At 41.8% G+C, this 71831-nt stretch overlaps 4 protein-coding genes and 3 pseudogenes across 4 annotated transcripts; 4 read left to right on the forward strand and 3 right to left on the reverse strand.

The window, feature by feature from the left end:
* The first annotated feature begins 2783 nt into the window (after positions 1 to 2783).
* On the forward strand, positions 2784 to 3718 carry LOC148774182 (olfactory receptor 2B8-like; annotated as a pseudogene).
* A 14210-nt stretch (positions 3719 to 17928) lies between these two features.
* LOC129550922 (olfactory receptor 2B8-like) lies at positions 17929 to 19203 on the forward strand. The gene is made up of 2 exons (XM_088831480.1): positions 17929 to 18451; positions 18788 to 19203. Exons 1-2 carry the CDS (start codon positions 17929 to 17931, stop codon positions 19201 to 19203), a joined length of 939 nt encoding a protein of 312 aa, XP_088687606.1.
* A 12273-nt stretch (positions 19204 to 31476) lies between these two features.
* LOC148774183 (olfactory receptor 2B8-like) lies at positions 31477 to 32421 on the reverse strand. The gene has a single exon (XM_088831475.1). It carries the CDS (start codon positions 32419 to 32421, stop codon positions 31477 to 31479), a length of 945 nt encoding a protein of 314 aa, XP_088687601.1.
* Positions 32422 to 37132: 4711 nt separating this feature from the next.
* On the reverse strand, positions 37133 to 38381 carry LOC148774184 (BOLA class I histocompatibility antigen, alpha chain BL3-6-like; annotated as a pseudogene).
* Positions 38382 to 44247: 5866 nt separating this feature from the next.
* LOC129550920 (olfactory receptor 2B8-like) lies at positions 44248 to 45207 on the forward strand. The gene has a single exon (XM_055418711.2). The coding sequence runs from the start codon at positions 44269 to 44271 to the stop codon at positions 45205 to 45207; it is 939 nt and encodes a 312-aa protein (XP_055274686.2). The 5' UTR covers positions 44248 to 44268.
* Positions 45208 to 57986: 12779 nt separating this feature from the next.
* LOC129550919 (olfactory receptor 2B8-like) lies at positions 57987 to 58961 on the forward strand. The gene has a single exon (XM_088831471.1). The coding sequence runs from the start codon at positions 58023 to 58025 to the stop codon at positions 58959 to 58961; it is 939 nt and encodes a 312-aa protein (XP_088687597.1). The 5' UTR covers positions 57987 to 58022.
* Positions 58962 to 68021: 9060 nt separating this feature from the next.
* On the reverse strand, positions 68022 to 69875 carry LOC148774185 (BOLA class I histocompatibility antigen, alpha chain BL3-6-like; annotated as a pseudogene).
* Between the last annotated feature and the right edge of the window lie 1956 nt (positions 69876 to 71831).

A 71831-nucleotide genomic window follows, 5' to 3' on the forward strand; every position in this document is an offset into this window, starting at 1 on the left:
GTAATCTGGGCTGTAGGGTATTTTCTTTCATCACTTTAAGTATGTCTTGCCACTCCCTTCTGGCCTGAAGAGTTTCTGTTGAAAGATCAGCTGTTATCCTTATGGGAATCCCCTTATGTGTTATTTGCTGCTTTTCCCTTGCTGCTTTTAATATTTGTTCTTTGTGTTTGATCTTTGTTAATTTGATTAATATGTGTCTTGGAGTATTTTGCCTTGGGTTTATCCTATTGGGGACTCTCTGGGTTTCTTGGACTTGGGTGATTATTTCTTTCCCTATTTTAGGGAAGTTTTCAACTATTATCTCCTCAAGTATTCTCTCATGGTCTTTCTTTTTGTCTTCTTCTTCTGGGACTCCTATGATTCGAATGTTGGAGCGTTTAACATTGTCCCAGAGGTCTCTAATATTGTTCTCATTTCTTTTAATTCGTTTTTCTTTTTTCCTCTCTGTTTCATTTATTTGTACAATTCTATCTTCTAGCTCGCTTATCCTGTCTTCTGCCTCTGTTATTCTACTGTTTGTTCCCTCCAGAGTGTTTCTGATCTCATCTATTGCATTATTCATTGTATATTGACTCTTTTTTATTTCTTCTAAGTCCTTATTAAATCTTTCTTCCATCTTCTCAATCCTTTTCTCCAGGTTATTTATCTGTGACTCCATTTTGCTTTTAAGATTTTGAATCATTTTCACCATCAAAATTTGAAATTCTTTATCAGGTAAATTCCCTATATCTTCTTCTTTTGTTTGTGTTGGTGGGCAATTATCTTGTTCCTTTACTTGCTGGGTATTTCTCTGCCTCTTCATCTTGCTTATATTGCTTTGCTTGGGGTGGCCTTTCCCTCTTCTTGCAGTTTGTGGAGTTCTCTTTATTATGTAGTTTCCTCGCTGTGTGTGGGGTTGGACGGGTGACTTGTCTGGGTTCCCTGGTTATGGAAGCCTGTGTCGGTGTTCTGGTGGGTGGAGCTGGATTTCTTCTCTCTCCTTTAGAAGACAAAGGGCTGCTTTTCTGGGAGCCTGATGTCCTCTGCCAGTATTCAGAAGTTGTTTTGTGGACTTTACTCCGCGTTCAAATGTTCCTTTGATGAATTTGTGGGGGAGAAAGTGGTCTCGCCGTCTTATCCCTCCGCCATCTTGTTCCTTCCTCCCCAGAACACTGGATTCTTATATTCCACTTGGTCGTGGAGTATCTCTTCACAGCTGCTCCAGCAAGGCGCAGACGCTGTACCTTACCTTGGACGAGGGGTATCTCCTCAAGGCCGCCCCTCCTGCTTTGAATGTGGATCAGCTCCTCTCGGCCCTCCGGTACCCAAGCAGCCCCCGCCTCCTGGACGTGGTACAGCTCCTCTCGGCCACCGCCCTAACCCTGGGCGCGGGGTAGCTCCTCTCAGCCACGATTCTGCACGTGGTCGGTTGCGCCAGAGCCGGGCGTCTCTCCTGCTTAACACATTTGTCTGCTCTGTTTTGCTTCCCTGATTCTCTTTGTCTTGAGGATATTCACTCAATAAACAGCATGCAAAGGAATTCCCATTTCAGCCTCTTTATCCCAACCTAGTCAAACTCTATCCATAGTGATTAGAAGTGTTATTTCTGAGACTGTGACAGATCCATTGCTTCCTCATTTATGTGTTCTTCATTGCCATTAGAATGTCGATAGTGAATAATCCTATCTCCTATAGGAATTCCAGGCATTTTAGTTGTTGGTAATATATGAACCTGAAATCAGCAGAAAGAAGAGGTAAGTGCTGGTCACTGGAGGTTGAAATTCTGTTGTGAAGTGACTACTTTTGTTGCTTAGTCACTAAATCAAGTCCACTCTACAACCTCATGGACTGTAGCCTGCCAGGATTCTCTGTACTGAAGTGGATTCCATTTTCTTCTTCAAGTATCTTCCCGATCCAGGGACTGAACCTGCCTTTCCTGCATCTCCTGCATTGGCAGGCGGTTTCTTTACCACTGAGCCAACAGGGATGCCCGTGAACTGATTGTGCACAGTGAATAAATTTTTGGAGTTCTTGTTAAATTGGTATAGTAATTTTAGGTATCTCAGGGACAAAAGTTAAGCACTATAATCGAAGGTGGTATTTTCAGGCTCTGAGCAATTTATTTTTTACTCAATACAAAAAGACCAGCATATAGCATTCCCAGATATAATGCATTAAGAGTAGAGATAACTTTAGCCAGAATATATCTATGAGGAAGTATCTTAGTGATACATTGAATGTAATATAATCCTTTGTATAAGTACATTCTAGCTCATAAATTTCTATATCTGAATGCATTTTAGAGATCATTTTGCATTATTCTCTTACATGTGAGGTATGTGAAAATCAAGTTATGTAGAATTATGAGATACATATTTAAAATAAACTTTCTCCATCGGTCTACATTTTGTCACTCTTTCTAATCACTCTCCCTTGATTTTCTCTCATTCCCACTTTCTCTAAGATGTACATAAATAATCATCATACTTTCATCCTATTAAACTCAATCTAAAACAGACATTTTATATCTATGATTGATGCAACTCGAGGTTCATTACTTGATTTTATTAATATTTTCTTATATTAATTTCAATATAAAATTTTTGTGAATAGTAAAGAACTAATTGATTTAAGATATATCAGTTTCAATGGATACATCATTTATTCAAATATTTGCATATAAAATCACACGACCATGTCTTTGAACATGATAGATTTTCCTCTTCATCTCTGCGCTTTTTTGGAAGATACCTTTAATAAATTGCTAAACGCTTGATTTGACAGGAGCTATGTGCTAACAAAGGATGGAACAGAGAAGTGAAAGCTCTTTCGTTGGATTTATTATATGGGCTTCTCTGACAGGCTTCAACTTGAGCCAGTCCTCTTTGTGGTCCTTCTGATCTTCTACATCTTCACTTTGCTGGGAAACACAACCATCATTGCATTGTCCTACTTGGACCCATGTCTTCACACCCCGATGTACTTTTTCCTCTCTAACCTGAGCTTTCTGGACATGTGCTACACCACCAGCATTGTTCCACAGCTCATATTTAATCTCAGCAGAGCAGACAAATCCATCTCCTTTGGTGGCTGTGTAGTTCAAATGTACATCTCTCTGGCATTGGGATGTACAGAATGTATTCTTCTAGGAGTTATGGCAATTGACCTCTATGCAGCTGTTTGCAGGCTTCTTCACTACACAGTAATCATGCACCCCCGTCTGTGTGCAGGATGGCTTCTGCTTCATGGATCATTGGTTTTGCCATTTCCTTGTTGCAGACAGTGCTTGTCTTCCTTTTACCACTTTGTGGAAGAAATAAATTAGACCACTTCCTTTGTGAGATCCCTCCTTTTCTCAAACTTGCCTATGTTGACACTACTATGAATGTGTATATGACCTTTTTGGCAGTGTCATCACTCTTCTCACACCTGTTTCATTAATCATGTTCTCCTATGGTCGGATTGTCAGGGCGGTCTTAAGAATCAAGTCCACTGCAGGGTAAAGAAAAGCATTTGGCACGTGTGGATCCCACCTCATGGTGGTCTCCCTGTTCTTTGGCACAGCCATCTCTGTGTATTTTCGGCCCAGTAGCAGGGACTCCAGGATCAGGACAAGTTCATGTCTCTCTTCTACACTGCCATTATCCCCATGACCAACCCCCTCATATATACACTGAGGAACAAGGACGTGAAGGGAGCAATGAAGAAGGTACTTTGGAAGGACTCTGACTCCAGATGATTGGCGAGGAGGACAGTTTAATGGAACGTCTTTGAACGCCAGAACTATTCAGATATATATGTGTGTCCCATGAGTCATCTAAAATTTCCTTTGGCAACTCTGATTGGAATTTGTTTACTTCATTCCCTTTGAAAAGTGAGTGTTCAAATTCTAAGTTCATGTATTTGTTTCAATTGCCAGAAATGTGTATTCAGTGTTCCGACAGCATCTGTTCTGTAGTTATTTTTTAAACAGTTCCAGGGTTTTTCTTGTTTGCACTCCCTTTTAGGTACATTATTCCACATCTATTTGCAAAATGACATATGAATATATTACATGAAATCACAGTCAAAGTAAGAACAAGAAACCACTGAAACACTGTATGGAATATTAACATTTTATCATTTCCTAAGAATTGCTAATGCTACAACTCATCAATTCAGATGCTAAAGGGTAGATATCAGTTAGCTTCTTCTGTATAACAAATCACTTCAAAGCTTAGTTGCTTAAAACACCAGCCATTAATTTATCTCACAATTATGTGCATCAGCATTTGGGCTAAGTTAAGTGGACAGTTCATCTGGTCTCGGCTGGACTCACTCAAATGCCTGCAGTAGGCTTCTGGGTCTACCTAGGGCTTCCTGATCTAGAATGCCACAATTGGCATGGTTTTCATCTTCTTGATGTGGTGTCTTATCTTCCAGTACGATGGCCTGGAATGTTCATATGGGGGAGGCCGATTTCCAAGTCCTTGTGACCGATTTATTTATTTTTCTTGATTTTTGGATAACTTTATTTTTTTTTAATTTTTATTTTTATTGGAGGCTAATTTTTTTACAATACTCATGTACACCCGGGGTGGACTCATGTCAATGTATGGCAAAACCAACCAATATAAAAACCAAAAAAACCGATTTATTGTTTAAGATATGGCTATTCTCCTGCTTGCCTGTCCTGTCTTTGTGCATTGTTTACCGCTACAAATAGTAACTGTTAGGGTCTGTTCTTTGTTCCACATGGGGGGTCTAGGAGGTCACAGTGTATTTCCATAGTCTCTTTCCTCAGTCAACAATAAGTAGTGGCTTCCCTGTTGATCTAGTGGTAGAATCCTGCTGCCAATGCAGTGAACACAAGTTACATTCCTGGTCCAGGAAGTTCCTACATGATGCCGAGCAACTCAGGCCATGCGCCACAGCTACCAATGCAACTCTCTAGATCCATGAGCCACAACTACCGAAGCCGGCATGTCCAAGAGCCCGTGGTCCCCAACAAGAGAAGCCACAGCAATGAGAAGCCCTTGCACCGCAGCTAGGGAAAGGCTTCATGGAGCAATGAAGAGTCACAACAAAGACTGAGCACAGCAAAAACAAAAGAAAAAATCCAACCAATGGGAGGGCTTTCCTGTTGGCCCAGTGGTTAAAGTCCTCGCTTTCACCGCAGAGGTCGAGGGTTCTAGCCCTGGTCAGGAAACTAAGATCCACATACCATGCAACATGGCCAAACATTAAAAGACAAAGAGAACAAATCAGTAAGTGGGGACACAGAGGGGTCTGTCACCAGCAAGGGCCCTACATGGAACTGCTCAGATTCAGAGTGAAGATTTGACTAATGGGAAATGGGAGCTGATGAGCAAATTATTTTTCCTTTCTTCTCCTGGGCTGGGGATCTGTTGGATGTCTCCTAGGACATGCTTCAGGGGGACAAATGTGATTGAGCACCCAGTTACTCCATACTAACATCAGATTTGATAGTGTATCCTTGACAAGTCTGCTTTTCTTCCTCTTCTGTTCACTTTCTTTCACTCCTGATTCTGTATCTCTTTCTCCATTAAGGGCTTGTGCATAAACCTTTGTTTCAAATTCTCTTTCCTGGGAAAGCCTAGGCTATGACCAAGAGTCTGGGGGCCTATAAAAATGTTCTGGATCATAAATACAAATTTTGGAGTTTTTGACTGTCAAAGACATTTGCAACTGTTACCAATGCTTTGAAGTTGGACCCTAAAAATGGTCCTTCTGCTGGGTGTTGATCGTGCCAATAGAACAAGACAAAGTTCAGCTCAGAAGCAAAGGAAAGAACTTCCCTGGTGGCCCAGTGGCTAAGACTCTGCACTTCCAGTGTAAGGGACCTGGGTTTAATCCTTGCTTGGGCAACTAGGTCCTGCTTGCCACAACTAAGATCTGCCACAGTCAAAGAAATACATAAAACTAAATATTTAAAAAAACTAGAAGCAAATGGAGGTTTTATCCTTTAGTTGTAAAATGGAGAAATGGGAGCTCAGCATAAAGAGTATGCCCTCTGCTGGACAGCCCATCTGCAGGTTGCCTGATTGCGGTCTCTCATCACTGGGGAGTGGGTGGCAGGGTTCTCCCTGGGCAGGCGCAGTTGCCCTGCCTGTGGCTCCACACCCCAGTGCCAGGTGCAGCTTCTCTGCACACGAACTGCTGCCGCCATCTGGAATTGTGTCGTTCTCAGCGCTTCTGCACACAGTCCCCTGAGCTGAAGTTTGGGGCACAATGCTTCGGTACCAGGCACCCTATGAGAAAGTGAAACAAGACTAAGCACCAAGGAAAAGACAAAAAAAAAAGGTCAGAGTGCATTACCCAGATTCCATTTTTGTATCCTGGCAACTGCTAATGGTCATTACTCCTGGGAACCAAAAGAATGGACATTCTCGAATCACCAGTTCAGGGTCGATGCATATTACAGGATGCTTGGGGCTGGTATGCGGGGATGACCCAGAGGGAGGATAAGGGGAGGAGGGAGGTGGGAGGGGGGTTCGGGAAGGGGAACTCATGTACACCCGGGGCAGATTCATGTCAATGTATGACAAAATCAATATAATATTGTAAAATAATTAGCCTCCGATTAAAAAAAAAAAAGAATGAAGGACATTATATGAGGAGAAATTTTATAGAAAGAAGAGGTTGAAGACCAAGGTTTGAGGCAGCTCAACATTTAATGATTGGGTAACAAAGAATTTTAAGACTCTTCATGAGATTGGAAGGAAAATCCAGAGATGTGAGAGGAAAACTCTATTAGTTGAATTAAAGGCTAAGCAGCTGTAAGAAAAAGACCCTGAAAATCCAGTAGTATCAAAAAGAGTCTTTCTCTGTCTACCGCTGTCTCTGTCCCCTGCTTTCTCTCTCAGGCAGGGGAGTAGCTTGTTAACAACTGTGGAATATTTCTGGTCTACCTTATACTTAGTGGCTCCCAGCATTTAAAGGTTTGTCAAGACCTCTTAATGCTCTAAAGCGGAGGATCTCAGTCAGCGTCTAGATGGAGGCTGACTGGAAGGTGGACCATCAGGGAATAACTTCAAATATGTAAGTATACCGTTGATAGCTTACAGTGAACGATGTCAGATTCGTGATTTCCAAAGAAGAAAATTTAACTTCGGGACCAGGGACCAGGGTTGATCACTCAAGAGCTTTTGTGTAGCAGAATTTTATTAAAGTATAACAAGGGACAGAGAAAGCTCCTGACATAGACATCAGAAGGGGGACAGAGAGTGGCCCCTGCTAGTCTTTAGAGGGATGTTTCTAACAGCTGCTGCTGTTAGAAAACTATTAATCAGATAAGAGAGACACCTGAAGACTGACGGAGTTTCACCAGGCCCCTTTCCCACAATATGCATTGTTGAGATAGGGTGGCAGGAGGTGTGTCACCCCTCAGCCATAAAACAATTGATATGAATACTGGTTTGTTGAGCGATTATCAGCCAAAGTTAGTCTTAGTTGGAACCATTTTGAAGAAAGGCAAATTGCAAAGTAAATACATGATTTAATTAACATAGCTTAGGAAAAACATTTCCATAAGAAAAACGTATTGGTTAGCTCAAGGTTTGAGAAAAGTTAAGTTCAGGTAGAACAAGGTGTGGTCATGGCAACAGAGAATTTTAAAAGAAAAAAGTCTGACACTTGTAGTTTATTTCCTCCTGCCTCTTAACAGAGAGAGAACAAATGTCTGAGACTTGCAGCCTATTTCCTCTGTTTGGAGACCCCTGGCATTCTTGCTTGTTACCCTCTCATCTGTTTCAGGAGAAGAGTGGGAGATGTGAGCTTCTGTCTGTTCCCTCCACATTGAACCCTAAGTTGGGGGGGGGGGAGGCACAGGCAGCCAGTTAGGAGCCTTTCCTTAGTTTGCTACTGTCCTGTTGGATCCAGGAACTAAAGCCCTGGAGGGGGCCTGGGCTACACGATAAGGAGTATGTCCTCTGACAGCAGCCACAAAACCTGGGCGGCCACACATGTGCACAATCTCCTTTAGAGACACTGGTGACCTGGGGTGGGACAGAGGGAGAGCACGATGATGGCACCTGTTGGCTTCTCAGGAGTTTGGTGAGGATTGCAGTTGACCCCGAGATACTTGTTAGAAGTCTTAGCTTTTAGGATAAGGAAATAGGCTTCTTTCAGGGACAAGCTGGAGGTTTCAATCTGTGTCTCTGTGCTGTTCCCTGGAGAGATAGCCACAGTGAGTCTGGATGAGCCTGTTAAGAACTGTTTCTGAGTTCTTTATAGCCTCATGGATTTCATGGATACAAGCTTCATTGGCTTTTAGAGTTCTATGTTTTGGAGGCCTATGTCTCAGGTATTAAGTCTTCAAAGTTAGGGTCCAAGATGTGGGACATTTTGCTCCTCAGGGAGAAACTGACAGTGGTGACTTCCCACCTGCTTCTATATTGTGGCTCCAAGGATGGGTTTTATATAGCGATTTTGTCTCTGCCTCTTCTAATGATTTATTTATTTTTTAAAATCTTCTAATGATTTTAGTTTGGGCTTGTCTTATTCACCTTGTGTATAAGATTCACCCAGCTAGTTTCCACATTTCTTTTCGAAGAAGTTGTTCTGTGTAAAACTGTAGATTCATTGTGTCCATGGGAGCAGAGAAGATCTGGAGCCAGTATGTCATGAGTGAACAGGAACCTTCTACCCTTTTGAGCAGCTTCATCTCTCCTTTTCTCTCTCTTTGCCATTCTTGTTACTTTGTGTCTCTGTCTGTCCCTCTTTTTCACATTCTCTAGCTCTTGGGATGGAGAAGGAAATGGCAACCCACTCCAGTATTCTTGCCTGGAGAATCCCGGGGACGGGGGAGCCTGGTGGGCTGCCGTCTATGGGGTCGCACAGAGTCGGGCACGACTAACGTGACTTAACAGCAACAGCAACAGCTCTTGGGAAAGGTTGGGGGCGGGAGGAAAAGGGGACGACAGAGAATGAGATGGCTGGATGGCATCACCGACTCTGTGGACATGAGTTTGAGTGAACTCCGGGAGTTGGTGATGGACAGGGAGGCCTGGCATGCTGTGATTCATGGGGTCGCGGAGAGTCGGACATGACTGAGCGACTGAACTGAACTGAGTTCTTGTTCTATTCAAGTCTTTTTCCTTTTTAGACTTTTCATTTTGAAATAATTACAGATTGAAGGGAAAGTCCAAAGTTATTAGAGAGAAGTCTTGGATACATTTGATCTGTTTTCTCCCAGTGATTTTATATTATATAACTATGCTGTGCTGTGCTTAGTTGCTCAGCGGTGTCTGACTCTTTGCAACCCATGGACTGTAGCCCGCCAGGCACCTCTGTCCATGGGGATTCTCTGGGCAAGATTACTGGGGTGGTTGCCATGCCCTCTTCCAGGGAATCTTCCCAACCTAGTGACCTAACTGAGGTCTCCTGCAATGCAGGCAGATTGTTTCCATCTGAGCCACCAGGGAAGCCCAAGATTACTGGAGTGGGTAGCCTGTCCCTTCTCCAGGGGATCTTCCCGACTCAGGAATCGAACCGAGTCTCCTGCTTGCAGGCAGATTCTTTACCAGCTGAGCTACCAGGGAAGCCCATTATACAGCTATAATACAATTTAAAAACTAGGAAACTGACATATGTGCATTGTGTGTGTTTCAGTTCAGTTCAGTCGCTCAGTCGTGACCGACTCTTTGCGACCCCATGAATCACAGCACGCCAGGCGTCCCTGTCCATCACCAACTCCCGGAGTTCACTCAAACTCAGGTCCATCGAGTCGGTGATGCCATCCAGCCATCTCTTTCTCTGTCGTCCCTGTCTCCTCCCGCCCCCAATCCCTCCCAGCATCACAGTTCTTTCCAATGAGTCAACTCGTCGCATGAGGTGGCCAAAGTATTGGAGTTTCAGCTTCAGCATCTGTCCTTCTAATGAACACCCAGGATTGATCTCCTTTAGAATGGACTGGTTGGATCTCCTTGCAGTCCAAGGGACTCTCAAGAGTCTTCTCCAGCTGTGTGTGTTTAAGTCTACTTAAATTTTTCCCTGTGTAGATTCCTGAGGCTACCATCGCAATCAAGATATGGATTTATCCCATTACCACACACATCTTCTTTGTGATACCCCTTTACAGTCACAGTCCCTCCCGTCCCCTGAAAGTGAAAGTCATTCACTTACATATGATGCTTTAGACCCCCTGCACTATACAGTCCATGGAATTCTCTAGGCCCGAATACTGGAGTGGGTAGCCTTTCTCTTCTCCAGGGGATCTTCCCAACCCAGGAATCAAACCAGGGTCCGCTGCATTGCAGGTGGATTCTTTACCAGCTGAGCTATCCGGGAAATAGCCCTCTCCCCTGAACCCTCTGTAAAACCATCCCTAACGCCTGGGCAGTACTAATTTAGTCTCTGTCTCTATTATTTTGTTATTTCATGGGTGTTATATAGATGGGATCATATTTAACCTATTAACATAGACTTATTTTCATTTAACATAATGCCCTTGAGATTCATCCAAGATGTTGTGTGTATCAATAGCTTATTCTTTTTTATTGCCAAGTAGTACTCCGCGGTATGGATGTACCAGTATTTGTTTAGAATATTTTAGTTGTTTTCAGCTTTTTCCTGTTACAGATAAAGCTATTATGAATAATTGTGCACAGGTTTTTGTGTGGAATAAATTTTTTTTTCTCTGTCATAAATGCCCAAGAGCATGATTACTGGGCTGTATGGAAAGTGGATATTCGGTTTTTAAAGAAACAGCCAAGATCTTTTATCAAGTAGCTGCATCATTTTATATTCTCATTAGTAATGTATGAGTGATTCAAGTTTTCCACAATCTCACCTACATTTGGTATTGTTCCTATATTTTTCATTTTTGTTGTTCTAGTAGGTGGGTGGTGATATGTTTTCACGGTCTTAGTCTGCATTTTGCTGATGGATAGTGATGCTAGACATGTTTTCATGTTTCATAAAGACATCTTTACCACGTGTATATTTACACTGGTGAGTTATCTGCTCAAACGTTTTTTAATTGAGTCATTTTCTTATTGTAGAGTTTTGAGAGTTCTTTGTATATTCTAGATATGAGCATTTTCTATGAGAAGCAGTTTGAAAATTTTTTTTCCGGTTTGTAGCTTATCTTATTATCCTCTTAACAGGGTCTTTAATAATGATTTTATTTTGATGAATTGTCACTTGTAGATTAAAAAAAAATAGATCCTGCTTTTGTTGTATTATATTCCAATATAAAACAAGAATTTTGAAAAATAGCATAACAAAAAAAATCATGTGATTTCAAGTAAGCATTCCTAGATAATATCAAATTATTAGTCTACATTATTTTACCAATTAATGTTTGTAGCAGCAAGATTGAACTGGGAAGAAATATTAATAGCGGTCTATGATTCTCTCCATCTCTGGACACCCTATGCCATATTGGTCTTTCCTCGACTTCCTTGTAAATATTGTGTTGAGATTTAACTAATGGAGAGATTACTTTGAAAATTCTAATTAAGACTATTTTAAGGAAGAGATAGTTTCTGTAGGAGCCTGGCAGTGACCACCAGAAAGAATGGTTAAGGAAGCAGAGATGTGCCTGCAAACAAGACTCTCTGCTTGGGCAGAGCATGCTTGCAAACAGGATGTTCTGCCAAGAAGCCTGCACACAATATCCAAGGTTAATGGTCTGCTCGCATACGAGGGAACATGCCCTCCTTAAAAATAAGGAAAAGGCTGGAGTTCTGGGCAGGCTTCTTAGTAAACATGCTATGGTCACTTCCTCCTTTTGTTCCTCCCGTCCTTGAAATGTGCTTGGCTTTTTGTCCTTATTTGGTAGAAGAATGCATTGCTTAGATTTTGGTATGTGTCCAGCTACCGGGATATAAAAATAAACCACAAGGGGGCTTGCGCAGAATTTTTCCTCCGGCCGGAGTTGTGTCTTTGTCTGTCTTTTGTGTGTCTTGTCTTTGTGTCATTTCCCCCACAACAGTTTCTCCTTACAGATAGAATATTATTAAAAAAAAGGATTTATGCCTATATCGAAATGGCTGGCTATAAAATGTAAGTTAATTACCGAAGTTCTCTGTGCTTTTCTGACTAATAACATATAAAACCCAAGATGCTTTAAACCTAAATATCTTTCTCTGAGATAGCTTATACTACTAACTAACAGTGGTCTATTACTCTGAAACTAAATGTGTTCCACAGGAGAAAAGAGATTTCATATTTTTTGAAGCTGCATTTGTGGTTAGGCCAAAGCCTTCCATAGACAGATGTTAAGTATTTCTGCCTTTTCCTTGTATTGTCAAGTGTACAAGTTGTTTTGAAATTGATTGATCTTCAAACTTCAAAACCCACAATACCCTTCATTTCTTTCAATTTACTTTAGCAATTATAGCTATCTTGATTTACGCAATCATGTGCATCATAAATGCAAAGACGGGTTGAAGCAAAACACAGAAGTTCCATTAAAAAAGTCAACAGTTTTTCTGTTTGGTTAAGTAAATTATTGCAACTCTCCGATAGAAATTGAACAATGTTATAGAGGACTTGGTGTTTTTCCTTAGCCACATTAGAAGTTTGGGAGTAAAATGTGGGTGTTGCCATTTAATATATTATCTTAAAGGTTAGAATCTGCCTAAACTCTAACTCTGTGATCTCTTAGAAGTTGGTTGTAATTTGCTGTATGACTCAGGGACTCAAACAGGGCCTCTGTAAAACCTAGAGGAGTAGGATGTGGAGGGAGGCTCAAGAGGGAAGGGACATAGGTATACCTAAGGCAATGGCAACTCACTCCAGTACTCTTGCCTGGAAAATCCCATGGAGGGAAGAGCCTGGTAGGCTGCAGTCCGTGGGGTCACTAAGAGTTGGACAGGACTGAGCAACTTCACTTTCACTCTTTACTTTCATGAATTAGAGAAGGAAATGGCAACCCACTCCAGTGTTCTTGCCTGGAGAATCCCAGGGACGGGGGAGCCTGGTGGGCTGTCGTCTATGGGGTCGCACAGAATCGGACATGACTGATGTGACTTAGCAGCAGCGGCAGCTTGGCTGATTCATACTGATGTTTGGCAGAAGCCAATACAATACTGTAAAGCAATTCTCCTTCAATTAAAAATACATAAATTTAATTATAAAGCAAAGAAAGAATTTGGTTATGAATATTAGGTGAAAATTAATTTATATTTAAAGTTAAGTTAATTTATATATGTAGTATGTTTTTTTTTTTACAATTGTGTGAAAAAAATTTCAAGTGTTTAGTAAAATACCTAAGCCATTAAAAGAGGAGAGCTAAGATAACTGCAAAGTCTAGGGAGTTATCTGACCTCTGTCATTCATGAGAAGTTACAAAACAGGCAGATTAGGTATCCTCTTGCATTCTCTTTGATATTCATTTTCCCTGAAGAGTGTCATCTGTCAGCAGCTAGGCAACATCAGCTAATTAATAGTACAGGACATCCATTCCTCAGAGACTTCAGTCAGGTAAACAGTTTTCACTAGACCTGTTTTACTGCCGTTTGATACCAGCCTCACGCTTTCATGAGCTGTCCGTCGTAGAGCAAAGACATTATATTCAGAAGGAATCCTGCGAGGTTGACATTGCCTTCCTATGTCATCCTACCAGCTAGACAGAATGCTGATCTTCAGTACCCTATGAAGGTATTTGAAGTTATCAAGAGAAAGCATCTTCTTGCTTAAGGAAAACTTAAGGATATTCCAGTGCTGGTAGAGTCAACTTGTGTACTCATTTCATACAACCTGTGTCCTTGGTCTACATACCCAGGTTCCAATGCCCAGTACTGTATTAAAGGCAGGAATTTGGAAATGAGGTAGAAAGCTTAGTACACTCACAGAAGGTGAATAAAACTGAGGGGCCTGGAACTTGATCTTTGTAGTACTTTAGGAATTGATAAGTTAGCTTGTTTTCAGTTACAAGTGTTCTTTAAAGGTTACATTGAGTAACGTCCAGAAATTCTTATAGAAATTCACCAACTTTAAGAACTTAACTGTTCCTTATGGAAGCCAACATTTTGTTCCTAGACATTTCATCCTATTGTAGTATATTCATTATGTCCCAGTATGTATATATGGAAAAATTTAAATACAAGATTTTTGGCTATAATAAAAAAAGTCCTTCAGTAATTGAATAACAGCGTAAATGTGAATGTGAAAATACTAGACTATACACTTTCATTTTTTCCTCAGCTCCTTATTTTCTGTGAAATTACAGAATGTTTCTTAAAGTGTATTGTCAATATCTGTAGTTTTAAAAGGTTCATTTTCTTAAAGAAATGAACATGTGTACTTTTCCACACGCTAGTTTGGCAGTTAAAACAATGAATGTCCATCTTGTGGTGGTTGTGTCAAAGCATTTTTGAATTTATTGTGAATGAAAAATGATCATTCTTCAATTTGAGAGGAGACACATGGTCAGAAAAGGTGATCTGAATGTTTAATTTATCAGTAAATTAGGCAGATGACAAGGTGATGTGTAATATACACTGGTGACTGTCCTTCCATCCTTGCACACACTTAAAATGGACTCCACGCTTTGTATGAATGCTCCCGGTGTCCAGCTCAGATCTCTTTTATTGGCTGGTGCACCAGTCCACACCATATTTGTCATGAGTATTGAGTGATAGCTTCACAGATCTTTCTTTCTTCAAAAAATTGCCGTCAGTTGAATGGGAGGCACATTGCCAGGAGGTCTCCTGAATGTGTTTGGGGCAGCTTGCAGTCAATGACAGACTGGTGGGATATATAAAAGGCTGCCTTTTTGTCAAGGTGGGACTACATCTGACACAATGCGTGCTCCACAGCTTGTTATTCTGTATAGTAGAAACTAGACTCATTTAAATGACCAGGTATTTAAATTTACCCGTGTTAAAATTAAATTTAAAATTCAGTTCTTTATCTGCCCCACTTGAAATGCTCAGGTAACATTGATTGTGTAAGTGAAGACAGAATATTTTTACTGGCAGATAGTTCTGTTTGGAGAGTCCTTTTCCAGCTTTCTATGGGATCAGGTTCATGCTATTCCATTTGAGATCACATCCTTGCTTAGCACATTTGTCTGCTCTGTTTTGCTTCCCTGATTCTCTTTGTCTTGAGAACATTCATTCAATGAACAGCATGCAAATCAATTCCCATTTCAGCCTCTTCTCCCCAACCTTGCCAAACTCTGTCCATACTGATTAGAAGTGTTATTTCTGAGATTGTGATTGATCCATTTCTTCCTCATTTATATGTTCTTCATTGCCATTAAAATGTTGATAATGAATAATCCTATCTCCTATAGGAATTCCAGGCATTTTAGTTGTGGTAATATATGAAAATGAAATCAACAGAAAGAAAATGTAAGTACAGGTCATTGAATTTGAAATTCTACTGTGAACTGAATACTTCTGTTGTTTAGTTGCTAAGTCACGTCCAACTCTTTTCAACTCCATGGACCCACCAGGATATCCTGTACTGAAGTGGGTTGCCATTTTCTTTTTCAAGGTATCTTCCCGATTCGGGGATTGAATCGGTGTTTCCTGCGTTTCCTGCATTGGCAAGCGGGTTCTTTACCACTGAGCCAAGAGGGAAGCCCATGAACTGACTATACAGTGAATAAATTTTTGGAGTTCTTGTTAAGTTGGTATAGTAATTTTAGGTATCTTAAGGGCAAGCAAATTTGGAAAACTCAGCAGTGGCCACAGGACTGGAAAAGGTCAGTCTTCATTCCAATCCCAAAGAAAGGCAATGCCAAAGAATGCTCAAACTACCGCACAATTGCACTCATCTCACACGCTAGTAAAGTCATGCTCAAAATTCTCCAAGCCAGGCTTCAGCAATATGTGAACCGTGAACTCCCAGATGTTCAAGCAGGTTTTAGAAAAGGCAGAGGCACCAGAGATCAAATTGCCAACATCCGCTGGATCATGGAGAAAGCAAGAGAGTTCCAGAAGAGCATCTATTTCTGCTTCATTGACTATGCCAAAGCCTTTGACTGTGTGGATCACAATAAACTGTGGAACCTTCTGAAAGAGATGGGAATACCAGACCACCTGATCGGCCTCTTGAGAAACCTGTATGCAGGTCAGGAAGCAACAGTCAGAACTGGACATGGAACAACAGACTGGTTCCAAATAGGAAAAGGAGTACTTCAAGGCTGTATACTGTCACCTTGCTTATTTAACTTATATGCAGAGTATATCATGAGGAACGCTGGGCTGGAAAAAGCACAAGCTGGAATCAAGATTGCTGGGAGAAATATCAATAATCTCAGATATGCTGATGACACTACCCTTATGTCAGAAAGTGAAGAGGATCTCAAAAGCCTCTTGATGAAAGTGAAAGAGGAGAGTGAAAAGGTTGGCTTGAAGCTCAACATTCAGAAAACAAAGATCATGGCATCTGGTCCCATCACTTCATGGGAAATAGATGGGGAAACAGTGGAAACAGTGTCAGACTTTATTTTTTTGGGCTCCAAAATCACTGCAGATGCTGATTGCAGCCATGAAATTAAAAGACGCTTACTCCTTGGAAGGAAAGTTATGACCAACCTAGATAGTATGTTGAAAAGCAGAGACATTACTTTGTCAACCAAGGTCCGTCTAGTCAAGGCTATGGTTTTTCCCGTGGTCATGTATGGATGTGAGAGCTGGTCTGTGAGGAAAGCTGATCGCCGAAGAATTGATGCTTTTGAACTGTGGTGTTGGAGAAGACTCTTGAGAGTCTCTTGTACCGCAAGGAGATCCAACCAGTCCATTCTAAGGGAGATTGATCCTGGGTGTTCATTGGAAGGACTGATGCTAAAGCTGAAACTGCAATACTTTGGCCACCTCATTCGACGAGTTGACTCACTGGAAAAGACTCTGATGCTGGGAAAGGTTGAGGGTGGGAGGAGACGGGGACGACAGAGAATGAGATGGCTGGATGGCATCACCGACTCTGTGGACATGAGTTTGAGTGAACTGCGGGAGTTGGTGATGGACAGGGAAGCCTGGCGTGCTGTGATTCATGGGGTCGCGGAGAGTCGGACACGACTGAGCGACTGAACTGAAGTGAAGGGCAAGAGTGAAGCAGTGTAATTGAAGGTGATTTTTAAGGTTTTGAGCAATTTACTTTTTTGTACTATACAAAAAGACCAGGATATAGCATTCACTAATATCATGTATTAGGAATAGCGTAACTATTCTGCCAAAATGTTTACATGAGGCAGTATCATAGCGATACTTTGAATGTAACATAGTCCTTTGTACAAGTATATTCTAGCTCATAAATTTCTTTATCTGAATGCATTTTAGAGATTATTTTGTATTATTCTATTCCTTGCGAAGTGAAAAATGTTCAGTCCTGTCTGACTTTTTGTGACCCCATGGACTATGTAGTCCATAGAATTCTCCAGGCCAGAATACTGGATTGGGTAGCCTTTCCATTCTCCTGGGGATCTTCCCAACCCAGAACAGAACCCAGGTATCCCATATTGCAGGCAGATTCTTTACCAGCTGAGCCAGAAGAGAAGACCCTATTACATGTGATGTATGTGGAAATCCATTTATGTAGAATTATGAGATACATATTTAAAATAAACTTTGTCCCTTTGTCTATATCTTTCTTACTCTTTCTAATCACTCTCCCTTGATTTCCCTCATTCCCACTTTCTCTAAAACGTACATGTATAATGATCGTACTTTAATCCTAGTGAACTCAATCTGAAAAAGGCATTTTGTATGTGTGAGTGATGCAAACCAAGGTTCATTATTTGATTTTATTATTATTATTTATTATTTTCTTATGTTATTATCAACATATAACTCAATATATAACTTTTTGTGATAGTATAGAGCTCGATTTCAATGAGTACATCGTTTATTCAAATAGTTGCATATAAAATCGCATGACCATGTCTTTGAACATGACAGATTTTCCTCTCTATCCCTGAACTTTTTTTGGAAGATACCATTAATCAATTGCTAAATGCTTGATTTGACAGGAGCCATGTGCTAACAAAGGATGGTACAGAGAAATGAAAGCTCTTTCGCTGGATTTATCTTACTGGGCTTCTCTGACAGGCTTGAACTTGAGTTAATCCTCTTTGTGGTCCTTCTGATCTTCTACATCTTCACTTTGCTGGGAAACACAACCATCACTGCATTGTCCTACTTGGACCCACGTCTTCACACCCCAATATATTTTTTCCTCTGTAACCTGAGCTTTCTGGACATGCGCTACACCACCAGCATTGTTCCCCAGTTCCTATTTAATCTCAGCGGAGCAAACAAATCCATCTCCTTTGGTGGATGTACAGTTCAAATGTACATTGCTCTGGCGTTGGGAGGTACAGAATGTATTCTTCTAGGAATTATGGCAGTTGACCACTATGCAGCTGTTTGCAGGCCTCTTCACTACACAGTAATCATGCACCCCCGTCTGTGTGCCCTGATGGCTTCTGCTTCATGGATCACTGGTTTTGTCAACTCCTTATTGCAGACAGTGCTTGTCTTCCTTTTACCTCATTGTGGAAGAAATAAGTTCAGTTCAGTTCAGTCGCTCAGTCGTGTCTGACTCTCCGTGACCCCATGAATCACAGCACGCCAGGCCTCCCTGTCCATCACCAACTCCCGGAGTTCACTCAAACTCATGTCCACAGAGTCGGTGATGCCATCCAGCCATCTCATTCTCTGTCGTCCCCGTCTCCTCCCACCCCCAACCTTTCCCAGAATCAGAGTCTTTTCCAGTGAGTCAACTTGTCGCATGAGGTGGCCAAAGTATTGCAGTTTCAGCTTTAGCATCAGTCCTTCCAGTGAACACCAGGATTGATCTCCTTTAGAATGGACTGGTTGGATCTCCTTTAGGTACAAGGGACTCTCAGCCCACTTCTTTTGTGAGGTCCCTTCTTTTCTCAAACTTGCCTGTGTTGACACCACTATGAATGTGTATGAGACCTTCTTTGCCAGTGTCATCATGCTTCTCACACCTGTTGCATTAATCACGTTCTCCTATGGTCGGATTGTCAGGGCGGTCTTAAGAATCAAGTCCACTGCAGGGCAGAGAAAAGCATTTGGCACGTGTGGATCCCACCTCACAGCGGTCTCCCTGTTCTTTGGCACAGCCATCTATGTGTATTTTCAGCCCAGCAGCAACAACTCCCAGGATCAGGACAAGTTCATGTCTCTCTTCTATACTGTCATTATCCCCATGACCAACCCCCTCATATATACGCTGAGGAACAGGGATGTGAAGGGAGCGATGAAGAAGGTGCTTTGGAAGGACTCTGACTCCAGATGATGGGTGAGGAGGACAGTTTAATGGAAGGACCTTGAACACCAGTGCTCTTTAGATGTAATGTTTGTCCCGTACGGATCATCCAAAATCTCCTCTGACAACTCTGAAGGGAATGTTTACTTCATTCCTTTTGAAAAATGAGTGTTCAGATTCTAAGTCCATGTATTCATTTCAACTTCCAGAGATGCTGATTCAGTGTTCTGACAGCATCTGCTTGGTAGTTACTGTTTTAAAATTCTCCAATTACTTTTCTTGTTTGCAGTCCCATTTGTATATATTGTTCCATATCTATTTGCAAAAAGACATGCGTCTATACGAAGAATCGATGCTTTTGAACTGTGGTGTTGGAGAAGACTCTTGAGAGTCCCTTATACTGTAAGGAGATCCAACCAGTCCATTCTAAAGGAGATCAATCCTGGATGTTCATTGGAGGGACTGATGCTAAAGCTGAAACTCCAATACTTTGGCCACCTCATGCGACGAGTTGACTCACTGGAAAAGACTCTGATGCTGGGAAAGGTTGGGGGCGGGAGGAGAAGGGGACGACGGAGAATGAGATGGCTGGATGGCATCACCGACTCTGTGGACATGAGTTTGAGTGTACTCCGGGAGTTGGTGATGGACAATGAGGCCTGGCGTGCTGTGATTCATGGGGTCGCGGAGAGTCGGACACGACTGAGCGACTGAACTGAACTGACTGATATTACATGAAGCCCAAATAAGAACATAAAAACACTGAAACACTGTAAGGAATACTATTAATAATATTTTCTAGGAGTTATTAGAAGATACCATTCATTCTTTCATTTTGATCATGGCTCTACTAAAATTCCATGGTTTGACGGTTTGATCAGAGGTTTTTCACTGATGAAGGTGGAGCACTTGTGGGGAAAATAATGTTGAATCTCAAAGAAAATCTTGCTGCATTAATCCTGATAAAGCCATTCAGACATCAGGTGGAACTGTAACCTCAGCAGTGCATCATCCACACTGTGCATGATCATTTCAGAGAAGGCCACGCATGGGACTCATTGAGTGAAGGGTGTGATACACTGATGGCAGTGACTGTGGTAGCCCTTCATTGGTAAGAGCACCAGGTCGTTCTTACACGCATTTTTGTACACAGCAGGAGAGAAACACTGATGTGAGGTTTAAAGCTGGTTATTTTAATTTTGTGACCCACTTAGTTCCTCTCTAAAATGAGATTTTTAAATGAGGAATTTTCGAAGGCATTATATCTGAGTAGCATATGACCCAAGTTCTACTACATATTCTACACATTTTACCTACTGTGATGCAGCAAAGGTTTCAAAGGGCAAACTATCTTTAGATTATTCTGATTGTGCCATTTTATAAACTCTTTGATTTTGGCATTAATTTGTTAAGACCTTAAAATCTCTCCTCTGCCATACGTCCCATGAAATTTGGATTTAGTGAAGTATAAAAATATTGGATATGACCACTGATTCCCAGGTAATCCCATGTTTTGTGCAGATTTACTCAGACTCATCAGAAGGAAATTGAAAAAATAAATATTGTGTCTTCTTATTTAAAAATACATGCCTAAGTTTTAGTTCAGTTGAGTTCAGTTCAGTTGCTCTGTTGTGTCCGAAGCTTTAGTAGTAGCTGTCTAATTGTGAAATAACTGTCACAGCGTTCTCAATGATGAGTATCAAAATAAACTATCCAGAAAAAGATTAATCTGACATTCTAGCTCTTAGATCACCACTCAAGCTCAGTTTACAGCATAAATGTATTTTCAGGTATAGATTCTGCTTTTTTGTGTGAGTAATTTAAGTGTCATGAACAGTGTATTTTTCTCTGGAGCTTAGAGCTTTGACTGTGCCATCATCACAGAAATGTTTAAGATTTTAGGTAGGTTTTCCCAGCACGTATCACTAGGCAAGTAAGAACATTTGTGTTTCTTAGTGGAGACAAAAGCATGACAAATATCACACAGTTCCCTATCCTAAAGGCTAATCATCCTCCTGGGTCTCGAACCCTCTCGGCCAGTTTGCCTGAGAAGTGGTCTTGCAAGCTGGACATGGCAGTGTGGGTAAATTATATACAGGGTCAAGTTTTTATCTATATTCCTAACAGCACCACACTCTTCACCCGTGAGTTAAATACTTGTGAAACCAAGTATTTTGACCCCACAGTAATGCTGAACATATACCTGATTAAAAGAAGTTTGGAGTGCTGTGTATTCTGAATGGTGAGAAATTTCCCCCTCTCCTTATTACTCAATCAGGTCTTGATCGGTTTGGTTCGGTCGCTCAGTCGTGTCCGACTCTTTGTGACCCCATGAATCACAGCACGCCAGGCCTCCCTGTCCATCACCAACTCCTGGAGTTCACTCAAACTCATGTCCATCGAGTCCAGCCATCTCATTCTCTGTCGTCCCCGTCTCCTCCCACCCCCAATTCTTCCTAGCATCAGACTCTTTTCCAGTGAGTCAACTCGACACATGAGGTGGCCAAAGTATTGGAGTTTCAGCTTCAGCATCAGTCCTTCCAATGAACATCCAGGATTGATCTCCTTTAGAATGGACTGGTTGGATCTCCTTGCAGTCCAAGGGACTCTCAAGAGTCTTCTCCAGCACCACAGTTCAAAAGCATCAATTCTTTGGCCATCAGCTTTCTTCACAGTCCAACTCTCACATCCATACATGACCACGGGAAAAACCATAGCCTTGACTAGATGGACCTTTGTTGGCAAAGTAATGATAGTTATGCCCAAATAGTCACTTCCAAATCCCTCAATGATACTTTCTTTGGTGCAGAGACCCTCAAGTTCACACGAAGTCACAAAGCCTATTTTCCTGAGTGAATAGCTACTTGTCTGCTCCTAAGAACTGCCACAAAACAGATTTATTTGCTTTAAGCAAATGCTTGAGCATCATTTGGATGTGTATATTACTTCAAAATAAATTACAGATAATAAAAGTATCTAGATCCCAGGCTACAATAATAATATAAAAAATCACTTAAAAGATACCACGTACCCAAAGTTCAGTTCTGTTTTGTAAGTTTTTCAAATGATGTCTACCTTTCCAAGCTTTCCCTCTTTAGATCCCAGAACAGAGATACAGAGATTGAACCCATGTCCCATGCAGTAGACGAATGGAGCCTATACCCTTGAACACCAGGGAATTCCCTCCTTTTGTATTCTTAATATTTGTGAAATGGCTGCAGTGGGTGTACCCAGGCCTTGGCTAAATTATTTGATCCCATTTGTAGCTCAGAACTGTCAATATGCCCAAGAACAAGTCATAATCTTTCATCATTTTTGCCTTCTGAGGAACAGAAGGTGAACACAGTGTGCTCAGGCAATGTGTCACCTTGGAAGCCTGAAGTGTCAGTCAGACTCCTATGAAACCCGATTCTTAACCAGCACCAGATTGACAAACACTTAGAAAATCATACAAAACAAAAACACCAACATGTGCAATATCTGTGAGGCCCCATACCAGTCAGACACTGCTTCCTGCATTTAGGTTTTTAACATGGAATATATAAAATAAATTAGGGACTCTCACTTATTTAACTTGTATCGTACAAGTCAGCACAAGGAAGTCTTGAGTGTTTCTCACTTGATATGCGTCCTCACCTTTGTAGCCGTGTTCTGGCATTTAGGACTTTTATTCATTAGAACAACTGTAGTCTTTATACTGTAGGTTTATTGCACTCTAAACAGACCCTATCCACCCTGCTAAAAACACTGCTGCTGCTAAGTCACTTCAGTCGTGTCCAACTCTATGTGACCCCATAGACGGAAGCCCACCAGGCTCCCCCGTCCCTGGGATTCTCCAGGCAAGAACACTGGAGTGTGTTGCCATTTCCTTCTCCAATGCGTGAAAGTGAAATGTGAAAGTGAAGTCGCTCAGTCATGTCCGACCCTTAGCGATCCCGTGGACTGCAGCCTACCAGGCTCCTCCATCCATGGGATTTTCTAGGCAAGAGTACTGCAGTGGCTACTACTAGAATGGTAATCAGCATATAGCGACCCCTGTAATATCCTCATTTATCTCCTAGTCAGTAGATTTCAGTGTTACCTGTTTGCCCAGGGTTCTGCTCTAACCAGGGTCAGTGAGGAGGGAAGAACCGATCATAGTTCTCTATCAAGTCTTTCCTCTGTAGGTGTGCTCTTTCCTATGCCTGTTTGTATTATGATTGAGAGCTTCTTCCGTCTTTTCAGTATTGTAGCATAGTTCAAACTTGATACGGCAGACTCAGTGAACCACAGTGTATGGAAATGTCTTGTGGACGTGGTTTCCTGGGAAGGGGTGCTCTGTGTAAATGCAGAAATGGGAGCCCTCTCCTGAATCACAGGTTTCAGGGGAAGGTGTCCCTGAGGCAGCTGTAGGGATTGGGTATTCATGCTCCTTTGAAATAATCTATTCCTCTGATTTATATTGTTTGGTGGAATCTCTTATCCATTTTGTAGTGAATTAAATGCACAATGTCTTTTGAAATTGCAAGTTCTTCTAATTAGGTGACCATTTCTGAGGATAATTTTAACCTCTTTTGAGAGTGAAACTCTTCAGTTGTGAAAAGTGAAAGTCGCCCCATTGTGTCCAACTCTTTGTGACCTGATGGACTGTAGACCGTGAGTCTCTTCTGTCCATGGCATTCCTCAGGCAAGAATACTGGAGTGAGTTGTCATTTCCTTCTCCAGGGGATCTTCCTGTCCCAGGGATCTTCCTTGGGGGTTGAACCTGGGTATCTTGCATTGCAAGCAGATATTTTACCCTTTGAGCCACCAGGTAAGTGGTTGCCGTACCTGTGGCTTTAGTCTCACTGAAGCATCCTAGGCATTTCCAGTGATTAGGTTATTGGGGATACTCAGGATCATGATTGTCATGGTTAGTTGTCAAAATCTTTCTCAGGAGCCCAGTCCTGATTTTGTGTTAGCCGGTCACAAGCAGTGCTTACAAATATTTTTAAGTCCTTATTTCCTGCATTTGAGGATTGTTAAATATTCTCCCAAGATTCTCTTTGGAATGTTTCTTAATGATGCATCCACTCAATGAGAATTCTGTTTGGTTTAATATAAATAAAGTGAGCACCATAGCCATCAATGTGTCATTTTTATCATGAGATCAACCTCTCTCTGAATTTACTCCCCATCTTGGAAAATGCCTCCAGTACTTCCCAAAGAATATTTCTCCTCATATTCCTCCACAGCATGTTCTATTTTGGTTTGTATTTGGCGTTAAACAACACACGTTACTATGTTATCACACATAGCCGGATGTACACATACACAAACAGGCACTCTGTACGCAACCACTTTTTGAGTGATCTCTTAACTCTTTCCTGAGGATGAACGGTAGAAGGAAATGTTTTCTTTAGCTTATATCACTTAGAAGATACAGGTTTATATATGGTGTAATTTCAGTGTTCTCTGGAATAAGTACAAACACACACAAGTCAATGTGGTAAATTTTTATTCCTACAAGTCACATTAAAAAGAAAACTGACAGAATTTGTTGCACTAAGGAGCTTCATGGAAGAGATCCTGCTCTTTTTGCTATTATGATGGATACATAAAATGTTAAACTTTTAGAAGTGCCATTCTTTCAGGCTCTGGATTGCAATTTGGATCAAAAAGAGAAGGCAGTCTTTGTACATAGTATAAAGTTAGAGTACTTTCCTTTCTTAACTATGTAGAAATTTTTGTCTTAAGCAATAGTTAAAATCTGAGTTAGGAGATGAAAAATAAGTAGGATGAAAGAAATGAATAATAACTCTTATTTTTCACTTATTTTCCTCTATATCTAATGAGTTATAAATTGAGCAAATTTAAAGACAAGACAGTATGATTTGATATACCTATATATGGTAAAGTGATTACTAGATAGTGTTAGTTAAGATCTTTATCTTGTCAAATATTTATTCCCCTTAAAATATTTAAAACAGTTTATTTTTTGACTCCTCAGAAATTATTAATTTTTAGCTGGAAGTTTGTACCTTTTTGCTAATACCTCCCATTTCTTCTACCTCTTTGCCCCTGGTAACCACCATTCTTTCTTCTAGTTTGTAACAAGTTCAGTTTTGCTGATGCCACATGTGTGTGAGATCATACAGTATTTGTCTTTCTCTTCTGACTTATTTCACTGAGCATAATGCTGTCAAGGTCCATCATGTTATTGCAAAGGGCAGTATTACATTCTTTCTCATTAATGAATAATATTCCTTTGGATATGCATAGAACTTTTTCTTTAGCCATTGACCTCTTTGGTCACATATGTTTTTTCCATTATGTTATTTATTGTGAAAAATGGGGCATTGAACATGGGAGTGCAGATAGTGATTTCATTTTATTTGGTGTACCTAGAATTTGGAATGCTGGATAATATGGAGGTTCTATCTTTAGTTTTTTTGATATCTTCATATTATTTTTCATAGTGGTTTACCAACTTACATTCCCATCAACAGTACACAGGTATTCCTTTTCCAACTTCACCAACTGTTGTTATCCTTTATCTTTATAATGATAGCTATTCTTTTATTTTCTTCCAGCCTTGATGATGAATAATATGTTCTTCTAGAAGATTTATGACTTCCTTTCTTATATACAGTATTACATAAGTTTGTGATGTCATCAAACCATCTCATCCTCTGTCGTCCCCTTCTCCTACCGCCTTCAATCTTTCCCAGCGTCAGGGTCTTTTCAAATGAGTCAGCTCTTTGTATCAGATGGCCAAAGTATTGGAGTTTCAGCTTCAACATCAGTCCTTCCAATGAACACCCAGGACTGATCTCCTTTAGGATGGACTGGTTGGATCTCCTTGCAGTTCAAAGGACTCTCAAGAGTCTTCTCCAACACCACAGTTCAAAAGCATCAATTCTTCTGAGCTCAACTGTCTTCATAGTCCAACTCTCACATCCATACGTGATTACTGGAAAAGCCTCGAATAGACGGACCTTTATGGGCAAAGTAATGTCTCTGATTTTTAATATGCTTTCCAGGTTGGTCATTACTTTCCTTCCAAAGATTAAGGGCAGGAGGAGAAGTGGACGACAGAGGATGAGATGTTTGAATGGCATCACCGACTCAATGGACATGGGTTTGGGTGGACTCCGGGAGTTGGTGATGGACAAGGAGCCCTGGTGTGCTGCGTTTCATGGGGTGGCAAAGAGTTGGACATGACTGAGAGACTGAACTGAACTGAACTGAAGATGTATAGAATAGTGATTTGAGTTAAATACATCATGAAATGATGACCAGAATATGTGTGAGTGTATGTATGGTTTTTCAGATTCTTAACCTTAATCGGGTACAAAAATAGTTACAAAACATTGACTACACTTTCCTTTGCTGTACAGTTGGTCCTTGTTCTATTCAGCCTTTATCTTGTTCTCTTCTAGAGATACGATCTTCTCTTGGGTTTTGACAGGAAGTCTCAGGAGTCTTATTTTCTCAGTCCTGAAAGACTCTTGGAGCTTAAGTTCTGCCCCTCAAAGACAACTAGCTTAGCTATTTAGCCTCTGTTTCATGAAGCTTTAAAATTTGGCAACTGCCTTACTGAAGAGAACTATGTGTTAGAGAACGGACCCCTTACCCTAGTGAGTTTTTGTTTCCTAAGCACAATGGAGTTGTAGGATAGGTTATTCCATATTTTTGAAACTTTGGTCTGGCTTTCTGGCTTCCCAGGGAGTCCACTGGAAATACAGATGTCTACTGGAAACATCTGGCCACATAGTTAAGTCTCTTTAAGTTTTCAGCTTGTCACTCTAGCCTTGCATGAATGTTCAGCGTTCCATGTGTTCAAGGCAAAGTCCCTCTCTATGGGCCATGCTCAATCCTCAGCTCACACTCAAGCCCATCAAATGCTCTATGAGAAACGAAAGGCAGTTGCCCTTCAGCTCACCTCCGACATGTTCAGTGCTTTCTGTTATTCATGTCTACACCACCTTCATCACTTTCACAACTTTCTAATGGCTTCAGAAATATGGTTGCTAAAATTAATTTGACCTTTCCAAGTGCAATTGTTCCTCAGTATCGGCCAGGGGTTGTTTCAGGAACTCCCTCCCACCTACTTCTATACCAGAAAAACTGGATGTTCAAATCCTTTATGGAGAATGACAGATCATATGGATCCATGTTTGGTTGAGCCTGTGGCTAAGGAGGAGTGACTATACTTGCAGTAGGAACTGTGTTCAGCTGTATCCTAATGCATCTTACTGGGAAATGAAATTCACAAAAGGCTACCTTGAATGAAATGATAAATTTTCAGCATTTATTTGCTGAAAGGGAAAAATGTAAGCATCTAGATGATTATAGAGTATGGAACTTTTGTGTTAAAAGATGATATGGTTATCAGTGAAGCTAGCTGTCATGGTTTAAAAGAAAACTCCAAGGGGTTGATATAAAAAAAATCATATCTTCTGTATTCCAAAAAATATCAGAAATCACTCATATTCAGTACAAGCAGAGGTAAGAATAGTATAGAACTCAACAATTCAGTAATGTATTTTCACTTTTACAAAGTAATTGTACTTTTCTATTATTTCATTAGCAGAAAAATACATGAAAATGCATCCAACTTACCATTATTAAAGAAGAAATATTGAAGAACATATTTGCACAAAGGCTCCTTGAGCTTACCAGACAATTATTTCTGTTTTTTATATTGTATTATAGATCCCCTTCAGTATCTGCCCTTTTATCATATGCTATTAAATACTGAAAAGTATTAAAATCTCTGATAAATGAAGATATTTTTGGGTACTAGTAAATTATGCATTTTTGTATGCTACATTATAAAAATACAGACATACAAACAAGTATTCACAATATATGTCTGTTTCAGTCAAGGTAAACTTAATTCAAGGCAATATAATACCCAGTAGTAGAATTTTCATCTGAAAATGATCACTATGGTTTTTGTCTCAAGACCTGGTCACTAAGTGTCTACATGGAATGAAGAGACCAGAGAGACTCACAAGACACATGATCTTGAATTGAGATCTTCATTAAATTGAGATTTTTCAAGACAAGTTTCATCTGAGTTGGCCAAAAATTGCTAATATCTAAACAATTTAACTTCATGGTAAATAGATGGGGAAACAGCAGAAACAGTGTCAGACTTTATTTTTGGGGGCTCCAAAATCACTGCAGATGCTGATTGCAGCCATGAAATTAAAAGATGCTTACTCCTTGGAAGGAAAGTTACGAGGAAGCTAGATAGCGTATTAAAAAGCAGAGACATTACTTTGCCAACCAAGGTCCGTCTAGTCAAGGCTATGGTTTTTCCAGTGGTCATGTATGGGTGTGAGAGTTGGACTTTGAAGAAAGCTGATTGCCAAAGAATTGATGCTTTTGAACTGGGGTGTTGGAGAAAACTCTTGAGAACCCTTTGTCTGTGAGGAGATCCAACCAGTCCATTTTAAAGGAGATCAGTCCTGGGTGTTCATTGGAAGGACTGATGGTAAAGCTGAAACTCCAATACTTTGGCCACCTCATGTGAAGAGTTGACTCACTGGAAAAGACTCTGATGTTGGGAGGGATTGGGGGCAGGAGAAGAAGGGGACGACAGAGAATGAGATGGCTGGATGGCATCACCGACTCAATGGACATGAGTTTGAGTGAACTCCGGGAGTTGGTGATAGACAGGGAGGCCTGGCGTGCCGTGGTTCGTGGGGTCGCTAAGAGTCGAACACTACTGAGTGACTGAACTGAACTGAAACACTTTAAATCTATTAATGATGGTCAATGGATAGAAGAAACTTAGATCACTTAGAAGATAAATCCAAATTTTATGTGAAAGTAACAAAAATACTTAGTGTGATCACTTAGAATCAAAGTATTCTGGTAATATCTGATTTATTTAAAACTTCTAAGAAGTAAATGATTTGAAGTTCAGCATCCATACAGAAAGTACAAGTACTTTAAGTTTCAGGTTTGATGAATTTTCCTAGATTGAATCCTTTATATCACCAACATCCAGATCAAGAATCACAGTTCAGTTCAGTTCAGTCCGGTCGCTCAGTTGTGTCCGACTCTCCGCGACCCCATGAATCACAGCACGCCAGGCCTCCCTATCCATCACCAACTCCCGGAGTACACTCAAACTCATGTCCACAGAGTCGAGGATGCAATCCAGCCATCTCATTCTCTGTCGTCCCCTTCTCCTCCCTCCCCCAACCTTTCCCAGCATCAGAGTCTTTTCCAGTGAGTCAACTCGTCGCATGAGGTGGCCAAAGTATTGCAGTTTCAGCCCTAGCATCAGTCCCTCCAATGAACATCCAGGATTGATCTCCTCTAGAATGGACTGGTTGGATCTCCTTGCAGTATAAGGGACTCTCAAGAGTCTTCTCCAGCACCACAGTTCAAAAGCATCGATTCTTCGGCGATCAGCCTTCTTCACAGTCCAACTCTCACATCCATACATGACCACGGGAAAAACCATTGCCTTGACTAGACGGACCTTGGTTGGCAAAGTAATGTCTCTGCTTTTTAATATACTATCAAGGTTGGTCATAACTTTCCTTCCAAGGAGCAAGCGTTTTTTCATTTCATGGCTGCAATCAGCATCTGCAGTGATTTTGGAGCCCAAAAAAACAAAGTCTGACACTGTTTCCACTGTTTTTCCATCTATTTCCCATGAAGTGATGGGACCAGATGCCATGATCTTTGTTTTCTGAATGTTGAGCTTCAAGCCAACCTTTTCACTCTCCTCTTTCACTTTCATCAAGAGGCCTTTGAGTTCCTCTTCACTTTCTGCCATAAGGGTAGTGTCATCTGCATATCTGAGGTTATTGATATTTCTCCCAGCAATCTTGATTCCAGCTTGTGCTTCTTCCAGCCCAGCGTTCCTCATGATGTACTCTGCATACAAGTTAAATAAGCAAGGTGACAATATACAACCTTGACGTACACCTTTTCTATTTGGAACCAGTCTGTTGTTCCATGTCCAGTTCTAACAGTTGCTTCCTGACCTGCATACAGGTTTCTCAAGAGGCAGGTCAGGTGGTCTGGGATTCCCATCTCTTTCAGAATGTTCCACAGTTTATTGTGATCCACACAGTCAAAGGCTTAGGCATAGTCAATAAAGCAGAAATAGATGTTTTTCTGAAACTTTCTTGCTTTCTCCATGATCCAGCAGATGTTGGCAATTTGATCTCTGGTGCCTCTGCCTTTTCTAAAACCTGCTTGAACATCTGGGAGTTCACGGTTTACATACTGCTGAAGCCTGGCTTGGAGAATTTTGAGCATGACTTTACTAGCGTGTGAGATGAGTGCAATTGTGCGGTAATTTGAGCATTCTTTGGCATTGCCTTTCTTTGGGATTGGAATGAAGACTGACCTCTTCCAGTCCTGTGGCCACTGCTGAGTTTTCCAAATCTGCTGGCATATTGAGTGCAGCACTTTCACAGCATCATCTTTCAAGACTTGAAATAGCTCAACTGGAATTCCATCACCTCCACTAGCTTTGCTAGTAGTGATGCTTTCTAAGGCCCACTTGACTTCACATTCCAAGATGTCTGGCTCTAGGTCAGTGATCACATTATCGTGACTATCTGGGTCGTGAAGATCTTTTTTGTACAGTTCTTCTGTGTATTCCTGCCACCTCTTAATATCTTCTGCTTCTGTTAAGTCCATACCAAGAATCACAGCCTGACCAGAACTCCAGAATGCCCCTCCCCCACATATGTTCCAAAGGGGAACTCCCAGTCCCCAGGGGAACCACTGTTCTGACTTTCAGTACCAGAGGTTCATTGTGCCTGGGTTGAATTTTATGTAAATTGAATCATACAGTAGAAATGACTTTGTATCTAGTCTACTCACTATAAATCATGTGTATAAGATTCATTCATGTTTTTGTATGTGTAATTATTGTTCATTCCCATTATTGTATAGTACATGATATACCATAGTTTATTTTTCAGTTCAGTTCAGTTCAGTCGCTCAGTCATGTCCGACTCTTTGCGACCCAATGAATCACAGCACGCCAGGCCTCCCTTGTCCAGCAACAACTCCCAGAGTTCACTCAAACTCATGTGCATTGAGTCGGTGATTCCATCCAGCCATCTCATTCTCTGTCGACCCGTCTCCTCCCGCTCCCAATCCCTCACAGCATCAATATTCTCCCTAGCAAAAGGTTTAGCTCAATTGTTTAGCCTCTGTCTCACTGATATGTCTCAGGTAACTGGAACACTGTCTTGCACATGGTTGGTGCTGTATAAGGATGTGTTGGATTAAATTAACTAGTTTTTAGTCACTCAGAAGTCTTCCATTGCAGAACTTCCTGGGCCTGCGAGCGCTGCATTAACTCTGTCTCACGTCTAGGATTCTCCTCATTTGTCTCCTTAGTGCCCCCTTGACTTCCTTGTTTCTCAAAGTGTAAATCAGGGGATTAAGCAAGGGAGTCACCAGAGTATAGAACAGTGCAATGCTTTTGTTCACATCCTGTGAATAGCTGGAAGGAGGCTGAAGGTACATGGAGATGAGCGTCCCAAAGAAAATAATGACTACCGTTAGGTGAGAACCACAGGTTCCAAAAGCCTTCTGTCTCCCTCGGGCAGACTTTATCTTCAGGACTGCATGGGTAATGTGACCGTAGGATACTAAGATGAGTGACAGGGGGACAACCAAGAAGAAGGTACTGACCGCAAAGACTTCAGTCTCATTGATGGAAGTGTTGGTGCAGGCCAGTTTCAGCATCACTGGAACTTCACAGAAGAAATGGTCCACTTGGTTTTTACCACAGAGGGGAAGAGTCATGGTCAGTGCTGTCTGGACTACAGAATTGCTGAAGCCTGTAAGCCAAGCAGTTACAACCAGCTGCAAGCAAAGCTGGGGATGCACGATCACCATGTAGTGGAGGGGACGGCACACCGCTACATACCGGTCATAGGCCATGACCAACAGGAGGACACACTCTACTCCCCCAAGTCCCAAGGCAATGAAGAGCTGGGTCACACAGCCGCCATAGGTGATGGTCTTGTTCTTCCCCTTAAAGTTGGCCAGGGTCTGAGGGACAGTGCAAGTAGTTAAACAAAGATCCATAAAAGAGAGGTTGGAGAGGAAGAAGTACATAGGGGTGTGGAGGTGAGGATCCGTCGTTGACAGAAGTATAATGGTGCCATTGCCCAAACAGCTCAAGAAGTAGATGATCAGGATGACCACAAAGAGAGCCGTTTCCAGCTGGGGCTGGTTGGAGAAGCCCAGGAGAATGAATCCAGAGAAGGCACTGTCGTTAGCTCTTTCCATTGTACTCTGCTTATGGAATTAAGAGAACTGCTTACTTGTAAGTTGCTTGTTTAATCCACGTCTTTTCCCCCTGAGTAAGGAGAGTTTGTAAGGAAGCTTGAGGCATTTTCACAGTTACTCTTTTGTTCATAAACAAGGGGGTGCTAGAGAGTTACTATGTAAGAGTACCTCTATGTTTCAGGCCCTGACCTAAGCACTTTCTATGCAATTCATCCCAACAACTCTGTGAGCTTGGCATTATCATGATTTCTGCTAAATATGTGAAGGAATTGAGGGTTAAAGAGGTGCAGTGATTTTATCAGAGTGATGTACTTAATAAATCACAGAGGCATGATTCCAACAGACTCTACAGTATGAGTTCTTAATGCTGGGGATACTGTCTTTATGACGTATGAACTACAAAGATAACTCAAAAGCTTCTCAAAAATTAAATCTAGATTTTTGAAATAAGTTAAAAATATCTTCTGCCTCAGTCCTTCCCTGGATGATTGAAATATTTAAACTGGCTCTCTTGCTTCTGCTTTGTGTAGAGAAAAATATTTCTTTCTGAAGATGCGCAGACAATAAAATTTACTATTAACAATTTTATTCAAATGGGAGCGGTATATTTTAATAAGTGAAGTCATGGAGTCTGTAATCATGTCTATTGATTGGAAAACTTTTACTGGAAGTGATTTAGAATTCACTGTATCCATTATGTATGTTCCAGATGCACTAAGCCTAAGAAACTCTCATTGTTACCCCTTTCAGTGAAAACTCAGCAAAGCATCAGTGAGTTTTTGTTCTCCTTATTTATGTGTTTTAAAATTGCTTAATATGATAGAGCAAATACTCTTTTTCAGCCTTTTGTGTGCACTTCCTATAAATTCAGACCTCACATTAATCATTCTCTTCTTCATAAAATCATCTGGTCTTGTTTTAGAAATCAACCTCTATCTATCTGTATATCTATCTCTCATACACACACACACACACCACACACAAACTATGAAGCAAATTTAATAGTAAATAGTACCTAAGAGGAGGAATATCTCATAATAGTGCCTTAGCCTGGAACAGAGTTTAGTATGTATAGTACATTCATGAAATAATTTTGTCAAGGTAGTTATAATATGGAGGAATTTCAAAACTGTAAGAGTTTTAGAAACTGAGTTTAGGAGTTATAGCCTTCTTGCATATTGCCCAAAGAATTATCCTGCCTAAAAGAATTGCCTCACTTCCCTTCTCGGAAACTTCCAGTGGTTTTCAATTGCCTTCAACTCAAATTTCATATTCCTCACTATAGCATAAGAGACTTGATAATCCTTTTCTTACCTCTCTACTATTTTCTCTTGCTATGCTCAATTTCCCACCTTTAGAATTTTTTAAAACTATATTCATTTCAATTATTTTTGGCTGTGCTGGGTCTTCATTGATGTGTGGGGGCTTTCTCCATTTGTGATGCACAGGTTTCTCTTTTTGTGGAGCACGGTGTCTGGGGCTGCAGTCTTCATTAGTTGCGATGCATGGCTCCATAGTTGTGGTTCCCGAGCTCTGGAGCACAGGCTCGGGAGTTATGGTGCACGAGCTTTGTTGCTCTGAGGCATGTGGGATCTTCCCGGATCACAATCGAACCTGTGTCTTCTTCATTGACCGGCGGATTCTTATTCCCTGAGCCACCAGGGAAACCCTCTCATCCTTAGAATTTCCCAACATATTAATACCAGAACATTCATGTCTATCTGGTTTTTCTCATTTTGAAATTCTCTGACCACCCCAACTAATTCTCCTCTGAAGATATTGTCTATTGCATTGCCCCACTTTCTGTCTTCAGATCACTCATTACTATCAAGAATTTTTCTTGTTTCTTAAAAAAAAGTTCTTATTTATTTTCTAATCTGCCTCAGTAAAATGACAGATTTACAGATCAGGAAATTTGTCTTTTTAAAACAAAATCATTATATGTGTAGAATAGTGCCTGACAAACAGGAAACAATCAACATGTATTGTAATGTGTGCCATTGAATCAATATGTAATGTATGAATACATTAATATACTTAAAGAATTAGGAAGTTTTTTCTATATCAGATAGAAATATGTGTCCTCAGTGTTTATTTCATAGTGGTTTTTATTCCAGGCTATATAGCCCTGAGATTATGTATAAAATGTGTAATAAATATGTAAAATATATGCTATGTAAATATAGTATAGGCAAATATCTCTGAATATAAACATTTATGTATTTATTGTTTTGGTTTCAAGCCCCTTTTGTGCTTGTAAGATACTTTGGAGATCTCACAGACTGAATCATATTTGTCTTTGTGTACGGAAATCCAGTTTTATAAACGTAGACTTATATTTGCCACTGAAGAGAGACTGATTTTGGGGTAGAATGAGATGCACACCAGAGGATGCCAAACAACACCATCTCTGGTTCTATTACTGATTCTTCACCCAGCCCCACTGTCTTGTGTCTTAGCCAAAGGGATAGAGAGTCTGGTGGCAGAAGCTAAAGATACTAGAGGGCCTCTCTTGGGCTATTTTTTCAGTGATTGAAAACGAAACTCAATGGAAGAGAAAGGTATTCTACACAAAGATAGGCAAAGTGGAGAGAGACACAGGTGCTTTAAACTCCAGAGAACACAGAGCTCATGCAAGAACTTCCTGGGAACTGCCAGAAACAATTCATTTTGGCCAGAATGCAGGGATTGTTGTGTTTAGTTGCTATGTCATGTCTGACTCTTTCTGTGACCCTGTGGACTGTACCCACCAGGCTCCTCTGTCCATGGGATTTCCCAAGCAAGAATACTGGAGTGGGTTCACCATTTCCTTCTCCAGACGATCTACTGACCCAGGAACTGAACCTGTGTCTCCCGCATTGGCAGGTGGATTCTTTAACATTGAGCCACCTGGGAAGTTCTAGGTGGGGTTGAAATAATAGATAAAACAACAGCCTGTTGTTTATTATCACTCTTGGGCGTATGGGCTGATACAGTTTCAGGAAACATAGGCTAGAGCTGTATCATATCAGTAGTTATTGCTCTTGCCACATAGGGGGACATTTGGAAATGCTTGCTGAAAAAGTCTTCTCTGACATCTGTGGAGACTTTAGCATTTCACCACAGAATATCAAGTGGGTAAACCTAGAGGGGAAGGCAGGCTCTGAGCTTTGCAAGAAGCAGAAGGAAGAAAATTATTAAAAGTCCTTGGGTGGTTTCTTCTCTGTACCTTCCCTCAGCTGGCACAACAGAAATCTCTGCTTTTATTAATAGCCACTGTTTCTATCTAAAGTCCCCAGAAAGTTCTCACATGAACTCTGTTCCCTCTCCCTGGTGAGCAGAACCCTCTATTTTATTCCCCTTCTGATCTAAGTCGCTCATCACTACTGTTCTGCCAGTGCCTGCTTTGACAAAAATGATGCTTTGTCTGGCACCAATGCTCTCGGAGCTGCCAATGTGACTAATGTTGATGCAACCCTGAGATTTCCGGGTCCCACAATGCCAACGGCTTTCACCACTTTGCACTTAAAATGTAGAAGGCCTCTCTGCCTTACAGTAGCTACCTCTAGTGTGTAGATCTTTCTCTTCTCCTTAAAGAGAAATGTTCTAGAGAAAGCGGTCCCTGTGATTATCTCCATCCTTTCATCAAAGACTCTGCCCTTTCACTGAGGAGTCTTTGAGGGTTGGTGGGGGATGGCCAGGTGAAGTATGGTTAGCTCTTTGGCAGAGGACACATGAAAATTTAGAATTTAAGCTATTACCACTTCATGCTGTGTTGACTGAATAACAAAGGAAACCTGCCTGCAGAGAGAGAAGAAAAAAGTAGATTTGAGAAAAAGAGAGTCACACAATGCTCATCTTCAAGTTTGACTCATTTCTTAACGGCTTTGACCAGGTAAAGGTCATTGTACTTACCAGATGCTCATATCAGGATTCAAGTATCTTCTGGGAACAGCCTTTGGTCCAAGTCAGCCTCCAGCATAATGGTAAAAATAAAAGCGAGAGAATGTTGCTTTTGCCTCCATATGTAGAAGGATGAGAAATGGAAAGATTCTTGTGGAGTATATGTCTGGCTTTTCAGAACTGGGGTCACCACAGGACTTCCTTACATTGAAATTTACAGCTTCTTTGTGGTCTCTGGGAACCCAGTCTCCCTCAACTCCAGTAATAGTACTTATCCCCATGTGGGTTTCCCAGTATCAACCCTGGGGATAACGTCCCTGACAGACAATTCTTCATGAGATTCAGGGAATTATAAGATGTGGAAGTTGTTAATAGGCTTTCAGGAAGGGTATTAGAAAATCCTTCCCCCAACAGGCCCTGAGACAACAAATATCAAAGATTTGGTTCAGTTCAGTTTAGTTGCTGAGTCGTATCCAACTCTTTGTGACCCCAGGGACTGAAGCATGCCAGGCCTCCCAGTCCATTGCCAACACCCGAAGTTTACTCAAATTCATGTCCATTGAGTCGGTGATGCCATCCAACCATCTCATCCTCTGTCATCCCCTTCTCCTCCTGCCTTCAATCTTTCCCAGCATCAGGATCTTTTCAAACGAATCAGTTCTTTACATGAGGTGGCCAAAGTATTGGAGTTTCAACTTCAACATCAGATCTTCCAATGAACATTCAGGACTGATGTCCTTTATTGTACTGGTTGGATCTCCTTGCAGTCCAAGGGTGTCTTAAGAGTCTCCTCCAACACCACAGCTCAAAAGCATCAATTCTTCGGTGCTCAGTTTTCTTTATAGTCCAACTCTCCAGTTACCACAACTCCAATGACCACGAGTAGATCCAGACTAACAATGATGTCTGTGTTGGGGATGGAGGGCTGAGGAGGTTCTGTGGAAAAAAGAGAAGGAGCCCAGACTTCAGGTTTGAGTCCTGACCTTGCTGAAGGGTCCAGAAAGGCTCCAGCTTTATCTGAGAAGAAGCACCACCCCAGCCTCCTCCTGATCCCATCTCAAGGTGAGAGCCTCCTGAAACCCCTTGTGCTGCACATGGTACCTGTATCTCTGCTCCTCTCCAGAAGGGACCACTAGGGCCACCCACTTCTGGAAAGTTCCATTCCCTGAAGGCCTGGGTTTACAAGCTCCATGTCCTGGGTCTGGTCTTCCACATTACGTTGCCAGGTCAGTGAGATCTCCTCAGGGTAGAAGCCCAGGGCTCAGCACCTTAAAGGGACCTCATGGTCAGAGGTGGGATGATGGGTCACATGTGTATTGGAGGGTCTGTGGAGGATGAATCAGAAAATTCCCATTTAGTGTTACCTCCATGGGTCCCTGAAGCAGCATCCTGTGACCATCCTGAGAATAAACAAGACAGCAGATTTGAAAACAAGCAGCACAAGCACCAGACACCAGTCTGGACTCGGAGGCCTCGGCATGTTCCCAAGTCCTTGGAAAGTTCCAGAGTCAGGGTGAGAGCCAAGGTAGGAGGCACCATGTAAGGGAGAGACTACAGAGTAATGGTCCTGACTTGGGTGGAGGCCGAATGACTCAGAAAAGCTGGAGTCAAGCCTCCAAACATGTTCTCAGGGTGAGAACTGGCCCTGAGAGATAGTCATGGGTCACAAGATGGCACCCAGGGTGAAGGGGCACCCCTGACCAGTTATCTCAGAGATGGTTTTCTGTTTCTTCCCCAAATGACTGGATTCCTTAATTGTCCTTCAGAGTAGTGGAGCCACTGGGGAGTCACTCTCTTGTACAGAATATGAAAACCTGGGCACATTCCTCCCTCTGCCGACAGCATGCCGGGGCACTGTTTCCACAGGGACCCCACTTTCTTCTCCTTGTGGGAAGCCAGTTCCAGCCAGAGGGGGATCAGGGAGGCCCCACACCCCTCGTACCTGTGTGCAGCATCGTGTCCTTCCCGTTCTCCAGGTTTCTGGGGAGCCAGTCTCCACAGTCCCCCTTCAGGTAGTTCCTACTGTGACCTGAAGCATCTCCCTGCTCAAGTTTGAGCTTGGAGATCTGAGCCGCCATGACCATGCGGTCCAGGAGCAGAGGTCCTCGTTCAGTGCAAGGTAATCATTGCCGTTATCGGCAATCTACAAGGACCCGAGGCAATAATTTTCCAAATATGCAAGTATACCTCTTTCAGGAGAAGATGGGGAGATGGGTGTTTCCATCTGTTCCCTCCACATTGAGCCCTGGGTGGGCAGGTGCAGGTAGCGAGTTACAGGCTGTTTCTTTTTTGCTACTGTCCTGTTGGACCCAGAAACGCAAGCCACTGAACCAGATGATCAAGGAGTGTGCCCTCTGGCAGCAGCCACAACTCCTGCGCGGCCATATGTGTGCACGAATTCTTTTCACAGAGACACCTGGGGTGTGACAGAGGGAGAGCACAATCCTGGCACCTGTTGGCTTCTCAGGTGCTTGGTGAGGATTGCAGTTGACCCCTAGATGTGTGTTAGAAGTCTTTGCTTTTAAGATAAGGGAAGAGGCTTCTTTCAGGGGCAAGCTGGAGGTTTCAGTCTGTGTCTGTGTGCTGTGCCCTGGAGAGAGAGCCTCAGTGAGTCAGGGTGAGCCTGCTTCTCAGTTCATTGTAGCCTCATGGATTTCATGGACACAAACTGCATTGACTTTCAGACATATGTTTTGGAAGCCCATGTCAACTCTCACATCCATACAGGTCTACTGGAAAAACATAGCCTTGACTAGATGGACCTTTGTTGACAAAGTAATGTCTCTGCTTTTTAATATGCTGTCTAGGTTGGTCAAAACTTTCCTTCTAAGGAGTAAGTGTATTTTAATTTCATGGCTGCAATCACTATCTGCAGTGATTTTGGGGCCCAGAAAAAGAAAGTCAGTCACTGTTTCCACCGTTTCCCCATCTATTTGACATGAAGAGATGGAATCGGATGTCATGATCTTAGCTTTCTGAATGTTGAGCTTCAAGCCAACTTTTTCACTCTCCTCTTTCATTTTCTTCAAGAGGCTCTTTAGTTCTTCTTCACTTTCTGCCATACGGGTGGTGTCATCTGCATATCTGAGACTATTGATATTTCTCCCGACAATCTTGATTCCAGCTTGTGCTTCTTCCAGCCCAGTGTTTCTCATGATGTACTCTGCATATAAGTTAAATAAGCAGGGTGACAATATACAGCCTTGACGTACTCCTTTTCCTATTTGGAACCAGTCTGTTGTTCTATGTTCAGTTATAACTGTTGCTTCCTGACCTGCATACAGGTTCCTCAAGAGGTTGACCTTTAATATATTTACCTTAAAGATTAGGTAGACACTGCCTAATTGGTTAAAAGATGCTTACTCCTTGGAAGGAAAGTTACGACCAGCCTGCTGCTGCTGCTGATGCTAAGTCACTTCAGTTGTGTCCGACTCTGTGCGACCCCATAGACGGCAGCTTACCAGGCTCCCCTGTCCCTGGGATTCTCCAGGCAAGAACACTGGAGTGGGTTGCCATTTCCTTCTCCAATGTGTGAAAGTGAAAATTGAAAGTGAAGTCGTCAGTCGTGTCCGACTCATAGCGATCCCATGGACTGCAGCCCACCAGGCTCCTCCATCCATGGGATTTTCTAGGCAGGAGTACTGGTGCCTGGACAGCATATTAAAAAGCAGAGACATTACTGTGTCAACAAAGGTTCTTCTAGTTAAGGCTATGGTTTTTCCAGTAGTCATATACGGATGTGAGAGTTGGACTGTAAAGACAGTTGAGCACAGAAGAATTGATGCTTTTGAACTGTGGTGTAGGAGAAGGCTCTGAGAATCCCTTGGACTGCAAGGAGATCCACCAGTCCCTCATAAATGAGATCAGTTCTGGGTGTTCATTGGAAGGACTGATATTGAAGTTCCAATATTTTGGCCACCTGATGTGAAGAGCTGACTCATTTGATAAGACCCTGATTTTGGGAAAGATTGTGGCAAGAGGAGTGCGGGACGACAGAGGATGAGATGGCTGGATGGCATCGTCGACTCAATGGACATGAGTTTGGGTAAGATCCGCGAGTTGGTGATGGACAGGCAGGCCTGGTGTGCAGCGGTTCATGGGGTTGCAAGGAGTCTGACATGACTGGGTGACTGTACTGAACTGAATTGTTAACTCTTTGATCCCTAGAAGTTGTTTATGAATATTAGATAAAAATTAATTTGCATTTAAAATTAAATAACTGAATGAGTTCTAATTTATATATGGAGAATATATATTTATATTTTGCAATTGTATAAAAAAGTCTCAAGTGTTTAGTGAAATATTAAGCCATTAAAAGAGGAGAGCTAAGACAACTGGGAAGTTTAGGGAATTATCTGAGCTCTGTCATTTATGAGAAGTTGTAAAAGAGGCAGATTAAGTTTCCTCTTACATTCTCCTTGATATTCATTTTCCCTGAGGATTGTCATCTCTGGGCAGCTAGGTGACATCAGCTAATTAACGGCACAGGACATCCATTCCTCAGAGACTTCCACCAGGTAAACAGTTTTCACCAGACCATTTTTACTGCAGTTTCATACCAATCTCATGCTGTCATAATGAGTTCTCCATCACAGAGCCAACCATTATATTCAGAAGTAATCCTGAGAGTTTGAAATTTCCTTCCTATGTCATCCTACCAGCTAGGCACAATGCCGATCTTCAGTATTGTGTGAAGGTATTTGGCGTTATCAAGAGAAGGCATCTTCTTGCTTAAGGAAAACTGAAGGATATTCCAGTGCTGATAGAGTCATCTTATGCACTCACTGCATGCAACCTGCATTAGTCTACATACCCAGGTTCCAATGCCCAGTACTGTATTAAAGACAGGAACTGGAAATGAGGTAGGGAACCAGTTTAGGCCACTCACATAAGGTGAATAAAGCTGAGAGGACTGAAACAGCATCTCTGTGATACTTTAGGAATTGAAAGTTAGCTTGTTTTCAGCTAACTGTTAGCTTGTTTTCAGCAAGTGTTCTTTAAAGCTTACATTGAGTAAGGTACATGTCAGTTGGTAAAAGAAACAGAAATTCCTATAGAAATTCACCAACTTTAAGAACTTAACTGTTCCTTATGGAAGCCAACATTTTGCTCCTAGACATTTCATCCTTTGTAGTGCATTCGTTATGTCTCAGTATGGATATATGGAGCAATTTAAATTCAAGATATTTGGCTGTCATAAAACATGTCTTTCAGTAATTGAGTAATAGCATATATGTGAATGTGAACATATTAGACTATACACTTCCACTTTTTCCTCAGCTCCTATTTCTGTGAAATTACAGAATGTTTCTTAAAGTGTATGGTCAAATCTGTAGTTTTAAAATGTTCATTTTCTCAAAGAAGTGAACGTATGTAATCTTCCAAATGCTAGTTTGATAATTACAACAATGAAGGCCCATTTTGTGGTTTTGTGTCAATGCATTTTTGAATTTATTGCAAAAGAAAAACGATCATTCTTCAATTTGAGAGGAGACACGTGGGTCAGAAAAGGTGATCTGAATGTTTAATTAACTGGTGAGTTAGGCAAATGACTAACCACTCAGGTGGTGTGTAATGTACACTGGTGACTGTCCTTCCATCCTTGCACACACTTGTGAATGGACTCTACATTTTGTTTTAATGGACTTTTGCTTTTTATGAATGCTTTCAGTGTCCAGATCAGATATTTTCTACTGGCTGCTGCACTGATCCACATCATATTTGTCATGAGTATTGACTGACAGCTTCACAGCCCTTTCCTTCTTCAGAAAATTGTCATTAGCTGAATGGAGCCACATTGGCAGAAGTTCTGAATGTTTTGGGGGCAGCTTGTAGTCAATGACAGACTGGTGGGATTTATAAAAGTCTGCCTTGTTGTCAGGGTGGAACTAAATCTGAGACAATGCATGCTCCACAGCTTGTTATTCTCCAGGGATCGAACCTCCCGCATTGGAGGCAGACGCGTTAACCTCTGAGCCACCAGGGAAGCCCATAGTAGTAACTATTCACATCTAAATAAATAGGTATTTAAATTTACCTGAATTAAAATTAAATTTAAAATTCAGTTCTTTATCTGCCCCACTTGAAAGGCTCAGGTAGCAGCATGTGGATAGCAGTGATTGTGTAAGTGAAGACACAATATTTTCATCGGCAGATAGCTCTATTTGACAGAGAAGGCAATGGCACCCGACTCCAGTATTCTTGCCTGGAAAATCCCATGGATGGAGGAGCCTGGTAGGCTGCAGTCCATGGGGTCGCTAAGAGTTGGACACAACTGAGAAACTTCACTTTCACTTTCATTCATTGGAGAAGGAAATGGCAATCCACTGCAGTGTTCTTGCCTGGAGAATCCCAGGGATGGGGAAGCCTGGTGGGTTGCCGTCTATGGGGTCACAAAGAGTTGGACACGACTGAAGCGACTTAGCAGCAGTAGCAGTAGCAGCTCTATTTGCAGAGTCCTTTTCCAGTTTTCTATGGGATCATGTTCATGCTATTGTATTTGAGATCACATCCTTGCTTAGCACATTTGTCTGCTCTGTTTTGCTTCCCTGATTCTCTTTGTCTTGAGGATATTCACTAAATAAACAACATGCAAAGGAATTTCCATTTCAGCCTCTTTTGCTTAGCACATTTGTCTGCTCTGTTTTGCTTCCCTGATTCTCTTTGTCTTGAGGATATTCACTAAATAAACAACATGCAAAGGAATTTCCATTTCAGCCTCTTTTCCCCAACCTGGCCAAACTCTATCCATAGTGATTAGAAGTGTTATTTCTGAGACTGTGATAGATCCATTGCCTCCTCATTTATATGTTCTTCATTGCCATTAGAATGTCGATGGAGAATAATTGTATCTCCTATAGGAATTCCAGGCATTTCAGTTGTTGGTAATATATGAAACTGAAATCAGCAGAAAGAAGAGGTAAGTGCTGGTCACTGGAGTTTGAAATTCTGTTGTGAAGTGACTACTTTTGTTGTTTAGTCAAGTCCAAGTCTTTTTGACCTCATGGACCGTAGCCCGCCAGGATTCTCTGTATGAAGTTGGTTCCATTTTCTCCTTCAAGTATCTTCCTGATCCAGGTGCTGAACCTGCCTTTCCTGCATCTCCTGCATTGGCAGGCGTTTTCTTTACCACTGAGGCAACAGGGAAACCCGTGAACCGATTCTGCACAGTGAATAAATTTTTGGAGTTCTTGTTAAATTGGTATAGTAATTTTAGGTATCTCAAGGACAAAAGTTAAGCACTATAATTGAAGGTGGTATTTTCAGGCCCTGAGTAATTTATTTTTTACTACTATACAAAAAGACCAGTGTATAACATTCACAAATATAATGCATTAGGAGTAGAGATAACTTTAGCCAGAATATATCTATGAGGAAGTATCTTAGTGATACATTGAATGTAATATAATCCTTTGTAAAAGTACATTCTAGCTCATAAATGTCTATATCTGAATGCATTTTGGAGATCATTTTGTATTATTCTATTACATGTGAGGCATGTGCAAATCAAGTTATGAAGAATTACGAGATACATATTTAAATAAACTTTCTCCCTCGGTCTCCATTTTCTTACTCTTTCTAATCACTCTCCCTTGATTTTCCCTCATTCCCACTTTCTCTAGAAGTACATAAATAATCATCATACTTTCATCCTATTAAACTCAATCTAAAACAGGCATTTTATATCTATGATTGATGCAAACCAAGGTTCATTACTTGATTTTATTATTATTATTTTCTTATATTTATTTCAATATAAAATTTTTGTGACTAGTAAAGAATTAATTGATTTCAGATATATCATTTTCCATGAATACATCATTTATTCAAATAGTTGCATATAAAATCACATGTCCATGTCTTTGAACATGATAGATTTTCCTCTTCGTCTCTGCGCTTTTTTGGAAGATAACTTTAATAAATTGTTAAACGCTTGATTTGACAGGAGCCATATGCTAACAAAGGATGGAACAGAAAAATAGAAGTTCTTTCGCTGGATTTATCTTACGAGGCTTCTCTGACAGGCTTGAACTTGAGCTGGTCCTTTTTGTGGTCCTTTTGATCTTCTATATCTTCACTTTGCTGGGAAACACAACCATCATTGCTTTGTCCTACTTGGACCCACGTCTTCACACCCCGATGTACTTTTTCCTCTCTAACCTGAGCTTTCTGGACATGTGCTACACCACCAGCATTGTTCCACAGCTCCTGTTTAATCTCAGCGGAGCAGACAAATCCATCTCCTTTGGTGGCTGTGTAGTTCAAATGTACATCTCTCTGGCGTTGGGATGTACAGAATGTATTCTTCTAGGAGTTATGGCAATTGACCGCTATGCAGCTGTCTGCAGGCCTCTTCACTACACAGTAATCATGCACCCCGGTCTGTGTGCCCTGATGGCTTCTGCTTCATGGATCATTGGTTTTGCCAACTCCTTATTGCAGACAGTGCTTGTCTTCCTTTTACCTCGTTGTGGAAGAAATAAATTAGACCACTTTTTCTGTGAGATCCCTCCTTTTCTCAAACTTGCCTGTGTTGACACCACTATGAATCTGTATGTGACCTTCTTTGGCAGTGTCATCATTCTTCTCACACCAGTTTCATTAATCATGTTCTCCTATGGTCGGATTGTCAGGGCGGTCTTAAGAATCAAGTCCACTGCAGGGCAGAGAAAAGCATTTGGCACGTGTGGATCCCACCTCACGGTGGTCTCCCTGTTCTTTGGCACAGCCATCTATGTGTATTTTCAGCCCAGCAGCAACAACTCCCAGGATCAGGACAAGTTCATGTCTCTCTTCTACACTGTCATCATCCCCATGACCAACCCCCTCATATATACACTGAGGAACAGGGATGTGAAGGGAGCGATGAAGAAGGTGCTTTGGAAGGACTCTGACTCCAGATGATGGGTGAGGAGGACAGTTAAATGGAAGGACTTTGAATGGCAGAACTATTCAGATATGTACATGTGTACCATGAGCCATCTAAAATTTCCTTTGGCAACTCTGAAGGGAATTTGTTTACTTCATTCCCTTTGAAAAGTGAGTGTTCAAATTCTAGGTTCATGTATTCCTTTCAACTTTCAGAGACGTGGATTTAGTGTTCCAACAGCATCTGTTTTGTATTTCTTGTTTTTTAATTTATTGTTTTGTATTTATTGTTTTTTAAATTTCCAGTGTTTTTCTTGTTTACAGCCAAAATAACAGCAGGAAATCACTGAAATGCTCTATAGAATATTAACATTTTATCATTTCCTAAGAATTGCTACTGTTACAACTCGTGTATTCAGATGCCAAAGGGTAGATATCAGTTAGCTTCTTCTATATAACAAATCACTTCAAACCTTAGTTGCTTAAAACACTAACCATTAATTTATCTCACAATTATGTGCGTCAGCATTTGAGCTAAGTTCAGCTGAACAGTTCTTCTTGTCTTGGTTGGACTCACTCAGATGTCTGCAGTAGGCTTCTGGGTCTACTTAGGGTTTCCTGATCTAGAATGCCACAGTGGGCATGGTTTCCACCTCCTTGATGTGGTGTCTTGTCTTCCAGTACGGTGGCCTGGAATGTTCATATGGGCAAGGCCGATTTCCAAGTCCTTGTGACAGATTTATTGTTTAAGATATGGCTACTCTCCTGCTTGCCTGTCCTGTCTTTCTTTGTGCATTTTTTACCTCTACAAATAGTAACTGTTAGGGTCTGTTCTTTGTTCCACATGGAGGGTCTAGGAGGTCACAGTGTATTTCCATAGCCTCTTTCCTCAGTCAACAATAAGTAGGGGCTTCCCTGTTGATCTAGTGGTAGAATCCTGCTGCCAATGTAGTGAACACAAGTTACATCCCTGGTTCAGGAAGTTCCTACATGATGCAGAGCAACTCAGGCCATGCGCCACAGCTACCCAGCCAGCACTCTAGATCTCATGAGCCACAACTACTGAAGCCGGCATGCTCTAGAGCCCGTGGTCCCCAACAAGAGAAGCCACAGCAATGAGAAGCCCTTGCACCGCAGCTGGGGAAAGGCTGCATGGAGCAATGAAGAGTCACAACAAAGACTGAGCACAGCAAAAACAAAAGAAAAAATCCAGCCAATGGGAGGTCTTTCCTGTTGGCCCGGTGGTTAAAGTCCTCACTTTCACTGCAGAGGTCGAGGGTTCTAGCCCTGGTCAGGAAACTAAGATCCACATACCATGCAGCATGGCCAAACATTATAAAACAAAGAGAACAAATCAGTAAATGGGGACACAGAGGGGTCTGTCACCAGCAATGGCCCTACATGGAACTGCTCAGATTCAGAGTGAAGATTTGACTGATGGGAAATGGGAGCTGATGAGCAGAGTATTTTTCCTTTCTTCTCCTGGGCTGGGGATCTGTTGGATGTCTCCTAGGACATGCTTCAGGGGGACAAATGTGATTGAGCACCCAGTTACTCCATACACTGGAAAAGACTCAGTTGCTGGGAGGGATTGGGGGCAGGAGAAGAAGGGGACGATAGAGAATGAGATGGCTGGATGGCATCACCGACTCGATGGACATGAGTTTGAGTGAACGCCGGGAGTTGGTGATGGACAGGGAGGCCTGTTGTGCTGTGATTCATGGGGTCGTAAAGAGTCGGACAAGACTGAGAGACTGAACTGAACCGAACTGAAATTGAATTTTAAGACTTTTCATGAGATTGGGAGGAAAATCCAGAGATGTGACAGGAAAACTCTATTAGTTGAATTAGAGGCTAAGTTGCTGTAGGAGAAAAACCCTGACAATCCAGTAGCATAAAGAAGAGTCTTTCTCTGTCTACCACTGTCTTTGTCTCCTGCTTTCTCTTTCACACAGGGGCGTAGCTTGTCAATAATTGTAGAATATTTCTGCTCCACCTTATTCTTAGTGACTCCCAACATTTGAAGGTTTGTCAAGATCTCTGAATGTTCTAAAGAGAAGGATCTCAGTCAGCATCTAGATGGAGGCTGATTGGAAGGTGGACCATCAGGGAATAACTTCAAATATGTAAGTATACCACTGATAGCTTACGGTGAACGATGTAAGATTCGTGAACACCAAAGAAGATTTAACTTCAGGACCAGGGACTAGGCTTGATCAATCAAGAGCTTTTGTGTAGCTGAGTTTTATTAAAGTATAACAAGCGACAGAGAAAGCTCCTGACATAAACATCAGAAGAGGGATAGAGTGCCCCCCTGCTCGTCTTTAGCAGGATGTTTTATGTCTGTTCAGTTCAGTTCAGTCGCTCAGTCGTGTCCGACTCTTAGCGACCCCATGAATCACAGCACACCAGGCCTCCCTGTCCATCACCAACTCCCGGAGTTCACTCAAACTCATGTCCATCGAGTCGGTGATGCCATCCAGCCACCTCATTCTCTGTCTTCCCCGTCTCCTCCTACCCCCAATTGCTCCCAGCATCAGAGTCTTTTCCAGTGAGTCAACTCGTCGCATGAGGTGGCCAAACTATTGGAGCTTCAGCTTTAGCATAAATCCTTCCAATGAACACCCAGGATTGATCTCCTTTAGAATGGACTGGTTGGATGTCCTTGCAGTCCAAGGGACTTTCAAGAGTCTTCTCCAGCACCACATTCAAAAGCATCAATTCTTCGGCGATCAGCCTTCCTCTCAGTCCAACTCTCACATCCATACATGACCACGGGAAAAACCATAGCCTTAACTAGACGGACCTTGGTTGGCAAGGTAATGTTCCTGCTCTTTAATATGCTATCTAGGCTGGTCATACCTTTCCTTCCAAGGAGCAAGCGACTTTTAATTTCATGGCTGCAATCAGCATCCGCAGTGATTTTGGAGCCCAAAAAAATAAAGTCTGACATTGTTTCCACTGCTTCCCCATCTATTTCCCAAGAAGTGATGGGACCAGATGCCATGATCTTCGTTTTCTGAAGGTTGAGCTTCAAGCCAACCTTTTCACTCTCCTCTTTCACTTTCATCAAGATGCCTTTGAGTTCCTCTTCACTTTCTGCCATAAGGGTGGTGTCATCTGCATATCTGAGGTTATTGATATTTCTCCCGGCAATCTTGATTCCAGCTTGTGCTTCTTCCAGCACAACGTTCCTCATGATGTACTCTGCATATAAATTAAATAAGCAGGGTGACAATATACAACCTTGACGTACTCCCTTTCCTATTTGGAACCAGTCTGTTGTTCCATGTCCAGTTCTGACTGTTGCTTCCTGACCTGCATACAGGTTTTTCAAGAGGCAGGTCAGGTGGTCTGGTATTCCCATCTCTTTCAGAATTTCCCACAGTTTATTGTGATCCACACAGTCAAAGGCCTTGGCATAGTCAATGAAGCAGAAATAGATGTTTTTCTGGAACTCTCTTGCTTTCTCCATAATCCAGCGGATGTTGGCAATTTGATCTCTGGTGCCTCTGCCTTTTCTAAAACCTGCTTGAACATCTGGAAGTTCACGATTCACATATTGCTGAAGCCTAGCTTGGAGAATTTTGAGCATGACTTTACTAGCATGTGAAATGAGTGCAATTGTAGAAAGCTATTAATCAGATTAGAGAGACACCTGAAGGCTGATGGAGTTTCACCAGGCCTCTCTCCCACGATATGCATTTTTGAGATAGGATGGCAGGAGGTATGTCATCCCTCAGCCATAAAACAATTGATGTGAAAACTGGTTTGTTGAGCGATTATCAGCCAAAAGTTAGTCTTAGGCGGAACCATTTTGAAGAAAGGCAAATTCCAAAGCAAATACATATTTCATTAACATAGCTTAAGAAAAACATTTCCATAATAAAAATGCATTGGTTAGCTCAAGGTTTGAGAAAAGTTAAGTTCAGGTGGAACAAGGTATCGTCATGGCGACAGAGAATTTTAAGAGAAAAAAGTCTGACACTTGTAGTGTGTTTCCTCCTGCCTCTTAAGAGAGAGAGGAAAAATGTCTGACACTTGCAGCCTATTTCCTCTGTTTGGAGACCGCTGGCCTTCCTGCTTGTTACCCCCTCACCTTTTTCAGGAGAAGAGTGGGGAGATGCAAGTTTCTGTCTGTTCCTCCACAGTTAGCCCTAAGTTGGGGCGGGGGGCACAGGCAGCCAGTTAGGAGCTCTTCCTTAGTTTCCTACTGTCCTGTTGGATCCAGGAACATAAGCCCTGGCAGGGGCCTGGACTACACGATAAGGAGTGTCTCCTCTGACAGCAGCCCCAAAACCTGGGCGGCCACACATGTGCACAATCTCCTTTAGAGACACTGGTGACCTGGGGTGGGACAGAGGGAGAGCACGATGATGGCACCTGTTGGCTTCTCAGGAGTTTGGTGAGGATTGCAGTTGACGCCGAGATACTTGTTAGAAGTCTTAGCTTTTAGGATAAGGAAATAGGCTCTTTCAGGGACAAGCTGGAGGTTTCAGACTGTGTCTCTGTGCTGTTCCATGGAGAGATAGCCACAGTGAGTTTGGGTGAGTCTGTTAAGAACTGTATCTCAGTTCCTTATAGCCTCAGGGATTTCATGGACACAGTTTTATTGGCATTCAGAGCTCTATGTTTTGGAGGGTCATGTCTCAGGTGGAAGTCTTCAAAGATAAGGTGCCAGCTGTGGGACACTTTGCTTCTCAGGGAGAAACTGGCAGTGATGACTTCCCTCCTGATTGTATATTTTGGCTCCAAGAGTGGGGTTTATGTAGAGATTTTGTCTCTGCCTCTTCTAATGATTTATTTTTTTTTTAATCTTCTAATCACTGTGGATGCTGATTGCAGCCATGAAATTAAAAGATGCTTACCCCTTGGAAGGAAAGTTATGACCAACCTAGACAGCATATTAAAAAGCAGAGACATTACTTTGCCAAGAAAGGTCCGTCGAGTCAAGGCTGTGGTTTTTCCAATGGTCATGTATGGATGTGAGAGTAGGACTGTGAAGAAAGCTGATTGCTGAAGAATTGATGCTTTAGAACTGTGGTGTTGGAGAAGACTCTTGAGAGTCCCTTGGACTGCAAGAAGGTCCAACCAGTCCATCCTAAAGGAGATCAGTCCTGGGTGTTCATTGGAAGGACTGATGCTAAAGCTGAAGCTCCAATACTTTGGCCACCTCATGCAAAGAGTTGACTCACTGGAAAAGAGTCTGATGCTGGGAGGGATTGTGGGCAGGAGGAGAAGGGGTCGACAGAGAATGAGATGGCTGGATGGCATCACCAACTTGATGGAGGTGAGTTTGAGTGAACTCCGGGAGTAGGTGATGGACAGGGAGGCCTGGCGTGCTGTAATTCATGGGGTCGCAAAGAGTCGGACACGACTGAGTGACTGAACTGAACTGAACTGAATGATTTTAGTGTGGGGGTTTTTATTATTCACCTTGTGTATAGGATTCATGCAGCTAGTTTCTGCATTTCTTTTCGAAGAAGTTTTTCTGTGTAAAACTGCAGATTCACTGTGCCCATGGGAGCGGAGGAGATCTGGAGTCAGTATGTCATGAGTGAACAGGAACCTTCTACCCTTTTGATCAGCTTCCTCTCTCCTTTTCTCTCTCTGACATGCTTGTTGCTTTGTGTTTCTGTCTGTCCCTCTTTTTCTCATTCTCTAGTTCTTGTTCTATTCAAGTCTTTTTTCTTTTTAGACTTTTCATTTTGAAATAATTAGATTGAAGGGAAAGTCCAAAGTTAGTAGAGAGAAGTAGAGAGAAGCCCTCTTCCAGGGAATCTTCACAACCCAGTGATCAAACTGAGGTCTCATGCACTTCAGGCATATTCTTCACCATCTGAGCCACCGGGGAAGCCCAAGAATACTGGAGTGGGTAGCCTATCTCTTCTCCAGGGGATCTTCCTGACTCAGGAATTGAACCAGAGTCTCCTCCATTGCAGGCGAATTCTTTACCAGCTGATCTACTAGGGAAGCCCATTATACAACTATAATACCATTTAATAACTAGGAAACTGACATAGGTACAATGTGTGTGTTTAAGTCTATGTAATTTTTTCCCCGTTTCGTTTCCTGTATCTACCATCACAATCAAGATATGGATTTATTCCATCACCACACACATCTCCTTTGTGATACCCCTTTAGAGTCACTTCTAGCCCCTCCCTTCCCCTGAAAGTGAAAGTCACTTAGTCAGCATCTGACTGCTTTTGACCACCTCAACTATATAGTCCATTTAATCCTCTAGGCCCGTATACTGGAGTGGGTAGCCTTTCCCAAGCCAGTAATTGAACCAGGGTCCTCTGTATTGCAGGTGGATTCTTTACCAACTATCAGGGAAGCACCGGCTCCCCTGAACCCTCTGTAAAACCATCCCTAACTCTTGCTAAGTCACTTCAGTCATGTCCGACTCTGTGTGACCCCATAGACGGAAGCCCACCAGGCTCCCCTGTCCCTGGGATTCTCCAGGCAAGAACACTGGAGGGGGTTGCCATTTCCTTCTCCAATGTGTGAAAGTGAAAAGTGAATCTGAAGTCGCTCAGTCGTGTCCGACCCTTAGCGACCCCACAGACTGCAGCCTACCAGGCTCCTCCATCCATGGGATTTTCTAGGCAAGAGTACTGGAGTGGCTTGCCATTGCCTTCTCCGAAGGCAGTACTAATTTGGTCTCTGTCTCTATTATTTTGTTATTTCATGGGTATATAGATGGGATCATATTTAACTTGTTAACATAGACTTATTTTCATACAACATAATACCCTTGAGATTCATCCAAGATGTTGTCTGTGTCAATAGTTTATTCTTTTTTTATTATCAAGTAGTATTCCATGGTATGTGTGTACCATTATTTGTTTAAAATATTTTAGTTGTTTTCAGCTTTATGCTGTTAAAGATACTGCTGGTATGAAAAACTGTACACAGGTTTTTGTGTGAAATAATTTTTTTTTCTCTGTCATAAATGCCCAAGAGCTTGATTACTGGGCTGTATGGCAAGAGCATATTTGGTTTTTAAAGAAATAACCAAGCTCTTTTATCAAGTAGCTGCATCATTTTATATTCTCATTAGTAATGTATGAGTGATTCAAGTTTTCCACAGTCTCACCTACATTTGGTATTGTTCCTATATTTTTCATTTTTGTTGTTCTAGTAGGTGGGTGGTGATATGTCTTCATGGTCTTAGTCTGCGTTTTGCTGATGATTAGTGATGCTAGACATGTTTTCATGTTTCATAAAGACATCTTTACCATCTGTATATTTACATTTGTGAGTTATCTGCTCAAAAATTTTTGAGTTATTTTCTTATTGTAGAGTTTTGAGAGTTCTTTGTATATTCTAGATATGAGCATTTTCTATGAGAAGCAGTTTGAAAATATTTTCTTCCAGTTTGTAGCTTATCTTATTATTCTCTTAACAGGGTCTTTAACAATGTTTTTTAGTTTGATGAATCCTTATTTGTAGAATTAAAAAAAAATAGATCCTGCTTTTGTTGCATTATATTCCAATATAAAACAAGAATTTTGAAAAATAGCATAGGAAAAAAATCATGTGATTTCAAGTAAGCATTCCTAGATAATGTCAAATTGTTAGCCAACATTATTTTCCCAGTTAATATTTGCATCAGCAAGATAGAACCGGGAAGAAGTGTTAATAGCAGGTCTATGATTCTCTCCATCTCCGGACACCCTATGCCATATTGATCTTTACTTGGTCTCCTTATAAATATTATGTTGGGATTTAATTATTGGAGAGATTACTGAGAAAATTCTAATTTAAGACTATTTTAAGGAAGAGATAGTTTCTCTCTGAAGACAGAATATTATTAAAAAAAGGAATTTATAGTTATATGGGTAATGGTTGGCTATAAAATGTAAATTAATTATAGAAGCTCTCTGTGCTTTTCTGACTAATAACATACAAAAACCAAGATGCTTCAAACCTAAATAGTTTTCTCTGGGATAGCTTATACTACTAACTGCTGCTGCTGCTGCTAAGTCACTTCAGTCGTGTCTAACTCTGTGTGACCCCATAGTCGGCAGCCCACTGGCTCCCCCATCCCTGGGATTCTCCAGGCAAGAACACTGGAGTGGTTTACCATTTCCTTCTCCATACTACTAACTAGCAGTGGTCTATCACTCTGAAACAAAGTGTGTTCTAGTGGGGAAAAGAAATTTTATATTTTTGAAGCTGCATTTGATGGTTAGGCCAAAGCCTTCCATAGACAGATGTTAAGTATTCCTGCCTTTTCCTTGTATAGTCAAGTATGTAAGTTGTTTTGAAACTGAGTGATCTTCAAACTTCAATACACACAATAACCTTCAAGTTTCTTTCAATTTACTTTAGCAATTATAGCTATCTTGATTACCTCAATCATGTGCATCGTAAATGGAAAGATGAGCTGAACTGTAGGAAACCATGGACGTTCCATTTAAAAAGTCAGTAGTTTTTCTGTTTGTTTAAGTAAATTATTGCAGCTCTCTGATAGCAATTCAGCAATGTCATAGAGGACTTGATATTTTTCCTTAGCCACATTAGAAGTTTGGGAGTAAAATGTGGGTGTTGCCATTTAATATATTACCTTAAAGGTTAGAATCTGCCTAAACTTTAACTCTGTGATCTCTTAGAAGTTGGCTGTAATTTGCTCTATGACTCAGGGACTCAAACAGGGGCTCTGTAAAACCTAGAGGAATAGGATGTGGAGGGAGGCACAAGAGGAAAGGAACATAGGTATACCTAAGGCTGATTCATACTGATGTTTGACAGAAGCTAACACAATATGCCTAGAAAATCCCATGGATGGAGGAGCCTGGTAGGCTGCAGTTCATGGGGTCGCTAAGGGTCGGACACGACTGAGCGACTTCACTTTCCCTTTTCACTTTCACACATTGGAGAAGGAAATGGCAACCCTCTCCAGTGTTCTTGCCTGGAGAATTCCAGGGACAGGGGAGCCTGGTCGGCTTCTGTCTATGGAGTCATACAGAGTCGGACACAACTGAAGTGACTGCAACAGCAGCAGCAACACAGTACTGTAAAGCAATTCTCCTTCAATTAAAAATACATAAATTTAATTAATAAACAAATAAAAAAAGAAATTTTAAATGAATACTATGTGAATTGTAGGTGAAAATTAACTTATATTTAAAGTTAAGTAACTGAACGAGTTCTTATTTATATATGCAGGTTTTTTTTTTTTTTTTTGCGATTGTGTGAAAAAATCTCAAGTGTTTAGTAAAATACCTAAGCCATTAAAAGAGGACAGCTAAAATAACTGCAAAGTGTAGGGAGTTATCTGACCTCTGTCATTCATGAGAAGTTACAAAAGAGGCAGATTAGGTATCCTCTTGCATTTTCTTTGATATTCATTTTTCCTGAGGAATGTCATCTGTCAGCAGCTAGGCAACATCAGCTAATTAATAGTACAGGACATCCATTCCTCAGAGACTTCAGCCAGGTAAACAGTTTTCACCAGACCAGTTTTACTGCCGTTTCATACCAATCTCATGCTTCCATAATGAGCTCTCTGTCAGAGAGCCAAGGCATTATATTCAGAAGGAATCCTGAGAGTTTGAAATTGCCTTTGTATGTCATCCTACCAGCTAGACAGAATGCCGATCTTCAGTACAATGTGAAGGTATTTGAAGTTATCAAGAGAAAGCATCTTCTTGCTTCAGGAAAACGTAGGGATATTCCAGTGCTGGTAGAGTCAACTTGTGTAGTCATTTCATACAACCTGTGTCCTTGGTCTACATACTCATGTTCCAATGCCCAGTACTGTATTAAAGGCAGGAACTTGGAAAGGAGGCAGAGAGCTTAGTACACTCACAGAAGGTGAATAAGACTGAGGGGACTGGAACTTGATCTCTGTAGTACTTTAGGAATTGGTAAGTTAGCTTGTTTTCAGTTGCAAGTGTTCTTTAAAGGTTACATTGAGTAACGTCCAGAATTCCTATAGAAATTCACCAACTTAACTGTTCCTTATGGAAGCCAACATTTTATTCCTAGACATTTCATCCTATTGTAGTATATTCATTATGTCTCAGTATGTATATATGGAAAAATTGAAATACAAGATTTTTGGCTGTAATAAAACATGTCCTTCTGTAATCGAATAATAGCATATATGTGAATGTGAAAATATTAGACTATACACTTTCACTTTTTCCTCTGCTCCTATTTGCTGTGAAATTACAGAATGTTTCTTAAAGTGTATTGTCAATATCTGTAGTTTTAAAATGTTCATTTTCTTAAAGAAATGAACATGTGTACTTTTCCACATGCCAGCTTGCAGTTACAACAATGAATGTCCATTTTGTGGTTACTGTGTCAATGCATTTTTGAATATTGGTAATGAAAAATGATCATTCTTTGATTGAGGAGAAATACCAATTTGAGAGGAGACACGTGGGTCAGAAAAGGTGATCTGAATGTTTAATTTATCAGTAAATTAGGCAGATGACAAGGTGATGCGTAATGTACACTGGTGACTGTCCTTCCATCCTGCACACACTTATGAATGGACTCTACGATTTGTATGAATGCTCCTGGTGTCCAGCTCAGATCTTTTCTACTGGCTGGTGCACCAGTCCACACCGTATTTGTCATGAGTGTTGACTGATAGCTTCACAGCTCTTTCCTTCTTCAGAAAATTGCTATCAGTTTATCGGAGCCACATTGCCAGGAGGTCTCCTGAATGTGCTTGGGGCAGCTTGCAATCAATGACAGACTCGTGGGATATATAAAAGGCTGCATTTTTGTTAAGATGGGACTGCATCTGACACAATGCATGCTCCACAGCTTGTTATTCTGTATAGTTGTAACTAGACTCATTTAAAAGACTAGGTATTTAGATTTACTTGAGTGAAAATTAAATTTAAAATTCAGTTCTTTATCTGCCCCACTTGAAATGCTCATGTAACATTGATTGTGTAAGTGAAGACAGAATATTTTTACCAGGAGATAGTTCTATTTGGAGAGTCATTTTCCAGCTTTCTATGGGATCAGTTCAGTTCAGTTCAGTCGCTCAGTCATGTCCGACTCTTTGCGACCCCATGAATTGGGCCTCCCTGTGCATCTCCAACTCCTTGAGTTCACTCAAACTCATGTCCATCGAGTCGGTGATGCCATCCAGCCATCTCCTCCTCTATCGTCCCCTTTTCTCCTGCCCCCAATCCCTCCCAGCATCACAGTCTTTTCCAGTGAGTCAACTCTTCGCATGAGGTGGCCAAAGTATTGGAGTTTCAGCTTTAGCATCAGTCCTTCCAATGAACACCCAGTTTCTTGATATTCCATTTGAGATCACATCCTTGCTTAGCACATTTGTCTGCTCTGTTTTGCTTCCCTGATTCTCTTTGTCTTGAGGACATTCAATCAACAAACAGTAAAGGAATTCCCATTTCAACCTCTTCTCCCCAACCTTGCCAAACTCTGTCCATACTGATTAGAAGTGTTATTTCTGAGATTGTGATTGACCCATTTCTTCCTCATTTATATGCTCTTCATTGCCATTAAAATATTGATAGTGAATAATCCTGTCCCCTATAGGAATTCCAGGCATTTAGTTGTTGGTAATATATGAAATTGAAATCAACAGGAAGAAAATATAAGTGCAGGTCACTGGATTTTGAACTTCTACTGTGAACTGACTACTTCTGCTGTTTAGTCGTTAAGTCGCGTCCAACTCTTTTCGACCCCATGGACTCTATCCCACCAGGAATTTCTGTACTGAAGTGGATTGCCATTTTCTTCTTCAAGATATCTTCCTGGTCCAGGGATTGAATCCGTGTTACCTGCGTTTCCTGCATTGGCAGGCAGTTCTTTACCACTAAGCCAAGAGGGAAGCCCATGAACTGACTGTGCACAATGAATAAATTTTTGGAGTTCTTGTTAAATTGGTATAGTAATTTTAGGTATCTTAAGGGCAAGAGTGAAGTGCTATAATTGAAGGTTATTTTCAGGCCCTGAGCAATTTACTTTTTAGTACTGTACAAAAAGACCAGGATATAGAATTCACTAATAACGTGAATTAGGAGTACAGTAACTATTCTGCCAAAATGTTTACATGAAGCAGTATCATAGTCATACTTTGAATGTAATATAATCCTTTGTACAAGTACATTCTAGCTCATACATTTCTATATCTGAATGCATTTTAGAGATTATTTTGTATTATTCTATTCCATGTGAAGTGAAAATCGTTCAGTCCTGTCTGACTCTTTGCGACTCCATGGACTATATAGCCCGTGGAATTGTCCAGTCCAGAATACTGCATTGGGTAGCCTTTCCATTCTTCTGGGGACCTGCCTAACCCAGGAATAGAACCCAGGTCTCCCATATTGCAGGTGGATTCTTTACCAGCTGAGCCACAAGGGAAGACCCTATTACATGTGATGTGCATATCTGGTTATGTAGAATTATGAGATACATATTTAAAATAAACTTTGTCCCTTTGTCTACATCTTTCTTACTCTTTCTAATCACTCTCCCTTGTTTTCCCTCATTCCCACTTTTTCTAAAATGTACATATATAATGACCATATTTAATCCTATTAAACTCAATCTGAAAGAGGCACTTTATAAGGATGATTGATAACCAAGCTTCATGATTTTATTTTATTATTATTATGTATTATTTTCTTATATTAATTATCAGTATATAACTCAATATATAACTTTTTGTGATTGTATAGAGCTCAATTTCAATAGGTACATCATTTATTTAAATAGTTGCATATAAATCACATGACCATGTCTTTGAACATGAAAAATTTTCCTCTTTATCCCTGCACGTTCTTTGGAAGATACTTTTAATAAATTGCTAAATGCTTGATTTGACAGGAGCCATGTGCTAACAAAGGATGGAACAGAGAAATGAAAGCTCTTTCGCTGGATTTATCTTACTGGGCTTCTCTGACAGGCTTGAACTTGAGCTAGTCCTCTTTGTGGTCCTTCTGATCTTCTACATCTTCACTTTGCTGGGAAACACAACCATCATTGCATTGTCCTACTTGGACCCACGTCTTGATACTCCTATGTACTTTTTCCTCTGTAACCTGAGCTTTCTGGACATGTGCTACACCACCAGCATTGTTCCCCAGTTCCTATTTAATCTCAGTGGAGCAGACAAATCCATCTCTTTTGGTGGCTGTATAGTTCAAATGTACATCTCTCTGGCGCTGGGCTGTACAGAATGTATTCTTCTAGGAGTTATGGCAATTGACCGCTATGCAGCTGTTTGCAGGCCCCTTCACTACACAGTAATCATGCACCCCCGTCTGTGTGCCCTGATGGCTTCCGCTTCATGGATCACTGGTTTTGCCAACTCCTTATTGCAGACAGTGCTTGTCTTCCTTTTACCTCGTTGTGGAAGAAATAAATTAGACCACTTCTTTTGTGAGATCCCTCCATTTCTCAAACTTGCCTGTGTTGACATCACTATCAATGTGTATGCGAGTTTCTTTGCCAGTATCATCATTCTTCTCACACCTGTTACGTTGATTGTGTTCTCCTATGGTCGGATTGTCAGGGCGGTCTTAAGAATCAAGTCCACTGCAGGGCAGAGAAAAGCATTTGGCACGTGTGGATCCCACCTCACGGTGGTCTCCCTGTTCTTTGGCACAGCCATCTATGTGTATTATCAGCCCAGCAGCAACAACTCCCAGGATCAGGACAAGTTCATGTCTCTCTTCTACACTGTCATCATCCCCATGACCAACCCCCTCATATATACACTGAGGAACAGGGATGTGAAGGGAGCGATGAAGAAGGTGCTTTGGATAGACTCTGACTCCAGATGATGGGTGAGGAGGACAGTTTAATGGAAGGACCTTGAACACCAGTGCTCTTTAGATGTATCTATGTGTACTGCACAGGTCATCTCAAATCCCCTCTGACAACTCTGAAGGGAATATGTTTACTTCATTCCCTTTGAAAAGTGAGTGTTCAGATTCTATGTTTATGTATTCATTTCAACTTCCAGAGATGCTGATTCAGTGTTCTGACACCATCTGCTTGGTAGTTACTGTTTTAAAAATCTCCAAGGATTTTTCATATTTGCATTCCCATTTGGGTACATTGTTCCACATGTATTTGCAAAAAACATGAGCTTATATCATATGAAGCCTAAATAAGAACATAAAACCATGGAAACACTGTAAGGAATATTATTAATAATATTTTCTAGGAGTTAGTAGAAGATACCGTTCATTCTTTTATTTTGATCATGGCTCTACTAAAATTCCATGGTTTGACTGTTTGATCAGATATTTTTCACTGATGTAAGTGGAGCACTTGTGGGGAAAATAAAGTTGAATGTCAAAGAATATCTTGCTGCACTAATCCCGATACAGCCATTCAGACATCAGGTGGAACTGTAACCTCAGCAGTGGGGCAGACATACTGGGTAGGGTCATTTCAGAGAAGGCTGCGCTTGGGACTCGCTGAGTGAAGGGTGTGATGCACTGCTGGCAGTAACAGTGGTAGCCCTTCGTTGGTAAGAACACCAGGTAGTTCTTACATGCATCTTGTACACAGCAGGAGAGAAACACCGATGTGAGGTATAATGTTGGTTATTTTAATTTTGTGAGCCACCTAGTTCCTCTCTAAAATGAGATTTTTAAATAAGGAATTTTCGAAGGCATTATATCTGAGTAGCATATGACCCAAGTTCTACTACATATTCTACACCTTTTACCTACTGTGATGCAGCAAAAGTTTCAAAGGGTAAAATATGTTTACATTATTCTCGTCGTGCCATTTTATAAAGTCATTGATTTAGGCATCACTTGGTTAAGACCTTAGAATCTCAACTCTGCCAAACGTCCCATGACATTTGGATTTAGTGAAGTATAAAAATATTGGAAATGGCCCTGGATTCCCCAAAAATCCCATGTTTTGTGGAGATGTCCTCAGACTCATCAGAAGGAAATTGAAAAAATAAGTATTGTGTCTTCTAATTTAAAAATGCATGCCTAAGCTTTAGTAGTCGCTGTCTAATTGTGAAATAAATGTCACAGAGTTCTAAATTAAGAGTATCAAAATAAACTATCCAGAAAAAAATTAATCTGACATTCTAGCTCTTAGATCCCCACTGAAGCTCAGTTTACAGCATAAATGTATTTTCAGGTATAGATTCTGCTTTTTTGTGTGAGTAATTTAAGTGTCATGAACAGTGTATTTTTCTCTGGAGCTTAGAGCTTTGACTGTGCCATCATCACAGAAATGTTTAAGATTTTAGGTAGATTTTCCCAGCATGTACCACTAGGCAAGTAAGAACATTTGTGTTTCTTAGTGGAGACAAAAACATGACAAGTATCACACAGTTCCCTATCCTAGAGGCTAATCATCCTCCTGGGTCTCGAACCCTCTCGGCGTCTCGACCCGAGAAGTGGTCTTGCAAGCTGGACATGGCAGTGTGGGTAAATTATATGCAGGGTCAAGATTTTCTCTATATTCCTAACAGCACCACACTCTTCACCCGTGAGTTAAATACTTGTGAAACCAAGTATTTTGACCCCACAGTAATGCTGAACATATACCTGATTAAAAACACTTTGGTGTGCTGTGTACTCTGAATGGTGAGGAATTTCCTCCTCTCCTTAATACTCAATCAGGTCTTTCTTGGTGCGGAGACCCTCAAGTTCACATGAAGTCACAAAGCCTATTTTCCTGAGTGAACAGCTACTTGTCAGCTCCTGAAGACTGCCACAAAACAGATTTATTTGTTTTAAGCAAATGCTTGAGCATCATTTGGATGTGTATATTACTTCAGAATAAATTACAGATAATAAAGGTATCTGGATCCCAGGCTAAAATAATAATAATAATTTAAAAAAATCACTTAAAAGATACCACATACCCAAAATTCAGTTCTGTTTTGTAACTTTTTCAAATGATATCTACCTTTTCAAGTTGTCCTGCTTTAGTTCCCAGAACAGGGATTTAAACCCATGGCCCCTGCAATAGACTCATGGAGCCTATACATTGGAACTGCAGGGAATTCCCTCCTTTTGAATTCTTAATATCTGTGAAATGGCTGCAGTGGGTGTACCCAGCCCTTGGCTAAATTATTTGATCCCATTTGAAGCTCAGAACTGTCAATATGCCCAAGAGCAAGTCATAATCTTTCATCATTTTTGCCTTCTGAGGAACACAAGGTGAACTCAGTGTGCTCAGGCAATGTGTCACTTTGGAAGCCTGAAGTGTCAGTCAGACTCCTATGAAACCCGATTCTTTGTCAGCACCAGACTGACAAACACTTAGAAAATAATACAAAACAAGAGCACCAACATGTGCAAGATCTGTGAGGCCCCAAACCAGTCAGACACTGCTTCCTGAATTTAGGTTTTTAACATGGACTATACAAAATAAATTAGGGACTCTCACTTATTTAACTTGTATCGTACAAGTCAGCAAGAGGAAGGCTTGAGAGTTTCTCACTTGATATGTGTCCTCACCAGAACCAGTGTTGTTCTGGCTTTTAAGACTTTTATTCATTAGAACAGCTGTAGTCTGTATACTGTAGATTTATCACACTCTAAACAGACCCTATCCACCCTGCTAAAAATATTATTAGAATGGTAATCAACATATAGCCACCCCTGTAATATCCTCTTTTATCTCCTAGTCAGCAGATTTCAGTGTACTGTTTGCCCAGGGTTCTGCTCTAACCAGGGTCACTGAGGACAGAAGAACAGATTATAGTTCTCTGTCAAGTCTTTCCTCTGTAGGTGTGCCCTTTCCTATGCCTGTTTGTATTATGCTTGAGAGCTTCTTCCATCTTTTCAGTATTGTAGCATAGTTCAAACTTGCTATGGCAGATTCAGGGAAGCACAGTGTATGGAAATGTCTTGTGGATGTGGTTTCCTGGGAAGGGGTGCTCTGTGTAAATGCAGACATGAGAAGTTGTATGTCTCCTGAATTAGAGGGTTCAGGGGAAGGTGTCCCTGAGGCAGCTGTAGGACTGGGCGTTCATGCTCCTTTGAAACAATCATTTCTGCTAATTTATATTGTTTGGTGGATTCTCTTAATCATTTTGCAGTGAATTAAATCCACAATGTCTTTAGAAGCTGCAAATTCTTCTAATTAGGTGACCATTTCTGAGGATAATTTTAGCCTCTTTTGACAGCGAAACTCTTTAGTTGTGAATGGTGAAAGTCGCTCCATTGTGTCCAACTCTTTGTGACCTGATGGACTGTAGCCCATGAGGCTCCTCTGTCCATGGCATTCCTCAGACAAGAATACTGGAGTGGGTTGCCATTTCCTACTCCAGGGGATCTTCCTGTCCCAGGGATCTTCCTTGGGGGTTGAACCTGGGTATCTTGCATTGCAAGCAGATATTTTACCCTCTGAGCCACCAAGGAAGCTGTTGCCATACTGTGGCTTTAGTCTCACTGAAGCATCCTAGGCATTTCCAGTGATTTGGTTATTGGGGATACTCCTGATCATGAATGTCATGGTTAGTTGTCAAAATCTTTCTCAGGAGCCCAGTCCTGATACTGTGTTAGCCGGTCACAAGCAGTGCTTACTAAATATTTTTAAGTCCTTATTTCCTGCATTTGAGGATTGTTAAATAGTCTCCCAAGATTCTCTTTGGAATGTTTCTTAATGATGCATCAACTCAATGAGAATTCTGTTTGGTTTAATATAAATAAAAGTGAGCACAATAGCCATCAATGTGTCATTTCTCTCTCTGAATTTACTCCCCATCTTGGCAAATGCCTCCAGTACTTTCCAAAGATTATTTCTCCTCTTATTCCTCCACAGCATGTTCTATTTTGGTTTCTATTTGGTGTTCAGTTCAGTTCAGTTCAGTTCAGTCGCTCAGTCGTGTCCGACTCTCCGCGACCCCATGAATCACAGCACGCCAGGCCTCCCTGTCCATCACCAACTCCCGGAGTACACTCAAACTCATGTCCACAGAGTCGGTGATGCCATCCAGCCATCTCATTCTCCGTCGTCCCCTTCTCCTCCCGCCCCCAACACTTCCCAGCATCAGAGTCTTTTCCAGTGAGTCAACTCGTCGCATGAGGTGGCCAAAGTATTGCAGTTTCAGCTTTAGCATCAGTCCCTCCAACGAACATCCAGGATTGATCTCCTTTAGAATGGACTGGTTGGATCTCCTTGCAGTCCAAGGGACTCTCAAGAGTCTTCTCCAACACCACAGTTCAAAAGCATCGATTCTTCGGCGATCAGCCTTCTTCACAGTCCAACTCTCACATCCATACATGACCACTGGAAAAACCATTGCCTTGACTATATGGACCTTGGTTGGCAAAGTAATGTCTCTGCTTTTTAATATATTATCAAGGTTGGTCATAACTTTCCTTCCAAGGAGCAAGCGTCTTTTAACTTCATGGCTGCAATCAGCATCTGCAGTGATTTTGGAGCCCAAAAAAATAAAGTCTGACACTGTTTCCACTGTTTTTCCATCTATTTCCCATGAAGTGATGGGACCAGATGCCATGATCTTTGTTTTCTGAATGTTGAGCTTCAAGCCAACCTTTTCACTCTCCTCTTTCACTTTCATCAAGGGGCTTTTGAGTTCCTCTTCACTTTCTGTCATAAGGGTAGTGTCATCTGCATATCTGAGGTTATTGATATTTCTCCCAGCAATCTTGATTCCAGCTTGTGCTTCTTCCAGCCCAGCATTCCTCATGATGTACTCTGCATATAAGTTAAATAAGCAAGGTGACAATATACAACCTTGACGTACACCTTTTCCTATTTGGAACCAGTCTGTTGTTCCATGTCCAGTTCTATCTGTTGCTTCCTGACCTGCATACAGGTTTTTCACGAGGCAGGTCAGGTGGTCTGGTATTCCCATCTGTTTCAGAATGTTCCACAGTTTATTGTGATTGACACAGTCAAAGGCTTTGGCATAGTCAATGAAGCAGAAATAGATGTTTTTCTGGAACTCTCTTGCTTTCTCCATGATCCAGCGGATGTTGGCAATTTGATCTCTGGTGCCTCTGCTTTTTGGTGTTAAGTAATACATATTACTATGTTATTACTCGTCTGGGACTTCCCCGGTGGCTCAGTGGAAAATAATCTGTCTGTAATGCAGGACCCAGGTCCAATCCGTGGGTCAGGAAGATCCCTGGGAGGAGGAAATGGTGTCCCCACTCCAGTATTTTTGCTTGGAAAATCCCATGGACATAGGTGCCTTGCAGGCTATAGTCCATGGGGTCCCAAAGCGTCAGACATGACTTAGAGACTAAACAATGACAACCCTCACCTCTACCTCCAAATCTATACCCGCTTTCCAATTGAAGGGAATTTCACACTTAAATATTTTGGTCGGAGTCTGAGATCACCTCCCACCATGAAGGAGAAAAGCTTGCTTCCTAAACATTTCTGCAGGTGGACATGGCATTAGGTTCCTCCAGCCACATGGACTCCAAATAAGGACACTGTGAGACAGAGAACTAAGATCATGGCATCTGTTCCCATCATTTCATGGCAAATAGATGGGGAAACAGTGAGACTTTAATTTTGGGGGCTCCAAAATCACTGCAAATGGTGGTTGCAGCCATGAAATTAAAAGACGCTTGCTCCTTGGAAAGAAAGTTATGACCAACCACGACAGCTTATTAAAAAGCAGAGACATTATTTTGCCAACAAAGGTCCATCTAATCAAAGCTGTGGTTTTACCATCAGTCATGTATGGATGTGAGAATTGGACTATAAAGAAAGCTGAGCACCAAAGAATTGATGCTTTTCAACTGTGGTGTTGGAGAAGACTCTTGGGAGTCCCTTGGCTAGCAAGGAGAGCGAACCAGTCCATCCTAAAGGAAATCAGCCCTGAGCATTCATTGAAAAGACTGATGCTGAAACTCCAATGCTTTGGCCACGTGATGCGAAGAACTGACTCATTCGAAAAGACCCTGCTGCTGGGAAAGATTGCAGGCAGGAGGGGAAGGGGATGACAGAGGGTGAGATGGTTGGATGGTATCTCCGATTTGATGAACATGAGTTTGGGTAATCTCCGGGAGTTGGTGATGGACAGGGAAGCCTGGTGTACTGCAGTCCATTGGGTCACAAAAAGTCGGACACGACTGAGCGATCAATTAAAGTGAGCTGAGACAGAGAGGCTGACACCATGCTGAAGGTTTTGACCTGCACAGCATAAATGGTAGTGTCATTGAGTTGCCAGGGATAGCAGAAATAGCAGGCCTAGCACCAGAGTCTATCCTCCAGCTAAGGGAGTGTCTGTTTTGTAAACAGTGGTTTCTGCTCCCTGTGCAGGGGTGGTGGTTCCCATGAGGTTCCCCACCTGGGAGAGACTGTGGATGCTGAGCTGGTTGTGAATCCTCAGTCTGTTCTGTCACTCTTCCTGAAATAAATTAAAACCACAAATCTCACTCTCTTTCTCCTTTGCAACAAATTGAGATCCTTTTTCTTCCCATGAAGAACTTCATAAGGCTATCATGTAGGGAAACTTTCAGAGATTTTTTTCCTGTGCTTTATTGAGATATGATTGATAGAAAATATTGAGTAAGTGTACAACCTGTGATTTGATACTTTTCTCTATTGCACAATGATCAGCACCGCAACTTTAGCTTACACCTGTATAATGTCACATAATTACCATTTCTTTTTTGTGCTGAGAACATTTCGATATGCTCTCGTAGTAATTCAGAGACTTTATGATATCAGACTACTTTCTAAAATGTCCAGCTGCCTATCCTGCTTGGAAGAGAAAACATGTATCTGCTAGAAAATGTCTTGACTTTTTCTTCCCATTTCAATGTGGATTTAAGCCCCTCCCCATCCTGATCACTCTCTGATCACAAGCCTCAGTGGATCCAAATCTGACTGAGCATCAGGACTGCTTGTCAGGCTTCTACAAAATACTCAGGTCTCCTCCTAGACTGAACATCTAAGAGTGTTGGTCACAGAGTCCAGGAATCCCTTATGAACAAATCCTGTAGGGGAGGCTGATGCACAGCCATGTGGGAATCCTGGTCTATATTCTCACTACTAAATCTGTGATCTGAAAGTCAGCAGCATCAGCCGCAAACTTGTTATGAATGTAGATTCTCTGGCTCTACTCCCAGCTATCTAAATTTAAGGGGTCCAGGTGAGCACCAGCATCTCCAACCTGGTCACCACACTATTTCCTTCAGTTTCCTTTAGTGCATCACTCACCCTTCACCTAGTTGTGTACAGCAACAAGACTGATGCTTCCAAAGGGCAGTCACAATGAATTGTCTTCTGTTTACACCATCTTACAAATCCACATCTTACTCAGACAACATCAACACCCTTCTAATATCATCTAGGTCTATATGATCTTGCAAAACACGGGATCTAATCTCAGTTCCTTGTTAGGCCTGCCACACCTGCCTTCTGGTTCTTCCTTGAATGCAGACACTCTCCTGCCCTCGTGCATTTGTTCAGGAGATTGCCCTGCCCAGAGAGAACTTCCTCCAGACATCTTCGTGGACATGATGGTCAGAACCCACAGGAGAGTAACTAGAGCAGGAATTTTGAGGAAGGTGAGCCCCCTATGGCCTCCTGTCTGCACCCTGGCAAGGGTCTCAGGAATCACATCCCCTCTGTACTTGCAGCCTGAATGTAGCTCCCTCCTTTTTCACCTGCAAGAAGAAAATATCAAGTGAGAAGCCATAGAGAAGACTGAGTCATGAGATCCTAGAGGAACCCCCTAGTACTGGACCCCACAGAACTTTCTGGAACTGTGAACAAAATCCAGGACAAAATCAGGAGAATGAAGAAAGGTGCTGTTGGGGGGACTGGATCAACTACCCTTCTGGAATCTGTCCTCAGCAGGGACCCTCCCCTCTGATCGTCAAGTGTGGAGAGACAGGCCCCCAACAAGAATTACAAAGTGACTAATCTGTCTTTCATTTCACATGTACTTTACAAAAGGGTCATTGTTAGCATCAGCTCAGACTCAACATATATGTGTGGAGGGTACTTTCCAATAATTAAGCAGGTAATAATTTACTTGGGTTTGAAAATCCCAGTGAGATAAGAAAACTCAGATCCCCTGTCCCTTCCCTACCTGAGTGCTTCTCCCTCAAGATCACAGCTCCAGTTCATTTCATTTCAGTTCATTGCTCAGTCATGTCAAATCTTTGCAACTGCATGGACTGCACCATGCCAGGCCTCCGTGTCCATTCAGTTCAGTTCAATCGCTCAGTCGTGTCCGACTCTCCGCGACCCCATGAATCACAGCACGCCAGGCTTCCCTGTCCCTCACCAACTCCCGGAGTACACTCAAACTCATGTCCACACAGTTGGTGATGCCATCCAGCCATCTCATTCTCTGTCGTCCCCTTCTCCTCCCGCCCCCAAACTTTCCCAGCATCAGAGTCTTTTCCAGTGAGTCAACTCGCCGCATGAGGTGGCCAAAGTATTGCAGTTTCAGCTTCAGCATCAGTCCCTCCAATGAACATCCAGGATTGATCTCCTTTAGAATGGACTGGTTGGATCTCCTTGCAGTATAAGGGACTCTCAAGAGTCTTCTCCAACACCACAGTTCAAAAGCATCCGTGTCCATTGACAACTCCCAAAGTTTACTCAATTTCACGTCCATTGAGTCGGTGATGCCATCCAACCATCTCATCCTCTGTCGTCCCCTTCTCTTCCTGCCTTCAACCTTTCCCAGCGTAAGGGTCTTTTCAAATGAGTCAGTTCTTCGCATCATGTGGCCAAAGCACTGGAGTTTCAGCTTCAGCATCAGTCCTTCCAATGAATATTCAGGACTGATTTCCTTTATTGGACTGCTTGGATCTCCTTGCAGTCCAAGGGACTGTCGGAAGTCTTCTCCAACACCACAGATCAAAAGCATCAATTCTTCGGTGCTCAGCTTTATTTATAGTTCAACTCTCCAGTTACCACAACTCTAATGACCATGGTAGAACCAGACTAACAATGATATCTGTGTTGGGGATGGAGGGCTGAGGAGGTTCTGTGAAGGAAAGAGAAGGGGCTCAGACTTCAGGTTTGAGTCCTGACCTTGCTGAAGGGGTCCAGAAAAGCTCCAGCTTTATCTGAAGAGCTCCACCCCAGCCTTCTCCTGACCCCATCTCAGCGTGAGAGTCTCCTGAAGCCCATTGTGCTCCACATGGCACATGTATCTCTGCTCCTCTCCAGAAGGGACCTCTAGGGCTGCCCACATCTTGAAGATTCCAATCCCTGAAGGCCTGGTCTCCACAAGCTCCATGTCCTGGGTCTGGTCCTCAGTGTCATGCTGCCAGGCCAGTGAGGTCTCCTCAGGGTAGAAGCCCAGGGCCCAGCACCTCAGGGGGACCTCATGGTCAGAGATGGGGTGATGGGTCACATGTGTCTTGGAGGGTCTGTGGAGGATGAATCAGAAAATTCCCATTTAGTGTTACCTCCATGGGTCCCTGAAGCAGCATCCTGTGACCATCCTGAGAATAAACAGGACAGTGGGTTTGAAAAGAAGCAGCACAAGCACCAGACACCAGCCTGGACTCGGAGGCCTGGGCATGTTCCTGAGTCCTTGGAAAGTTCCAGAGTCAGGGTGAGAGCCAAGGTAGGAGGCACCATGTAAGGGAGAGATTACAGAGTAATGGTCCTGTCTTGGGTGGAGGCCGAATGACTCAGAAAAGCTGGAGTCAAGCCTCTAAACATGTCCTCAGGGTGAGAACTGGCCCTGAGAGACAGTCATGGTTCACAAGATGGCACCCAGGGTGAAGGAGCACCGCTGACCAGTTATCTCACGGATGGTTTCCTGCCTCTTCCCCAAAGAGACTGGATTCCTTAATTGTCATTCAGAGTAGTGGGGCTACTGGGGAGTCACTCTCTTGTACAGAATATGAAAACCTGGACGGATTCCTCACTCTGCCGACAGGAAGCTGGGACGCTGTTCCCACAGGGACCCCCCTTTCTTCTCCTTGTTGGAAGCCAGGTCCAGCCTGAGTGGGGATCAGGGAGGCCTCGCGTCCCTCGTACCTGTGCGCAGCAGCGTGTCCTTCCCATTTCTAAGGTGTCTGTGCAGCCACTATATGCATTTCCCTCCAGCTAGTTCCTACTGTGACCCGCAGCACCTCTCTGCTCAAGCTTGAGCTTGGAGATCTGAGCCGCTGTGTCCGCTGCATTCCAGGAGCGCAGATCCTTGTTCAGAGCAAGGTAATCGTAGCCATCGTAGGCAATCTACCAGAACCCGAGGCAATAACTTATCAAATATGTAATTATACCTCTTTCAGGAGAAGACAGGGAGATGAGTGTTTCTGTTTGTTCCCTCCACATTGATCCCTGGGTGGGTGGGTGCAGGTAGCCAGTTACTGGTGTTTCTTTTTTTTCTACTCTCCTATTGGACCAAGGAACGCAAGCCACTGAACGAGGTGATCAAGGAGTGTGCCCTCTGGCAGCAGCCCCAAGATCTGGGTGGCCATATGTGTGCACAAACTCTTTTCACAGAGACACCAGTGACCTGGGGTGGGACAGAGGGAGAGCACGATGCTCGCACCTGTTGGCTTCTCAGGTGCTTGGTGAGGATTGCAGTTGACCCCTAGATGTGTGTTAGAAGTCTTAGCTTTTAAGATAAGGGAATAGGCTTCTTTCAGGGACAAGCTGGAGGTTTCAGTCTGTGTCTGTGTGCTGTGCCCTGGAGAGAGAGCCTCAGTGAGTCAGGGTGAGCCTGCTTCTCAGTTCATTATCGCCTCATGGATTTCATGGACACCAACTTCGTTGACTTTCAGAGGTATGTTTTGGAGGCCCATGTCTCAGGTGGAAGTCTTCAAAGTGAGGGTCCCAGACATGGGACACTTTGTTTCTCAGGGAGAAACTGGTAGTGGTGACTTCCCTCCTGATTGCATATTGTGGTTCCAAGGGTGAGGTTTGGGTAGAGATTTTGTGTTTGGCTCTTCTAATGATTTACTTTTTTATCTCCTAATGATTTTAGTGTGGGGTTTTACTGTGTGTAGGATTCACCCAGCTAGTTTCTGCATTTCTTTTCGAAGCAGTTGTTCTGTGTATAACTGCAGATTCAGTGTGCCCACGGGAGGAAGGGGGATCTGGAGCCTGTGTGTTGTGAGTGAACAGGAACCTTCTAGCCTTTTGAGCAGCTTCCTCTCTCCTCTTTCTCGTTGCCATTTTTGTTTCGCTTTGTGTCTCTGTCTGTCCCTCTTTTTCTCATTCTCTAGTTCTTGTTCTATTCAAGTCCTTTTAAAAAACCTTCTTGTGTTGAAATAGTTGCAGATTAACAGAAAAGGTCTAAAGATAGTACAGAGAAGCCTTGGTTACCTTTGACCTTTTTCCCAATGGTTATGCATTATATAACTATAATACAATTTAAAAGCTATGTAACTGACATTGGTTCAACATATGTATAGAGTTCCATGTTATTTTTTTTCACATGTAGATTCCTATAGCTACCATCATGGTCAAAATATGGAATTACCCCATGACCACTCACATCTTCTTTGTGATACCCCTTTATAATCACACTCCCTCCCTCCCCTCCCCTGCACTCTCCAGAAACCATCCCTCCCTCCTGGGCACCATTAACTTGATCCCCATCTCTATTATTTTGTCATTTTTGTGGATGGGATAAAGCTGGGACCTTATAATATCTAACCTATTAAGATAGACTTATTTTCATTCAACATAATACCCTTGAGATTCATCGAAGATGTCTGTATTAACAGCTTATTCCTTTTTGATTGCCAAGTAGTATTTCATAGTTTGGATGTACCATCATTTGTTTAGAATATTGTAGTTATTTTCAGCTTTTTTGCTGTTACAGATAAAACTGCTATCTATAATTGTGCACTGGTTTTTGTGTGGAATAAATTTTTGTTTCTCTGTTATAAATGCCCAAAATCATGATTACTGGGCTCTATGGCAAGTGTATATTTGGTTTTTAAAGAAGCATCCAAGCTCTTTTATAAAGTAGATGTATCATTTTATAGTCTAATTAGCAATGAATGAGTGATTCAGTTTTTCCACAATGAAGCCAACATTTGATATTTTTCCCATATTTTTCATCTTGGTTTATCTGGTAGGTAGGTACTCTTAATGGTCTTAATATGTGTTTTCCTGATGGTTAGTGATGCTAAACAGCTTTTCATGTGCTTATTTACCATTTGTATATTTGCACTGCTGAGTTATCAGGTCAAGTGTTTTTTAACTGAGTTGTTTTCTTATTGCAGAGTTTTGAGAGTTGTTTGTATATTCTAGATATGTGTGTTTTGTATGATAAGTAGCTTGAAAATGTTTTCTTCCAGTTTGTAGCTTATTATCTTTTTAATAGAGTCTTTAACAGACCAATGCTTTTTATTTGGTTGAGTCCTCATTTGTAGATTAAAAAAAATAAATTATGCTTTCAGTGTATTATATTCCCATATAAAATAAGAATTTTACAAAATAGCATAGGAAAAAAGCATGTAATGCCAATACGCATTTCTCAGTACAGTTCAGTCACTCCGCCGACTCTTTGTGACCCCATGGACTGCAGCACGCCAGGCTTCCCTGTCCATCACCAATTCCCAGAACCTACTCAATCTCATGTCCATCTCATTGGTGATGCCATCCTTGTGGTCCCCTTCTCCTCCCACCTTCAATCTTTCCAGCATCAGGGTCTTTTCAAATGAGTGGGTTCTTCACATCAGATGGCCAAAGTATTGTAGCTTCAGCTTCAGCATCAGTCCTTCCAATGAATATTCAGGGCTGATTTC

Source organism: Moschus berezovskii, chromosome 23 (assembly GCF_049115385.1).
Source record: "Moschus berezovskii isolate FMDL1 chromosome 23, NW_MosBer_1.0, whole genome shotgun sequence".
Classification (NCBI taxonomy): Eukaryota; Metazoa; Chordata; class Mammalia; order Artiodactyla; family Moschidae; genus Moschus; species Moschus berezovskii.

Bases quoted from the DNA above. Each gene is read 5' to 3' on its own strand.
- LOC129550920 (XM_055418711.2), top strand. From the start codon at position 44,269: ATGGAACAGAAAAATAGAAGTTCTTTCGCTGGATTTATCTTACGAGGC.
- LOC129550922 (XM_088831480.1), top strand. From the start codon at position 17,929: ATGGTACAGAGAAATGAAAGCTCTTTCGCTGGATTTATCTTACTGGGC. The intron at 18,452-18,787 runs GTTCAGTTCAGT...AGGGACTCTCAG, and splicing joins TTGTGGAAGAAATAAGTTCA to CCCACTTCTTTTGTGAGGTC.
- LOC148774183 (XM_088831475.1), bottom strand. From the start codon at position 32,421: ATGGAAAGAGCTAACGACAGTGCCTTCTCTGGATTCATTCTCCTGGGC.
- LOC129550919 (XM_088831471.1), top strand. From the start codon at position 58,023: ATGGAACAGAGAAATGAAAGCTCTTTCGCTGGATTTATCTTACTGGGC.